Below are 60,948 nucleotides of genomic sequence, written 5' to 3'. Positions count from 1 at the left end.
GGCTGGGCTGTTTCTCAGCATCCGGCACTGGAAAACTTCATATAGTTGAAGAAAAGAGTAATGGACAAATGTACAGAGATATTCTTGATGAGAATCCGCTGCCTTCTACCAGGATGATGAAGGTGAAACCAGGGTGGACATTTCAGAAAGACAATGATCCCAAACACACAGTGAAGGAAACTTTCATTTGGTTTCAGAGAAAGAAAATAAAGCTGCTAGAATGGCCCAGCCAGACCTGAATCCAAAAGAAAATGTATGGAAGAAACTAAAGCTCAGAGTTCATAGAAGGAGCCCAAGGAAGCTTCAGGATGTGAAAAGTGTTTGTGTGGAAGGGGCCAAAATCACCTGAGCAATGCCTGCGACTAGTTTCTCCATACAGGAGACGTCATCACCAACAAAGGGTTTTCTACGATGTATTAAATAAAAATCAGTAAGCATGTTCAATACTTTTTCCCTGTGTCATTTCTCATTATTACACACTAGATTGTGGCCCGATTCTAACGCATCGGGTATTCTAGAATATGCATGTCCCCGTAGTATATGGACAATGATGATTCCAGAATTCGCGGCAGACTGTGCCCGTCGCTGATTGGTCGAGGCAACCTTTATGACATCATCGTCGCCATGGCAACCATTATGACATCATCGTCGCTGTGCCCGTTGCTGATTGGTCGAGGCCTGGCGGCCTCGACCAATCAGAGACGCGGGATTTCTACGTCGATGCTGTGCCGGTCTCTGATTGGTCGAGGCCTGGCGGCCTCGACCAATCAGAGAGCCGGGATTTCCAGGACAGACAGACAGACGGAAAAACCCTTAGACAATTATATATATAGATAATTTATGGACATCAATGGTTTGATTCCTTTGCCTCTGTGGATTGGATGGGTTGTTACCGACATCTGCTGAGAATTTCATGTCAATAGCACCTTTAGAAATAGATTTACTTAGAAAATTTGTGACATGATCATTACTTATTTTCACCCGCTGTTTGTATACATACAGTGGTATTTGATAGACCGTCGATTATGCAAGTTTTCCCAACTACAAAGAATGTAGAGGTCTGTAATTTGTATTGTATGTACACTTCAACTGTGAGAGACACAATAAAAAACAAATCCAGAAGATCACATTGTATGATATTTACACAATGAAATTGCATTTAATTGCAATTTACATTGAAGCTGGCCGTCAGTCAGGGCCGGGGGTGCAGTTACAGCGGCCGGTGACTGAACCAGCGATTCGCTGCCCCCATGACTAAATCCGAATGCTGGAGGGAAAAATAAAGTTAATTTTCTCCCAATTGCATGCAGACATCGGGCAGCATAGGGAACTCTGTTAATCTGCAGAGTAACCGCATATCTGCAAGTTAACAGCGTTATTTCTGGTGACAGGTTCCCTTTAACATAGCACAAAAATGTACCAATGAAAATGCTCGCCACATGGGCACACAACGGGTTCAGTAGTTAGTTCTGTTATATACTCCCCCATCCTTGTATATAGCACAACAGCCTGGTATAATGTGCCCAAGTCTCTTCCCCCCATCCTACTGGTCCCCTATCTTATTATATGCTCTCTCAGCATGGTATATGATCCCCATCCTATTATTTGCACCCCCAGCCTGGTCACCCATCCTATTATATGCTCCCCCAGCCTGGTTCCCCATCCTATTATATGCTCCCACATCCTATTATATGCTCCCCAGCCTGGTCTCCCATCCTATTATATGGTCCCCCATCCTATTATATGCTCCCCAGCCTGGTCTCCCATCCTATTATATGGTCCCCCATCTTATTATATGCTCCCCCAGCCTGGTCCCCCATCCTATTCTATGCTCCCCAGCCTGGTCCCCCATCCTATTATATGGTCCCCCATCCTATTATATGCTCCCCAGCCTGGTCCCCCATCCTATTATATGGTCCCCCATCCTATTCTATGCTCCCCCAGCCTGGTCCTCCATCCTATTATATGCTCCCGCATCCTATTATATGCTCCCCCAGGCTGGTCCCCATCCTATTATATGGTCCCCCATCCTATTATATGCTCCCCCAGCCTGGTCCCCCATCCTATTATATGGTCCCCCATCCTATTATATGCTCCCCCAGGCTGGTCCCCCATCCTATTATATGCTCTCCAGGCTGGTCCCCGATCCTATTATATGGTCCCCCATCCTATTCTATGCTCCCCCATCCTATTATATGCTCCCCCATTCTATTATATGCTCCCCCAGGCTGGTCCCCCATCCTATTATATGCTCCCCCAGCCTAGTCCCCCATCCTATTATTTGCTCCCCCCGGCCTGGTCCCCCATCCTATTATATGGCCCCTCATCCTATTATATGCTCTCTCAGCTGGTATATGATCCCCATCCTATTATTTGCTCCCCCAGCCTGGTCCCCCATCCTATTATATGCTCCCCCAGCCTGGTCCCCCATCCTGTTATATGCTCTCGCTGCCTGGTATATGCCCCCCCTGCCTGTCTGCGTTGCTGTTCTTCCAAACCTACATACAAACAAAACACTCCTACTCACCTTTCCCCTGCTCCCATGAAGCGCATCGTCAGTGTTAAATATTTAAATAAAATGAAGCCAGAGTCAGCGCGTGAGCGCCATTTTATTGAAGACACTGTGTGCGAAATTGTCTTAAATAAAATGGCGCTAGAGATCACGATACGCCACACTCCTCCTCCAGCCTCGTCTGCCTGAGATCACTGACCACATTCATCCTCATAGCACCGGGGATAGGCGCTGACTCGGGCACCACACTCCTCCTCCAGCCTCATCTGCCTGAGATCACTGACCACATTCATCCTCATAGCACCGGGGATAGGCGCTGACTCGGGCACCACACTCCTCCTCCAGCCTCATCTGCCTGAGATCAGTGACCACATTCATCCTCATAGCACCGGGGATAGGCGCTGACTCGGGCACCACACTCCTCCTCCAGCCTCATCTGCCTGAGATCACTGACCACATTCATCCTCATAGCACCGGGGATAGGCGCTGACTCGGGCACCACACTCCTCCTCCAGCCTCGTCTGCCTGAGATCACTGACCACATTCATCCTCATAGCACCGGGGATAGGCGCTGACTCGGGCACCACACTCCTCCTCCAGCCTCGTCTGCCTGAGATCACTGACCACATTCATCCTCATAGCACCGGGGATAGGCGCTGACTCGGGCACCACACTCCTCCTCTAGCCTCATCTGCCTGAGATCACTGACCACATTCATCCTCATAGCACCGGGGATAGGCGCTGACTCGGGCACCACACTCCTCCTCCAGCCTCGTCTGCCTGAGATCACTGACCACATTCATCCTCATAGCACCGGGGATAGGCGCTGACTCGGGCACCACACTCCTCCTCCAGCCTCGTCTGCCTGAGATCACTGACCACATTCATCCTCATAGCACCGGGGATAGGCGCTGACTCGGGCACCACACTCCTCCTCCAGCCTCGTCTGCCTGAGATCACTGACCACATTCATCCTCATAGCACCGGGGATAGGCGCTGACTCGGGCACCACACTCCTCCTCCAGCCTCGTCTGCCTGAGATCACTGACCACATTCATCCTCATAGCACCGGGGATAGGCGCTGACTCGGGCACCACACTCCTCCTCCAGCCTCGTCCTCATCCCTGTCACTTTGAGGTACTGGACCGCCGGTGTATTAACACTAGATGCGTCCTTCTGACTCTGGCCACACTATGCAGGCGCAGTCTCTACCGGCTTCAGACAGGAGGACGCATCCAGCGCTATATTACAGATACACCAAAATATAAATTGTGAGCACTTCACCCCATTAGGGTTTCATTCTTGTTGTTCAGTTTTTTCTACCCTTATTTCCTAACTTTTTATTTTATATTTCCATTCATATTGTCAGATAAGGACTTGATTTTTTGCTGGAAGAGTTGGAGTTTTTAAAGACATCAATCATGTTACCATATAGAGTGCTTAAAAAAAAGGAGAGGAGAAAAACTAAGTGAACTAACATGTAAAGCGCCATGTTAGAAATGGCCCTATAATAATAATAATAATAATAATAATTAATTATGGAAAAAAATGCAAATCTGCCATTGTTTTTCAGGCTTTGTTTTATTCTGCATTCATTTGTGCATTTTAAATGACCTGGCAATATGATTTTGTAGCTTAGTGTGATGACGGTGATGCAAAACTTGTATAGTGGTTTTTTTTTTTATTTTAGTAGTGAAAGAAATTCTAAAATTTGTAAAAAAATATATATATACTTTTGTCTCCATTTTCTGAGAACATTTTCCATAACTTTTTAGCTTTTTGTATGCCAAGTTGATATTTTTATTGACACCATTTTTTCATTACATTTTTTTGGCATTGTCCCACCAACTAAAAAATGCAAATACACCTGCCCCATGTTGTTATTACCCTCCTCCCTTTAAACTCTCTCCCCTACTTCCTTTTTCTTACCCTCCCTTCTTTTCCCAATTATTATTAAACACTTTTACAATATATGATTATTGATTATAAAAATGAATCAAATAAAAATTGTCTGATAAACAACGCAAATATGGATTTTTCTTTTGCTTTCAGTGTTCAGTGTTTTATTTTTTAATACTTTTATATTTTGATAGACCCGATTCTAATGGGCACAATGATTCCAATTAAGTTTATTCTTATTATTTCTTTGTTTTAAAACTGAAAAATGTGGGGTGATTTAAACTTTTATTTTTTTATGTTTTTAAAAACTTTTTCTTGTTTTTATATTTTATGAAGATCCTACTTAAATACGACTCATAGTTATGAATGGAGGATGAATTGTCTTTTATAGCAAATTCCATCTGTACATGCAGCTATGGGACACGATCATCACAGAAATGTAAAAAAAACTGCAAACATTTCTAAGTAAAAACATATTTAATAAATGAATCAAGATGAAAAACAAGATCAATATGTAAAAAACACAAAGGAGAAAAAAAATCATTTTACAAAATATATCGGTGGACTGTATAACAGTTCATCATTTAATGCTCCGACTCTGTTGGAGTCATATGAAAAGAAGCCTGTATTCATCTGAGACGGCTTCGATTAAATTCGTTATCATGAAAATTCATTATAAACTACAAAGTCTAATAATTGTGCTACAGAAACAATCAATATACAGAAACCTGCCATATTTCAATATATAGCTTATGGACAAGCTGATTCGCTTTTCTTTTGCTCTAATTGTGAAAATTTTGCCAAATTTTGCAGGGAACTCTTCTTCCTCAAGTCATCAGTCTTTAAAGGGAATCTGTCACCAATTTTTTGTTGCCCAATCTCTGACGCTGTGCGTGTGTGACGCCGATCCAGCGATGTGTTCACTTGTAACCAGGGTAAACATCGGGTTACTAAGCGCAGGGCCGCGCTTAGTAACCCGGTATTTACCCTGGTTACCATTGTAAAAGTAAAAAAAAAAAAACCGGTACATACTCACATTCCGATGTCTGTCACGTCCCCCGCCGTCAGCTTCCCGCACTGACTGTGTCAGCGCCGGCCGTAAAGCAGAGCACAGCAGTGACGTCACCGCTGTGCTCTGCTTTACGGCCGACGCTGACAGTGCAGGGAAGCTGACGCCGGGGGACGTGACAGACATCGGAATGTGAGTATGTACTGTTTTTTTTTTTTTACTTTTACAATGGTAACCAGGGTAAATACCGGGTTACTAAGCGCGGCCCTGCACTTAGTAACCCGATGTTTACCCTGTTTACAAGTGAACACATCGCTGGATCGGCGTCACACACGCCGATCCAGCGATGACAACGGGTGATCAGCGACCAAAAAAAGGTCCTGATCATTCCCCAACGATCTCCCAGCAGGGGCCTGATCGTTGGTCGCTGTCACACATAACGAGATCGTTAGCGGGATCATTGCTACGTCACAAAAAGCGTGACATTGCAACGATATCGTTAACGAAATCGTTATGTGTGAAGGTACGTTTACTTGGAGTAGTTTTGATAAAATCAATGTTTTATCTGCTGCAGTTTAGCTAGTCCTCCTCCGAGGAGCTTCAGCTATGTAGTCCTCAATATTCAAGATTGGCAGCTTTATGCCTTTGCATATTTATGACAGAAAGCGGTCAATCAATGGTGCAAGTGGGTGTTTGAAAGACCTCATCAGTGAGACATCTAGCAAATAAAACAGTGATATTATCAAAACTACAGCAAGAAGCCCAATAAGTGACACATTGCTTGAATCAAGGTCTCTCTCCCTGTTTTATGCTGCTCTGAGACTAGGAAGCTTAAATTTAATGACGGATTTCCTTAAAATTAACAGATAGAGTCCCTGTTGAGTTTTTAATATTCAGATTTTGCAAATTAATTGTGGGTGTTGAGTAAATGTCATTTACTGCCCTCCAACTGGCATTTCTGTTTCTTTTTAAAGGTATTTTCATACCGACGTATTTGGTGCCACCAGTTGTCGAAAGCCATAAAACACACTATTTTGGCACCACTGATCTCACTTAAGGATGAAGTAAGGCTGCTGATTGAACATAATCGATGGTTCCTTCATAGCATTCCGATATTTCTCCTTCACGTTAACTTGATGTTCTGGTGCTTGGTCTGTTTGTTGAGAGTCTGTGGTTTGCATATATTTGGGTTGGTTTCCCTACAGGTTAAATGGGCAGCAAACTTTGCAGAGATCCAGGTCATAGTCGGGAGAAGTCATTGTGAAGGTCCAGGGCATATGGAGAAGAAACAGGAAAGTGAAGACATCCCCAGTGAGTCTCCGCCGGTGAAGAGATGTTATGAATTTTTGAGATATGGATCATTTGGTATTTGCATTCGCCGGCTTCACCAAATTTTTCAAAATAAATTCATCATGAATTGAATATTCCTATCATGCTCCCGACCCTGGAGCATGATAAATGGAAGATGTTAAAAAACTAAAAATAAATTCTCACCTCACCGCTCACCTTTCCAGCTGCCCCGCTGTCAGATGTCTGGTTTTCTTCTTTCTGGCATTGTGCGCCATATCTCTGTCCTTATCACTTCCGTCCCAGCCACTGCGTGCTATAAAGTCGCGGCACACATTGTGACATGATGATGACACAACCTGTATGACACACCGTGACCCCCAAGGCCTGATCGTGGCGGGAAAATGTGGCCTAAAGTGAAGAGGTCGGAAATACGGTGGGAAGAAGAGGACCGAACAGCGAGCAGTTGGAAGGCAGGAGCGTTGAGGTGAAAGTCAGGGTTTTTTTTTGTTTTTGTTTTTTTATCATTTGTCAGTCCTAAATGGTTTACCAAATGGCGGTTTGGAATTTTTCTTATTTCAATCGCAAGTCGAATTCAAATTCAAGTGTTCAAATTTACATGGAAGGGCTCATCTCTAGTATGTATCATGATATCGTCACTGTAGGGTGGTAATATCGGTCTTGTGTATTGTAATTTTTATTTACTCACAGACGTATTGACTTGCTCATATCCAACTCAGTCATGCTGCAATTTTTCTTCGCACAGACTTGGTCCAAGGAAACAATTGGACATGTCCACGGCTCCAGAGAATAAGATTGGTTATTGTGCAATCCGATGTTTTGGTTGAGTTTGATCCGATGTTTTGTTGGATTTCACTTGGCCCGAAAATATAATCATGTAAACAAGTCCTTACTTTTTACCAAATGTTTTCCAGTATATCAGTGCTAAGAGAAGCTGGCTGAATGGTATGACAGACTTTTCTGGGCAGAGGATGTGGTTGCTGGTGTGATTTTTGTGCCTGTACCCAACCAAAGACCAACGGTCCGTCACCCACCAAAGCTTGGAGATATCAACTTTTATCTGGAAGTAGCACTTAGTATAAAAATATCAGAAGGTTTTCTCCTGGGTCAAAAAGGTCATGTATGTTGACATCTCTTCTTCGAATGTAGGTGTTGATACAAGTTTGGACACTTTGATGATACACGAGAGCATGTAACACATCTCCATATGGTGCAAAGACTCTTAAGGTCCTCTCAGTACACACACGAGAATCACAAGGGAGGTTGCATAAATCAGTTTTCCCTTCGCTAACCCACGCAGGGTTTTTCCATGTGATCAGTGGCTAACAGGTGCTACCGTAGGCACTGCCCGTAAACATTGCAGCGTCCGGATTCACATTTCAGTTACAGATCTGTTGCCGTTTGACACTCTGTCCTGATTGTTCATGATGAGTTTGAGCTTTCCTTGAATGGTGCAAATGACAACTCTCTTGAAGCTCTCTGACAAGAAGAAATAGATCACAGGGTCCAGGCAGCTGTTGAGTGTAGATAAACAGAGCACTAACTCATTAGTGATATGCAAAGTCTGTTTCCAGGGCAGACCGGGGATGATATTAATCTGAGCCAGAACGTAGGGCACGCGAACTAAGTGATAAGGGACAAAACACACAATAAAGATGATTAGAACAATGAAGGACTTTTTCATCGCCCTGTTACTGTTCCTTTTCGTTTGGGGTTGGTTCTTCACCAAAGAGGCTCGGTGGAGTTTAGCGGAGATCTTTGCATAAAAATAGACAAAAAGGAAAAGAAGGACAAAGAAAGCCATGACGGCGGTCAGGTTGATGGCAGCCGACACATTGCCCTTCTGCTTGAAGTGGAAGCACTTTTGACAAGGTTCATTTCCTTTGTTTTCAAATAAGAACGGGACAATGAAGACCACATTGATCATCCAGACCACATGAGTGGCCCTGGAGCTCCACTGAACGCTGTGGATCTTGTACTGTTGTAAAGGTCTGATTATTTTAAGATACCGATCCATACTGATGAGGCTCAGAAACATGATACTTGCATACATGTTCAAGTAGAAGAAGGCACCTACGACATGGCACAAGAGAAAAGGACCATTACTGTTCTGATACGCAATGCGGAAAGGTAAGCAGAGCGCTAAGAGCAGATCGGCTATGGCGAGGTTCCGCATGTATATAGTCATAGAAGTACATCGTTGACAATTTGTCCCAAAAGCAATAAGAGCCAAAATATTGCTCAGGAGACTCAGTCCACATACGAATGAGTAAACTACAGGGAGCATCCAGGACAAGATTCCATCTTGGATATCACAGCCATTAAAAGGAGGCGATGAAGACACATTGAGATGACGAGAGAGAGGATCAGAAGTCTCCAGAGTCCATGTCTTAATGGTCACATCACTCAACGTTGAGCTCGTCAGAAGATCCATTATCTGTGAACGGAGAACAAAAAAGATCTTAGACGTGAAAAGTACTATGTCTGTTAGGCTCATCAAATGTGTTATTACATAGTAACATAGTAACATAGTTAGTAAGGCCGAAAAAAGACATTTGTCCATCCAGTTCAGCCTATATTCCATCATAATAAATACCCAGATCTACGTCCTTCTACAGAACCTAATAATTGTATGATACAATATTGTTCTGCTCCAGGAAGACATCCAGGCCTCTCTTGAACCCCTCGACTGAGTTTGCCATCACCACCTCCTCAGGCAAGCAATTCCAGATTCTCACTGCCCTAACAGTAAAGAATCCTCTTCTATGTTGGTGGAAAAACCTTCTCTCCTCCAGACGCAAAGAATGCCCCCTTGTGCCCGTCACCTTCCTTGGTATAAACAGATCCTCAGCGAGATATTTGTATTGTCCCCTTATATACTTATACATGGTTATTAGATCGCCCCTCAGTCGTCTTTTTTCTAGACTAAATAATCCTAATTTCGCTAATCTATCTGGGTATTGTAGTTCTCCCATCCCCTTTATTAATTTTGTTGCCCTCCTTTGTACTCTCTCTAGTTCCATTATATCCTTCCTGAGCACTGGTGCCCAAAACTGGACACAGTACTCCATGTGCGGTCTAACTAGGGATTTGTACAGAGGCAGTATAATGCTCTCATCATGTGTATCCAGACCTCTTTTAATGCACCCCATGATCCTGTTTGCCTTGGCAGCTGCTGCCTGGCACTGGCTGCTCCAGGTAAGTTTATCATTAACTAGGATCCCCAAGTCCTTCTCCCTGTCAGATTTACCCAGTGGTTTCCCGTTCAGTGTGTAATGGTGATATTGATTCCCTCTTCCCATGTGTATAACCTTACATTTATCATTGTTAAACCTCATCTGCCACCTTTCAGTCCAAGTTTCCAACTTATCCAGATCCATCTGTAGCAGAATACTATCTTCTCTTGTATTAACTGCTTTACATAGTTTTGTATCATCTGCAAATATCGATATTTTACTGTGTAAACCTTCTACCAGATCATTAATGAATATGTTGAAGAGAACAGGTCCCAATACTGACCCCTGCGGTACCCCACTGGTCACAGCGACCCAGTTAGAGACTATACCATTTATAACCACCCTCTGCTTTCTATCACTAAGCCAGTTACTAACCCATTTACACACATTTTCCCCCAGACCAAGCATTCTCATTTTGTGTACCAACCTCTTGTGCGGCACGGTATCAAACGCTTTGGAAAAATCTAGATATACCACGTCCAATGACTCACCGTGGTCCAGCCTATAGCTTACCTCTTCATAAAAACTGATTAGATTGGTTTGACAGGAGCGATTTCTCATAAACCCATGCTGATATGGAGTTAAACAGTTATTCTCATTGAGATAATCCAGAATAACATCCCTCAGAAACCCTTCAAATATTTTACCAACAATAGAGGTTAGACTTACTGGCCTATAATTTCCAGGTTCACTTTTAGAGCCCTTTTTGAATATTGGCACCACATTTGCTATGCGCCAGTCCTGCGGAACAGACCCTGTCGCTATAGAGTCACTAAAAATAAGAAATAATGGTTTATCTATTACATTACTTAGTTCCCTTAGTACTCGTGGGTGTATGCCATCCGGACCCGGAGATTTATCTATTTTAATCTTATTTAGCCGGTTTCGCACCTCTTCTTGGGTTAGATTGGTGACCCTTAATATAGGGTTTTCATTGTTTCTTGGGATTTCACCTAGCATTTCATTTTCCACCGTGAATACCGTGGAGAAGAAGGTGTTTAATATGTTAGCTTTTTCCTCGTCATCTACAACCATTCTTTCCTCACTATTTTTTAAGGGGCCTACATTTTCAGTTTTTATTCTTTTACTATTGATATAGTTGAAGAACAGTTTGGGATTAGTTTTACTCTCCTTAGCAATGTGCTTCTCTGTTTCCTTTTTGGCAGCTTTAATTAGTTTTTTAGATAAAGTATTTTTCTCCCTATAGTTTTTTAGAGCTTCAATGGTGCCATCCTGCTTTAGTAGTGCAAATGCTTTCTTTTTACTGTTAATTGCCTGTCTTACTTCTTTGTTTAGCCACATTGGGTTTTTCCTATTTCTAGTCCTTTTATTCCCACAAGGTATAAACCGCTTACACTGCCTATTTAGGATGTTCTTAAACATTTCCCATTTATTATCTGTATTCTCATTTCTGAGGATATTGTCCCAGTCTACCAGAGTAAGGGCATCTCTAAGCTGTTCAAACTTTGCCTTCCTAAAGTTCAATGTTTTTGTGACTCCCTGACAAGTCCCCCTAGTGAAAGACAGGTGAAACTGCACAATATTGTGGTCGCTATTTCCTAAATGCCCAACCACCTGCAGATTTGTTATTCTGTCAGGTCTATTAGATAGTATTAGGTCTAAAAGTGCTGCTCCTCTGGTTGGATTCTGCACCAATTGTGAAAGATAATTTTTCTTGGTTATTAGCAGAAACCTGTTGCCTTTATGGGTTTCACAGGTTTCTGTTTCCCAGTTAATATCCGGGTAGTTAAAGTCCCCCATAACCAGGACCTCATTATGGGTTGCAGCTTCATCTATCTGCTTTAGAAGTAGACTTTCCATGCTTTCTGTTATATTTGGGGGTTTGTAACAGACCCCAATGAGAATTTTGTTACCATTTTTCCCTCCATGAATTTCAACCCATATGGACTCGACATCCTCATTCCCTTCGCTAATATCCTCCCTTAAAGTGGACTTTAGACAAGACTTTACATAGAGACAAACCCCTCCTCCTCTCCGATTTTTACGATCCTTTCTAAACAGACTGTAACCCTGTAAGTTAACTGCCCAGTCATAGCTTTCATCTAACCATGTCTCGGTTATTCCCACTATGTCAAAGTTACCTGTAGATATTTCTGCTTCTAGTTCTTCCATCTTGTTTGTCAGGCTTCTGGCGTTTGCGAGCATGCAGTTTAGAGGATTTTGTTTTGTTCCAATCTCCTCACTGTGGATTGTTTTAGAAATGTTCTTACCTCCCTTCTGAGTATGTTTTCCTGGGTCGTCTTTGTTCGAGTCTAATGTTTATCTTCCCGTCCCCTCTTCTTCTAGTTTAACGCCCTCCTGATGAGTGTAGCGAGTCTTCTGGCGAATGTGTGTTTCCCAGGTTTGTTGAGGTGTAGTCCGTCTCTGGCGAGGAGTCCATCATACCAGTAATTCACACCGTGGTCCAGGAATCCAAATCCTTGTTGTCTGCACCATCGTCTTAGCCAGTTGTTTGCATCAAGGATCCTGTTCCATCTCCTGGTGCCATGCCCGTCTACTGGAAGGATATAAGAAAAAACTACCTGTGCATCCAGTTCCTTTACTTTCTTCCCCAACTCTTCAAAGTCCTTGCAGATTGTCGGTAGGTCCTTCCTTGCCGTGTCATTGGTGCCAACGGGACTTTCCATCCTAGTATGATTACCATTTCATCAATCTGAGTGCAACTTGATGGATTCTGACCCAATCGAATCACGGTTTAGATTTACACAAAAACAGCAGAGAAATCTCTTGAGTATTATTTGGTGAAGAACAACCAAAAACCTAAAATTCCAAAATGTAATATTTTTCAAATGTCTCTAGCTGAGAACAAAATATAATGAGCTTTCTCATGGATGCATTTTGTTAACAATGAGATACAACCTTATAGAACTATCCTTTTTTTTTCCTTTTTGATAATGCTTAGATTAGGATGATTTAGACCTTCCCTTACTTACATCTATCTACCTATCTAATATGTATTATTGCATGTATTTATCTGATATCTACGTAACTAATATCTATAGATCCGTCTATAATCAAAGGTAAAAAGACAACACTCATCTTCACGTAAAAAAGCGACATTTTTATTAACTCAGTGTTATAGCGACACTTTGGCTCCAAACACAATACCGAGCCTTCCTCAAACTGTGTACATGGTGTTTTCAGTATATGAATATTATATATGTACTGTATATATACTGTATTGTGTAAAAAATTTGGCAGATGTGAAAAAATAGAAGTATTAATCGTTCACGTAACAAAATGCAAAGTGAACAAACATAAGAGAAATCTAAATCAGATCAATATTTGGTGTGACCTCCCTGTGCTTCAAATCAGCATCAAAGCATCAATTCTCCTACACACACTGGAAAACAGTTTTTGAAGGAACTCGGCAGTGACTTTGTTCCAAACATCTTGGAGAACTAACCACAGATCTTCTGTGGATGTCGCTTGTGGAAATCCTTCTGTGTCCTCATGTAACCCCAGACAGACTGGATGATGTTGAGATCAAGGATCTGTGGGGGCCATATCATCACTTCCAGGACTCCTTGTTATTTGTATAGGATAGTCCTTAATGACAATGGCTATATATTTGGGGCTGTTGTCTTGCTGCAGAATAAATTTGGAGCCAATCAGATGCCTCCCAGATGGCATTACATGTTTGTGACGACACAGCATTTATTCTTAATTATGCCAGACATATTGTTCAAAGTGGGTCAAGACACATAAGCCATTGTTCATATGAACCTGCACATTGACTCTTGTGTATATTGACTTGTTGTTAATTTGTTGAAGGCCTGTTGATTACCCATTGTATCAGCCCCTACAATTTATTCTTCTAAATAACCTTGGAGGACAAACACGCAGGTTAATTGAACAATCGATGTTTGTTAATATGTTATATGACTACTGATTACTTATTGTATCAGACCTGCAGCTAGTTGTTCTGCAAACATTGAAGGACCAAAATATAATAATAATCTTTATTTATATAGTGCCAACATATTCTGCAGCACTTTACAATTTAACAGTTTCAAACACAACAGTCATAAGTAACAACGTTAACAATACAATAATTAAAGCAAAATAAGCCGACCCTGCTCGTGAGAGCTTACAATCTACAATGAGGTGGGGGAGATACAAAGTACAAGTGTGTATTAACAATGATGTATTTACAATGATGCTCCAGCCGTCTTCAGGGGGTGGGGAATAGATGGAGATAGTGAATGGGCTACACACACACACACACACACACACACACATAAAATGACTTTGATTAGTGAACGTGATAGGCTGCTCTGAACAAATGTGTTTTGAGGGAGCGCCTAAAACTATGTAAATTGTGGATGGTCCTAATATCTTGGGGTAGAGCATTCCAGAGGATTGATGCAGCGCGGGAGAAGTCTTGGAGTCGGGAGTGGGAGGTACGGATTAGTGCAGAGGTTAATCGAAAGTTGTTTGCAGAGCGCAGTGGTCAGTTAGGTCGATAGACAGAAACGAGGGAGGAGATGTAAGGGGGTGCCGCACTGTGGAGAGCTTTGTGGGTGAGAACAAGTACTTTGAATTGGATTCTATAATGAATGGGCAGCCAGTGTAATGACTGGCAAAGAGCGAACACGTCTGAATACCGATTAGCTAGATGGAAGACCCTGGCTGCTGCATTAAAAATGGACTGGAGAGGGGAAAGTCGAGTGAGGGGGAGACCAATTAATAGAGCGTTGCAGTAGTCCAGGCGGGAGTGGATCAAGGCAACAGTGAGGGTTTTTGATGTTTCCATGGTGAGAGAAGGGCGGATTCTAGAGATGTTCTTTAGGTGTACGTGGCACGAGCGGGCAAGAGATTGTATATGGGATGTGAAGGAGAGATCAGAGTCAAACATAACACCCAGACAGCGTGCTTGCTGCTGGGGTGTTATTATGATGCCACCCACAGAGAGGGAAATGTCAGATTTAGGGAGGTTAGTAGATGGCGGGAGCAGAAGAAGTTCAGTTTTGGAGAGGTTGAGTTTATGTAGTTTAATTGAACACTCAAACAATGAGAGATGACCTCCTCCCATCTCCCCCTAAATCTGATAAAGGCCTGAAGGTCAGCTGTGGGTATAAAAGGGACCTCTCTCCTACAGAGAGACTATAGAGAACAGCAGCCAAGGCATCATGGCTCCAAGCGGAGGAATACAGATCTGATTTACTGCCCTCACTGAACCTATGGAGACGTTTGAAGAACCCAGGTTGTGACAATCAGGTCACCTGGAAACATACCTCAATGGACTGTCAGCTTCCTAAGCTTGCAGCTGTCTTCTCATTAAAAAAGTTGGGTGTCACTGGTTGGGGTAGTTGGCTCTGGAAGCCCTGAAGTCATAGATGTTCTAATTCCTTGCAAGCCAGTGGAAGGGTGAGACTGTTATTTGCCTCATCTTATTTACTTGTTGGACTGGTGATCCCGTAAAGTATCACCCCTTTGTGTTACCCTCACCCTGTTTTGTCTGAGTAGTATTTTGCCCTGGACAAAGGATTACAGGCTTACAGTGGGATTAGCCTTCGTCCATAAGGTCTTTTTAAAGACAGCCAGGCCAGCGGATGAGAAGACCAACTGACCCTCGTGTCTACACAATGATGGATAAGTATCTTCTTCTATTTCTCAGCACTGAGGACAACATTAATTCTTACCAAATTCCAGACTCTATTTGCTGAAATGCAGACTCAAAATTGCAGTGAACCTCCTGCTTCACTGTCGCATGCAGACGCTCATTATTGTGCCACTCTCCAGCCATTCGGCCAACAAACTGCCTTCTGTTGCAGCCAAATATTTCACATATTGACTCATCAGTCCTGAACAAATCCTGCTATTTTTTCTGCACGCCAGTTCAAATGTTGTGTTCATAGTTGAGTCCCTTGGCCTTGTTTCCATATGGAAGGTATAGCTTTTAGCAATAATTCTTCCATGGTTTCTGCCAGTTCCGAGTTGATGGCACTGCTGAACATCTTCTTATTTTGAAGGTAAGTAAGCATCATATGTCTCTCATCTGCTGCACTGTCACCTTGGCTGACCACTGGATTGACTATTTCTCAGTGTCCTCAATGCTGAGAAATACATTACAGATATTTATCCATCATGTAATACCATTGGGGAGGTGTCTGATCGGCTCCAAATTTCTTGTGCAGATGGATAACGGCCCCAAACATACAGCCAATGACATTAAGAGCTTTATTTTAGAGTAAAGATGAACAATGAGTCCTGGAAGTGATGGTATGGCCTCCACATAGCCCTGATCTCAACATCATCAAGTCTGTCTCGAATAATGAGGACATAGAAGGATTTGCACAAGTCGACATCCACATGCATCCATGCCAAGAATTTTGTTCTTTAGCTCTTTTTGTGTGTATATATAATTACAATCGCAAAAGTAATAAAAAAATTAATAAAAAGGGCATATGTAATATAAAAATACATAAGAAAAATGTTATAGATGTAAATGTTTTATACAAGTGCTGCTTTAATTCCTGTGTGGATATCTATATTTTATCTATCTATCCATCTATTATCTATTATCTATCTATCTAGACGGAGGAGTAAAGCTTGAGCTGCAGGTAGCCGCCAAGTACCACTCCAGGGCTATCCCCGGTACTGTAGCAGCTGACACTAAGGGTCACGCACACAGACACGGACTCAAACTCCGTTCAGACTACACCGGTTCTGAATCCTCAGGCAGAATGAACACTGACACGGAGTCACAGACAGGGTTGGATTTGGAGACTGATATAATAGTCCGGACATTCGGAGTACTGAGATAGGTGCATGTTCAGACAAGGTCTTGGGAACTGGTTCAGGCACTGGACACACATGAACCAGTGTAACAGGTTTAGACACTGGCCACACATGGACCAGGGGAGCAGGTTCAGGATTTGGCTTCATGAAGACCAGGGGATTGGGTTTGGGGACTGGCCACCCACAGACCAGGGTTGCAGGTTCAGGCACAGGCTGCACAAGGACTGGGGTTTCAGGTTCAGGACCTAGCCACACAAGGACCAGGGGTTCGGGTTCAGGACCTAGCAACACAGGGACCTAACAACTCAGTAGTTCCACACTAACTCACTGATGAATCAACATTGCTTAAGCACCACCCTATTGGGGAGGGTGCCTTTTATACAAGATGTCTCCCAGCTATTGGCTGGGGCATGTTTTAGCAAGTACAGGCACCACCCCTTTAAGAACAGGGGAGCGCGAGCCATTGGGAAGTGCACAGACACAGGAGGCACGGAGCATGCTGGAGACCACGCTACACAGCCAGGGAGGAGACGATGTTGGCGTTCCTGCATAGGGGGAGGAAGGAGAGCCATGCAAGGACGCTGGCATTAGAGCTACAATGTGAAAATCTCATGACATCTGATGATGTGTTTCCAGGAAAACAGAAGTGGTTGTGTACTATGTGCAATGAGTATCCATAGGACAATAACATGAATATTACTTGTATTTCAGACAAACGTGTACTGATGTAATGGGGGTTTTGACTTTACATCATATTCTGACTTTTCTGAAAGGAACAATGGGAAGGTGGTTGTAGTGGACTGGAGCCTACAGAGTCAATACTTACGTCATCGAGGTCACGGTGTGCTTAGGCATGGAAAATATTTAAGTTATACATATAAAAAAGTATAATAGTTATTCATATAACCCAGTTTCATTTCAGGTGTGTCGGTCATGTACAATAACATGCTGTAAGCTGGAGAGAAAGTGGTCAGACTGCAGGGGGAGACTGACTCAGAGTACGAGATGGAAGATTCACATTGCTTAGTCATCCTACTTACCACACAACGAGCGCCTTAAAAACAGAACCCAAAGAAACAACAGCAGAATTGCTTTTTTTATTGAACTATTTAAATATTTTTTCCTGTTTTTCAATACTTTATATGGTAAACTGAATGGTGTCATTCAATAATATAACTCGTCTCCCCAAAAACGTACTCTGCTACGGCTGTGTCGATCGAAAAAGAGAAAAGTTATGGCTCTTGGAACAAGAGGAAAAAATGAAAGCGCGAAAATGAAAAAATATCTCAGTCCTCAAGGACTTAGAAGACAAATAGTGATCTGTCACATCCCACAGAAGATCATTTCTAAATCTTCATAAAAAAGGGAGGTCCAGTGCGTGCATCAAGTGAATCCTCCATAGACTGGTTCAAATTAATAATTATGGATAGTTATTGAGCTAGTTTGATAAATGTGATATACACTCAGAAAATCACTTTTTTATAACACTTATGCTGTGTTACCCATGAAAAATCACTCCAAAGTTCCTCCCACTAGGTATCTCCATAATATATGACCTGTCCACTGCCTGTTGTTAAGTGCAATCCGTCTCCAGCAGGAGAGATTTGATGGATTATAGAACGCTGGGCGGGCAGGACACCATTTTTCTGCCCTATTCCTGTCATACTGTATACAGGCAAAACAGAGAGGCTTGCTTTCATTCAGGGCAGTCAATCCATTATACAATGGCAGACACAATGCATTGTGGGAAGTAAAGGCAAAGGAAGTTACTGCTCCTATAGTGCTGGCAGAATGTTAATAAAGAGGAATTGTCCACTCAAAAAGAATGGAAGACTGGTATCGCCATCAAAAGCATTTTTAACTTATTGTTGGAAGTGGGGGCAGCAAGATCGTGTTTTATTAAAAGTTTTGTCATCACATATACTGTTATTGTTCACACCCACTGTTCTTAGCAGTACCATATAGCTGTTTGGGGCAAATTACAGATTACAGACCAATTGCACTTAAACTTATCTCAACTTCATAAATCGGTAAAATTGCAAAGTGATTGTAAAAACAAGCAAATTTGCAACCTCCCTCTAAATAAAAATCCTCTCCATTCTCAAGAACGGAGAAGGTCTATCAGAGGTGGCCGGTTTCCTAGGCAAGGAACACGCACTTGAAATATCTTTGCGACAACAGCTTGTAAGCTCAGCCCTGACGCCGGCCTGAACACTGGATCTGACCGGCGTCAGTGCCCCTGCGCTCCTCTGAACTGCTGCAGAGGCAATGTCGTCTCTGTCTGCAGCATCAGAGAGAGTAGCCGCTCGTCCAAACTGTCAATCACCAGGAGCACACCAAACAGGAAGCCAGAAGGCAGGGGAGCAGTTTGCTCCTGAAGAAACAAAATTGGACAATCACTTTAAGAAAACCTGTAACCTTCATTGATTTGCAAAAGTGTCACATAGTAAAAACATCTTTGTAAACTTAAAGCCCCTCTTGAACTGGACAAGACCCCAGTCAGCGTTACCACTTTCGCATAAAGGGACTATTTGATTTCCAAGAAAAAAATAACAATATTGTCACAGCATTAAGTAGGAGGCCATGATGAGCGAACTGTCCATGTCATCTACCCAACAGATGTACGATTTGGCATGGGAAACACTTTTTTACAAGAAAAGGACTACAACAGCTGCATCATTTACAAGTGCATGTAAAGCCCCTGGTCAAACAGAGGGTCTTCTCCTGGATGAACAAACAGGACTGAGCAAATACTCCGCGGAGGGTCAATGGCCGGGAACAGTGATACTATTCTGAAGAGAGCCATCATTTTACATATGTAGAGTCTTCCTCATAGCAAATACCTGAATAAACAATTCTGTGCATCTATGGTCTCTGATGACCTGAACACAGAAGAATTACTAGGACTGAGTACACACTGGTGTTCCCAAAATCCATTATCTAATCGCCATGAGAAGAATAGATCTCAGGAGGCTTTTATCCCAAGCTGGATTAAGGACATCGATGAAGAAAGAAAAGGCATTTACCTAAGGGGTAGGATTGTACAAGAAACTACCCATAGCCGTTGTCTGAGGAAGCGAGAATATTATCCCACAGGATTGGATGATAAAAACATGCACGATGATGGAAAGCGTCCTCCTATACTTTATTAATAAAAATTATTATATAAATGGCACATTAAAGCCATGTAGAAGTGTGTAACAGAAGGACACATGCCTGGTGGGAATTTCTCTTTTAAGGCCACGTTCACACGTTCAGTATTTGGTCAGTATTTCACATTAGTATTTGTAAGCCAAAATCAGAAGAAAAGTATAGCAGAAACTCGTCACCACCACTTCTGTATTTATCATCCACTCTTGGTTTTGGCTTACAATAATTGAGGTGAAATACTGACCAAATACTGCCGATGTGAACGTGCCCTACTGGTTAAACATTAATAGGTAATTAATGAAGAGTACAAAATTGACTACTGATTAAATGCAAATACATTATTGATCATCTAGACTGGAGGACGACAATACTCCAAAATCATTTCCAGTAGAATCTAAATAAAAGCAAGATGCTTTGGTTTGGAAAATAAGCATCACAAAACGATTTATTAGAGAAGAGCAAATTGATTCACGGGAAATCAAATACTCTTCAAGTTTAAAAAAATAATAAAATGCGCCAAATTCCAAATCTTGGCCGGCAGGCTTGATTCTTTTTAGGGCCAAGAACGGGAGTAAAAAAAAAAAATCTCGAAAACGTTGTATTCACCTTATTCTTCACCTGTCCTTGCACCACAGCTTCACACCCGGCCTTTCGTTGTCTGGTTTCCTCCCGTTGGCGCCAGTCTTCTCAACTGTCTTCTCTCTTCAGAGCTAACTACGTCTCAAGTAGCGTCATGACACCACATCTGGAATAGTGAGCGACAGAGGCGCAAAAGAGTGAAGACAGACGAGAAGACCATGGCCAGAGGGAAGAAGCGAGCCAGAGGGAAAGCTGCGAAACCAGGACAGGTGAAAGGCAAGGTGAGCATAACGATTTTTTTAATTTTTTAGCCCCTACTGTTATTGTGCTCATGGGTCTTGAGAGAAATCGAAGCACAAAAAAATTGAGTGTTCCAATAATTCAATTTGTTTTGAAAAAATTTGATGCGATTTGATTTTCCTAGGTGCATTTGAGCAAACCTGGAAAATTAAATTTCAGTTGTTTTGTTCATCTATAATATTTAACTATCTATATATATGCACTCCATTCTGGTATTTGTCACTTATTCTGGCCCCATCCTGGTATACGGTCCCTGTTCTGCCATGGTTCTTTAATGGATAGAAAAAAATAAACACTTAAACTCATCAAAGGCGAACACAGAAGTCATGGGGCCCCATAACAGAAATATAATGCACTCCCCATAGTCCTCCATACAGTAAAATACACCCCCTATAGTCCTCCATATAGTATAATGCACCCCCAATAGTCCTCCATATAGTATAACACACTCCCCATAGTCTGCCATATAGTATAATGCACCCCTCATAGTCCTCCATACAGTATAATACACCCCCTATAGTCCTCCATATAGTATAATGCACCCTGTTGTGAATTCTGTTGTCAGGCTCCCTCCTGTGGTCATGAATGGTACTTCGGCTGGTTCTGTCCATGGACTTTCTCTGGTGCCTGTGGGTGTTTCTGAGTTTCCTTCCACAGGTGACGAGGCTAATTCGTTAGTGGGCTGCTCTATTTAACTCCACTTAGATCTTTGCCCCATGCCAGCTGTCAATGTTGTACTATGGCTCCAGTTCGCTCCGGGATCGTTCTGAGTTCCTGTTGCTCCAGCAGAAGCTAAGTTCCTCTGTGCTATTTTGCTTGTTTGCTATTTTTTCTGTCCAGCTTGCTTTTGTCAATATTGCCTTGCTTGCTGGAAGCTCTGGGACGCAGAGGGGCGCCTCCCGCACCGTGAGTCGGTGCGGAAGGTATTTTTCCCTGCACTCTCTGCGTGGTCTTTTGTAGGTTTTTGTGCTGACCGCAAAGTAACCTTTTCTATCCTCGGTCTGTTCAGTAAGTCGGGCCTCACTTTGCTAAATCTATTTAATCTCTGTGTTTGTATTTTCATCTTTACTCACAGTCATTATATGTGGGTGGCTGCCTTTTCCTTTGGGGAATTTCTCTGAGGCAAGGTAGGCTTTATTTTTCTATCTTCAGGGCTAGCTAGTTTCTTAGGCTGTGCCGAGTTGCATAGGGAGCGTTAGGCGCAATCCACGGCTATTTCTAGTGTGTTTGATAGGTTTAGGGATTGCGGTCAGCAGAGTTCCCACGTCCCAGAGCTCGTCCTTATTATCAGTAACTATCAGGTCCATTATTTGTCCAAACCACCGGATCATAACAGCACCCCCAATAGTCCTCCATATAGGATAACACACTCCCCATAGTCTGCCATATAGTATAATGCACCCCTCATAGTCCTCCATATAGTATAACACACTCCCCATAGTCCTCCATATAGTATAATGTACCCCACATAGTCCTCCATATAGTATAATGCACAGCCCATAGTCCTCCATACAGTATAATGCACTCCCTCACAGTCCCCCTCCTCCATATAGTATAATGCACAGCCCATAGTCCTCCATACAGTATAATGCACTCCCTCACAGTCCCCCATATAGTATAATGCACCCCGCATAGTTGCATAGTCCTCCACATAGTATAATGCACAGCCCATAGTCCTCCATACATTATAACGCACGGCACATATTCAACCATGTAGTATAATATACCCCATAGTCCTCCATATAGTATGATACACTCCCCACAGTCTCCATATACTGTAAAGCACAGCCCAAGACCACTTTACTTTGTTAGAATAAAATACAAAATTTATTGCTTGGAAATTCGGAAACATGTGGTCAGTAGTTTATAGAATAAAAGAACAGTTTACATTTTACTCAAAAGTATACTTATAAAGAGAAAAATCAGAGAAAACTGAACATTTTGCAGTGGTCTCTTAATTTTTGCCAGAGCTGTATTATTCCATATATTATCCCCATACCTATAATCCATATTTGAATGGTTAAATCTTGACATAATAGCCGCTAACCATACATGGTTGGATTTTGCAGATTTAACCATAATGACCAATATTAGTGCAATTTCATTTCCATTGAGGAGCTGTGTGCGGCAGGTTATTATGCTCAATACAAACAATAAGCTATTGATACAATATCAGTAAATCCCAGCACTATTACTATGGATGTGTGCTACACAGATCATGATAGAAGTTGGGATGTAGTAGTGATCTATGATCTGTATTACATGATGGTGATCAGTACACGGAGCGTTCTCCAATCTTACAGAAAACTTTCCAGTTTCTACAATCTGCTCCTCACCCTAACACCAGGGGCTGCTCCTCACTACTGAGACACCAGGGGCTGCTCCTCACTACTGAGACACCAGGGGCTGCTCCTCACTACTGAGACATCAAGGGCTGCTCCTCACTACTGAGACATTAGGGGCTGCTCCTCATCACCAAGGGCTCCTCCTCACCCTGACACCAAGGGCTGCTCCTCACTACTGAGACATCAGGGGCTGCTCCTCACTACTGAGACACCAGGGGCTGCTCCTCACCACCAAGGGCTGCTCCTCACCCTGACACCAGGGGCTGCTCCTCACTACTGAGACATCAGGGGCTACTCCTCACTACTGAGACACCAGGGGCTGCTCCTCACCACCAAGGGCTGCTCCTCACCCTGACACCAAGGGCTGCTCCTCACTACTGAGACATCAGGGGCTGCTCCTCACTACTGAGACATCAGGGGCTGCTCCTCACTACTGAGACACCAGGGCTGCTTCTCACCACCAAGGGCTGCTCCTCACCCTGACACCAAGGGCTGCTCCTCATTACTGAGACATCAGGGGCTGCTCCTCACTACTGAGACACCAGGGGCTGCTCCTCACCACCGAGGGCTGTTCCTCATCCTGACACCAAGGGCTGCTCCTCACTACTGAGACATCAGGGGCTGCTTCTCACCACCATGGGCTGCGCCTCACCCTGACACCAAGGGCTGCTCCTCACTACTGAGACATCAGGGGCTGCTCCTCACTACTGAGACACCAGGGGCTGCTCCTCACTACTGAGACATCAGGAGCTGCTCATTACCTTGACATCAGGGGCTGCTCCTCACCCTGACACCAAGGGCTGCTCCTCACTAATGAGACATCAGGGGCTGCTCCTCACTACTGAGTCACCAGGGGCTGCTCCTCACTACTGAGACACCAGTGGCTGCTCCTCACTACTGAGACATCAGGGGCTGCTCCTTATCTTGACATCAGGGGCTACTCCTCACTATTGAGACATCAGGGGCTACTCCTCACTACTGAGACACCAGGGGCTGCTCCTTACCTTGACATCAGGGGCTGCTCCTCACTACTGAGACATCAGGGGCTGCTCCTCACTACTGAGACACCAGGGGCTGCTCCTCACCACCAAGGGCTGCTCCGCACCCTGACACCAAGGGCTGCTCCTCACTATTGAGACATCAGGGGCTGCTCCTCACTACTGAGACACCAGGGGCTGCTCCTCACCCTGAAACCAAGGGCTGCTCCTCACTGCTGAGACACCAGGGGCTGCTCCTCACTACTGAGACACCAGGGGCTGCTCCTTACCTTGACATCAGGGGCTGCTCCTCACTACTGAGACACCAGGGGCTGCTCCTCACTACTGAGACATCAGGGGCTGCTCCTCACCACCATGGGCTGCTCCTCACCCTGACACCAAGGGCTGCTCCTCACTACTGAGACATCAGGGGCTGCTCCTTATCTTGACATCAGGGGCTACTCCTCACTATTGAGACATCAGGGGCTACTCCTCACTACTGAGACACCAGGGGCTGCTCCTTACCTTGACATCAGGGGCTGCTCCTCACTACTGAGACATCAGGGGCTGCTCCTCACTACTGAGACACCAGGGGCTGCTCCTCACCACCAAGGGCTGCTCCGCACCCTGACACCAAGGGCTGCTCCTCACTATTGAGACATCAGGGGCTGCTCCTCACTACTGAGACACCAGGGGCTGCTCCTCACTACTGAGACATCAGGGGCTGCTCCTTACCTTGACATCAGGGGCTACTCCTTACTATTGAGACATCAGGGGCTACTCCTCACTACTCAGACACCAGGGGCTGCTCCTCACCCTGACACCAAGGGCTGCTCCTCACTACTGAGACACCAGGGGCTGCTCCTTACCTTGACATCAGGGGCTGCTCCTCACTACTGAGACATCAGGGGCTGCTCCTCACTACTGAGACATCAGGGGCTGCTCCTTACCACTGAGACACCAGGGGCTGCTCCTCAACCCGACACGAAGGGCTGCTCCTCTCTACTGAGACATCAGGGGCTGCTCCTCACTACTGAGACATCAGGGGCTGCTCCTCACTACTGAGACATCAGGGGCTGCTCCTCACCACCAAGGGCTGCTCCTCACTGCTGAGACACCAGGGGCTGCTCCTCACTACTGAGACACCAGGGGCTGCTCCTTACCTTGACATCAGGGGCTGCTCCTCACTACTGAGACACCAGGGGCTGCTCCTCACTACTGAGACATCAGGGGCTGCTCCTCACCACCATGGGCTGCTCCTCACCCTGACACCAAGGGCTGCTCCTCACTACTGAGACATCAGGGGCTGCTCCTTATCTTGACATCAGGGGCTACTCCTCACTATTGAGACATCAGGGGCTACTCCTCACTACTGAGACACCAGGGGCTGCTCCTTACCTTGACATCAGGGGCTGCTCCTCACTACTGAGACATCAGGGGCTGCTCCTCACTACTGAGACACCAGGGGCTGCTCCTCACCACCAAGGGCTGCTCCGCACCCTGACACCAAGGGCTGCTCCTCACTATTGAGACATCAGGGGCTGCTCCTCACTACTGAGACACCAGGGGCTGCTCCTCACTACTGAGACATCAGGGGCTGCTCCTTACCTTGACATCAGGGGCTACTCCTTACTATTGAGACATCAGGGGCTACTCCTCACTACTCAGACACCAGGGGCTGCTCCTCACCCTGACACCAAGGGCTGCTCCTCACTACTGAGACACCAGGGGCTGCTCCTTACCTTGACATCAGGGGCTGCTCCTCACTACTGAGACATCAGGGGCTGCTCCTCACTACTGAGACATCAGGGGCTGCTCCTTACCACTGAGACACCAGGGGCTGCTCCTCAACCCGACACGAAGGGCTGCTCCTCTCTACTGAGACATCAGGGGCTGCTCCTCACTACTGAGACATCAGGGGCTGCTCCTCACTACTGAGACATCAGGGGCTGCTCCTCACCACCATGGGCTGCTCCTCACCCTGACACCAAGGGCTGCTCCTCACTACTGAGACATCAGGGGCTGCTCCTCACTACTGAGACACCAGGAGCTGCTCCTCACTACTGAGACATCAGGGGCTGCTCATTACCTTGACATCAGGGGCTGCTCCTCACCCTGACACCAAGGGCTGCTCCTCACTAGTGAGACACCAGGGGCTGCTCCTCACTACTGAGACACCAGTGGCTGCTCCTCACTACTGAGACATCAGGGGCTGCTCCTTACCTTGACATCAGGGGCTACTCCTCACTATTGAGACATCAGGGGCTACTCCTCACTACTGAGACACCAGGGGCTGCTCCTCACTACTGAGACACCAGGGGCTGCTCCTCACCACCATGGGCTGCTCCGCACCCTGACACCAAGGGCTGCTCCTCACTACTGAGACACCAGGGGCTGCTAGTCACTACTGAGACATCAGGGGCTGCTCATTACCTTGACATCAGGGGCTGCTCCTCACCCTGAAACCAAGGGCTGCTCCTCACTACTGAGACACCAGGGGCTGCTCCTCACTACTGAGACATCAGGGGCTGCTCCTTACCTTGACATCAGGGGCTACTCCTCACTATTGAGACATAAGGGGTTTCTCCTCACTACTGAGACACCAGGGGCTGCTCCTCACCCTGACACCAAGGGCTGCTCCTCACTACTGAGACACCAGGGACTGCTCCTTACCTTGACATCAGGGGCTGCTCCTCACTACTGAGACATCAGGGGCTGCTCCCAACTACTGAGACATCAGGGGCTGCTCCTCACTACTGAGACACCAGGGGCTGCTCCTCAACCCGACACGAAGGGCTGCTCCTCTCTACTGAGACATCAGGGGCTGCTCCTCACTACTGAGACATCAGGGGCTGTTCCTCACTACTGAGACATCAGGGGCTGCTCCTTACCTTGACATCAGGGGCTGCTCCTCACTACTGAGACATCAGGGGTTGCTCCTCACTACTGAGTCATCAGGGGCTGCTCCTTACCTTGACATCAGGGGCTGCTCCTCACTACTGAGACATCAGGGGCTGCTCCTCACTAATGAGACATCAGGGGCTTCTCCTCACTACTGAGACATTAGGGGCTGCTCCTCACTACTGAGACACCAGGGGCTGCTCCTTACCTTGACATCAGGGGCTGCTCCTCAATACTGAGACATCAGAGGCTACTCCTCACTACTGAGACACCAGGGGCTGCTCCTCACCACCAAGGGCTGCACCTCACCCTGACACCAAGGGCTGCTCCTCACTACTGAGACATCAGGGGCTGCTCCTTACCTTGACATCAGGGGCTGCTCCTAAACTACTGAGACATCAGGGGCTGCTCCTCACTACTGAGACACCAGGGGCTGCTCCTTACCTTGACATCAGGGGCTGCTCCTCACTACTGAGACATCAGGGGCTGCTCCTCACTACTGAGGCATCAGGGGCTGCTCCTCACTACTGAGACACCAGGGGCTGCTCCTCACTACTGAGACATCAGGGGCTGCTCCTCACTACTGAGGCATCAGGGGCTGCTCCTTACCTTCACATCAGGGGCTGCTCCTCACTACTGAGACATCAGGTGTTGCTCCTTACCTTGACATCAGGGGCTGCTCCTCACTACTGAGACACCAGGGGCTGCTCCTTACCTTGACATCAGGGGTTGCTCCTCACTACTGAGACACCAGGGGCTGCTCCTCACCCTGACACCAAGGGCTGCTCCTCACTACTAAGACATCAGGTGCTGCTCCTAAACTACTGAGACATCAGGGGCTGCTCCTCACCTTGACAGCAAGGGCTGCTCCTCACTAAGGAGACATCAGGTGTTGCTCCTTACCTTGACATCAGGGGCTGCTCCTCACTACTGAGACATCAGGGGCTGCTCCTTACCTTGACATCAGGGGCGGCTCCTCACTACTGAAACATCAGGGGCTGCTCCTTACCTTGACATCAGGGGCTGCTCCTCACTACTGAGAAATCAGGGGCTGCTCCTCACTACTGAGACATCAGTGTTATGATCCGGTGGCCTAGGAGCAGCATGAGACGTACTCTGGAGAAGGTGGTACATGTACTGACCGCAGACCCTGAACTTAGCACCGCAACTAGAAGTAGCCATGTGTTGTGAATTCTGTGGCTGAATTCACTCCTGTGGTCACAAGTGGTATTGCAGCCTCTGGGCTTCCTCCCTCAGGTGTTTTGGTGAGCTCGTTGGCTGCCTTGCTATTTAACTCCACCTGAGTCTGTCTTCCTTGCTCCTTGTCAATGTTCCAGTGTTGGATCTGAGCTACTGCATCTTTCCTGTGGCCTGCTGCTCTGCTAGATAAGTGTTACTTTGTTTTTGTTCCCGTTTTTTCTGTCCAGCTGTGCTATTCTCTTTTGCTGGAAGCTCTGAGACGCAAAGGGTGCACCGCCGTGCCGTTAGTTCGGCACGGTGGGTCTTTTTGCCCCCCTTTGCGTGGTTTTGCTTTAGGGTTTTTTGTAGACTGCATAGTTCTCTTTGCTATCCTCGCTCTGTCTAGAATATCGGGCCTCACTTTGCTGAATCTATTTCATTCCTACGTTTTGTCTTTTCATCTTGCTAACAGTCATTATATGTGGGGGGCTGCCTATTCCTTTGGGGTATTTCTCTGAGGCAAGTCAGGCTTGTATTTCTATCTTCAGGCTAGTCAGCTCCTCAGGCAGTGCCGAGTTGCATAGGTAGTGTTAGGCGCAATCCACTGCTGCTTTTAGTTGTGTGAGGATAGGTTCAGGTATTGCAGTCTGCAGAGATTCCACGTCTCAGAGCTTGTTCTATTGTTTTTGGGTTATTGCCATATCACTGTATGTGCGCTGATTACTGCACACTGTGTTGCCTGATAGCACAGCATAACAGCCATGGGATGTACCTAACACTCCCTAGACACCTCGACACAGCCTAAGGACTAACTTCCCCTAAAGATAGAAACGGGAAAACTATCTTGCCTCAGAGAAAATCCCAAAAGGATAGATATCCCCCCCCAAATATTGACTGTGAGAGGAGAGGGAAATGACATACGCAGACTGAAATCAGGATTTAGCAAAGGAGGCCTTTCTAGCTAAAAAGAAGAATAGGACAGAGTACTATGCGGTCAGTATTAAAACACTAGAAAATATCCACCACAGAAAATACAAATCTCCACATCTGACTAAAGACATGGAGGGTATATTTGCATCTCTAGAGATACAGCTTGGCTGCAAAAAAAATCCTTACACAGACAAGCTGGACAAGACAAAACATGAAAATGCACTGAGCTATAAGGCCCACAGCATGTGGACAGCAAAAACAAAGACAGAACTTATCTTTGTTGAAAAGAACAGCAAAACAGGAGAGACCAGGTAGGGATGTGAATCCTCCAAAAACAATGGACAACTGGCACTGACTAAAGGATCAAGCAAGACTAATTAGCCCAGTCCAAATTGCAATAAGTGGACACACCTGATAAATGCTGCGATCCAAAGACAGCAGCACTACCACTCATAACCACCGGAGGGAGCCCAAGAGCAGAATTCACAACAGTACCCCCCCTTGAGGAGGGGTCACCGAACCCTCACCAGAGCCCCCAGGCCGATCAGGACGAGCCAAATGAAATGCACGAACCAAATCATCAGCATGAACATCGGAGGCAACAACCCAAGAATTATCCTCCTGGCCATAACCCTTCCATTTGACAAGATACTGAAGCTTCCGCCTCGAAAAACGAGAATCCAAAATCTTCTCAACCACATACTCCAACTCCCCATCAATCAACACCGGGGCCGGAGGATCAACAGAGGGAACAATGGGCACCACATACTTCCGCAACAAAGATCTATGGAAAACATTATGGATGGAAAAAAAGGCTGGAAGGGCCAAACGAAAAGACACTGGATTGATGATCTCAGAAATCCTATAAGGACCAATAAACCGAGGCTTGAACTTAGGGGAAGAAACCTTCATAGGAACATGACGGGAAGACAACCAGACCAAATCCCAAACCCGAAGCCGGGAACCAACACACCGACGACGGTTAGCAAAACGCTGAGCCTCCTCCTGAAACAACACCAAATTGTCCTCCACATGAGCCCAAATTTGCTGCAGCCTGTCAACCACAGAATCCACACCAGGACAAACAGAAGGCTCAACCTGCCCTGAAGAAAAACGAGGATGAAAACCAAAATTACAAAAAAAAGGCAAAACCAAGGTAGCAGAACTAGCCCGATTATTAAGGGCAAACTCGGCCAAAGGCAAGAAAGCCACCCAATCATCCTGATCAGCAGACACAAAGCATCTCAAATAAGTTTCCAAAGTCTGATTAGTTCGCTCGGTTTGGCCATTTGTCTGAGGATGAAATGCGGAAGAAAAAGACAAATCAATGCCCAGCCTAGCACAAAAGGCCCGCCAAAACCTAGAAACAAACTGGGAACCTCTATCGGACACAATATTCTCCGGAATGCCATGCAAATGAACCATATGCTGAAAAAACAACGGAACCAAATCAGAAGAGGAAGGTAATTTAGGCAAAGGTACCAAATGAACCATCTTAGAAAACCGATCACAAACCACCCAGATAACCGACATCCTCTGGGAAACCGGAAGATCTGAAATAAAATCCATAGAAATATGCGTCCAAGGCCTCTCAGGGACCGGCAAAGGCAGAATCAACCCACTAGCATGGGAACAACAAGGCTTGGCCCGCACACAAGTCCCACAGGACTGCACAAAAGAACGCACATCCCGCGACAAAGAAGGCCACCAAAAGGACCTACCAACCAAATCTCTGGTACCAAAAATTCCAGGATGGCCAGCCAACACAGAACAATGAACCTCAGAAATCACTTTACTAGTCCATCTATCAGGAACAAACAGTTTCCCTACTGGACAGCGGTCAGGTTTATCAGCCTGAAATTCCTGAAGAACCCGTCGTAAATCAGGGGAGATGGCAGAAAGAATCACCCCTTCCTTCAGAATGCCGACCGGCTCAAGGACCCCAGGAGAATCAGGCAAAAAACTCCTAGAGAGGGCATCAGCCTTAACATTCTTAGAACCCGGAAGATACGAGACCACAAAATCAAAACGGGAGAAAAACAGGGACCATCGAGCCTGTCTAGGGTTCAGTCGTTAGGCAGACTCGAGGTAAATCAGATTCTTATGATCGGTCAGGACCACAATACGGTGCTTGGCCCCCTCAAGCCAATGTCGCCACTCCTCAAATGCCCACTTCATAGCCAACAACTCCCGATTGCCGACATCATAATTGCGTTCCGCAGGCGAAAACTTCCGAGAAAAGAAGGCACACGGTTTCATCAAGGAACCATCAGAATTCCTCTGAGACAAAACGACCCCTGCCCCAATCTCAGACGCGTCAACCTCAACCTGAAATCGGAGAGAAACATCCGGCTGACGCAACACAGGGGCAGAAGTAAATCGGTGTTTAAGCTCCTGAAAGGCAGAAACAGCCGCGGAGGACCAATTCGTCACATCAGCGCCTTTCTTTGTCAAATCGGTCAGAGGTTTAACCACACTGGAGAAGTTGGCAATGAAACGACGGTAAAAATTAGCAAAGCCCAAGAATTTCTGAAGGCTCTTCACAGATGTGGGCTGAATCCAATCATGAATGGCCTGAACCTTAACCGGATCAATTTCTATAGATGAGGGAGAAAAAATGAAGCCCAAAAAAGAAACCTTCTGCACTCCAAAGAGGCACTTAGACCCCTTCACAAATAATGTATTATCACGGAGGATCTGAAATACCATCCTGACCTGTTCCACATGAGACTCCCAATCATCGGAAAAAATCAAAATATCACCCAAATATACAATCATGAATTTATCAAGATCACTCCAAAAGATATCATGCATGAAAGACTGGAACACAGATGGGGCATTAGAGAGTCCGAATGGCATCACAATGTATTCAAAATGGCCTTCTGGCGTATTAAATGCAGTTTTCCATTCGTCACCCTGCTTAATACGAACAAGATTATATGCCCCTCGAAGGTCAATCTTAGTAAACCAACTAGCCCCCTTAATCCTAGCAAACAAATCAGTAAGCAAAGGCAAAGGGTATTGAAATTTGACCGTGATTGTTACGACCGCCGCACATACTTACCCGGCTTCTCTCATCCCTCGGCGCACTAGCGATCCTGTCCCGCGCCGCTCTGCTTCCTCCTTCGCCGGCTCACGGCATCCGGTCTCACTGCGCATGCGCGGTCGCGTCTCCTCCATCGCAGAGCCTTCTGGGAGGTCGCGACCCGCTGGCTCCGCCCCAACATGGCGGCGCCCATCGGGTATTTCTTCCCGGGGTCTTCCTAGGTAAGACGCCTTTGCTTTGTAGGTGCACTGTCTGCCGTCAGTGTCCCTATGTCCTAGGCTCCCCTATTCCGATATATTTTCCCTGCTCAGTGTTCGCTTTGTTTCAGTGCTGTGTCCTGCCTAATTCCGTGTTCCTGCTGTGTCCTGCCTAGTTCCGTGTTCCTGCTGTGTCCTGCCAAGTTCCGTGTTCCTGCTGTGTCCTGCCAAGTTCCGTGTTCCTGCTGTGTCCTGCCAAGTTCCGTGTTCCTGCTGTGTCCTGCCTAGTTCCGTGTTCCTGCTGTGTCCTGCCAAGTTCCGTGTACCTGCTGTGCCCTGCCAAGTCCTGTGGTCCTGCCGTGTTCTACATCGTCTGTGTTCCTGTCATCTTCAGTTAAGTCTTGTTTTCCTTTTATGCCCCGCCACTCTAATAGCTCTGTAGTCTCCATCTATCTTGGGTCGTCCCTTTGGCTCTAGCTGTTGTGTCTCCATTCCCCCGAGGTCCTGCTCCTGACGCTCCCTGTATAGGGGGTGATTCCATCTGGTCCGCTCGACCCCGGGGGCTCTAGAGTCACGACCCAGAGGGTCCACTCTCGGATTTCTGTCCGAATCCCTACAGTGATCTTATTCAAGAGGCGATAATCAATACAGGGTCTCAAGGAGCCATCCTTCTTAGCAACAAAAAAAACCCCTGCTCCCAATGGTGAAGAAGATGGCCGAATATGCCCCTTCTCCAAAGACTCCTTAATATAGCTCCGCATGGCGGCATGTTCTGGCACAGACAGGTTGAAAAGTCGGCCCTTAGGGAACTTACAACCTGGAATCAAGTCAATAGCACAATCGCAGTCCCTGTGCGGTGGAAGGGAACTGGATTTGGGCTAATCGAATACATCCTGGAAATCTGACAAAAACTCAGGAATTTCAGAAGAGGGGGAAGAGGAAATTGACATCAAAGGAACGTGACCATGAACCCCCTGACAACCCCAACTAGTCACAGACATAGATTTCCAATTTAACACCGGATTATGTACCTGTAACCATGGAAAACCCAGCACAATAGCATCATGCAAATTATGCAACACCAGAAAATGACAATCTTCCTGATGGGCTGGCGCCATGCACATGGTCAGCTGTGTCCAAAGCTGAGGTTTATTTTTAGCCAACGGTGTAGCATCAATGCCCCTTAAAAGAATAGGGTTTTGCAAAGGCTGCAAGGGGAAACCACAACGTCTGGCAAATTCTAAATCCATTAAGTTCAGAGCGGCGCCTGAATCCACAAATGCCATAACAGAAAATGACGATAATGAGCAGATCAAGGTCACAGATAACAGAAATTTAGGTTGTACAGTACTGATGGTAACAGAACTAGCGATTCCCTTTGTACGCTTAGGGCAATCAGAAATAACATGAGCAGAATCGCCGCAGTAAAAACACAACCTATTCTGACGCCTGAATCTTTGTCGTTCAGCTCTAGACAAAATCCTATCACACTGCATAGGCTCAGGGCTCCGCTCGGAGGACAACGCCACAGTGTGCACAACTCTGCGCTTGCGCAAGCGCCGATCAATCTGAATGGCCAGAGACATGGAATCACTCAGACCAGCAGGCGTGGGGAACCCCACCATAACATCTTTAATGGATTCAGAAAGACCCTTTCTGAAAATTGCCGCCAAAGCATCCTCATTCCATTTAGTCAATACAGACCATTTTCTAAATTTCTGGCAATACGATTCTGCCGCTTCTTGACACTGACACAGGGCCAACAAGGTCTTCTCTGCATGAGCCACTGAATTAGGTTCATCATACAATAACCCTAGCACCTGAAAAAAGGAGTCTACATTAAGCAAAGCAGGATCCCCAAATTCCAGGGAAAATGCCCAATCCTGAGGATCACCACGCAGCAGGGAAATAACAATTTTAACCTGCTGAATGGGATCACCAGAAGAACGGGGTCTCAGAGCAAAAAACAGTTTACAGTTATTTTTAAAGCTCAAAAATTTGGACCTGTCCCCAAAAAACAAATCAGGAGTTGGAATTCTAGGCTCTAAAACCGGAGTCTGAACGATATAATCGGAAATACCCTGTACTCTAGCAGCAAGTTGGTCCACATGAGAAACCAATTCCTGAACCTCCATGCCAGCGCCTAACTCCTGAGCCACCCAGAGGAAAAGAGGGAAAGAAAGACAAAACAGACTACAGTAAAAAAAATGGCTCAGCACTTTCCTTCCCTTCTTCTGAGATGCGTTTAACTCATTGTTGGCCAGTTGTACTGTTATGATCCGGTGGCCTAGGAGCAGCATGAGACGTACTCTGGAGAAGGTGGTCCCTGTACTGACCGCAGACCCTGAACTTAGCACCGCAACTAGAAGTAGCCATGGGATGTACCTAACACTCCCTAGACACCTCGACACAGCCTAAGGACTAACTTCCCCTAAAGATAGAAACGGGAAAACTATCTTGCCTCAGAGAAAATCCCCAAAGGATAGACAGCCCCCCACAAATATTGACTGTGAGAGGAGAGGGAAATGACATACGCAGACTGAAATCAGGATTTAGCAAAGGAGGCCTTTCTAGCTAAAAAGAAGAATAGGACAGAGTACTATGCGGTCAGTATTAAAACACTAGAAAATATCCACCACAGAAAATACAAATCTCCACATCTGACTAAAGACATGGAGGGTATATCTGCATCTCCAGAGATACAGCTTGGCTGCAAAAAAAATCCTTACACAGACAAGCTGGACAAGACAAAACATGAAAATGCACTGAGCTATAAGGCCCACAGCATGTGGACAGCAAAAACAAAGCCAGAACTTATCTTTGTTGAAAAGAACAGCAAAACAGGAGAGACCAGGTAGGGATGTGAATCCTCCAAAAACAATGGACAACTGGCACTGACTAAAGGATCAAGCAAGAGTAAATAGCCCAGTCCAAATTGCAATAAGTGGACACACCTGATAAATGCTGCGATCCAAAGACAGCAGCACTACCACTCATAACCACCGGAGGGAGCGCAAGAGCAGAATTCACAACACATCAGGGGCTGCTCCTCACTACTGAGACATCAGGGGCTGCTCCTTACCTTGACATCAGGGGCTACTCCTCACTACTGAAACATCAGGGGCTGCTCCTTACCTTGACATCAGGGGCTGCTCCTCACTACTGAAACATCAGGGGCTGCTCCTTACCTTAACATCAGGGGCTGCTCCTCACTACTGAGACATCAGGGGCTGCTCCTTACCTTGACATCAGGGGCTACTCCTCACTACTGAAACATCAGGGGCTGCTCCTTACCTTGACATCAGGGGCTGCTCCTCACTACTGAAACATCAGGGGCTGCTCCTTACCTTGACATAAGGGGCTACTCCTCACTGCTGAAACATCAGGGGCTGCTCCTTACCTTGACATCAGGGGCTGCTCCTCACTACTGAAACATCAGGGGCTGCTCCTTACCTTGACATCAGGGGCTGCTCCTCACTACTGAGACATCAGGGGCTGCTCCTTACCTTGACATCAGGGGCTGCTCCTCACTACTGAGACATCAGGTGCTGCTCCTAAACTACTGAGACATCAGGGGCTTCTCCTCACCCTGACACCAGGGGCTGTTCCTCACTACTGAGACGTCAGGGGCTGCTCCTTACCTTGACATCAGGGGCTGCTCCTCACTACTGAAACATCAGGGGCTGCTCCTTACCCTGACATCAGGGGCTGCTCCTCACTACTGAGACATCAGGGGCTGCTCCTTACCTTGACATCAGGGGCTGCTCCTCACTACTGAGACATCAGGTGCTGCTCCTAAACTACTGAGACATCAGGGGCTGCTCCTCACCCTGACACCAGGGGCTGTTCCTCACTACTGAGACATCAGGGGCTACTCCTCACTACTGAAACATCAGGGGCTGCTCCTTACCTTGACATCAGGGGCTGCTCCTCACTACTGAAACATCAGGGGCTGCTCCTTACCTTGACATAAGGGGCTACTCCTCACTACTGAGACATCAGGGGCTGCTCCTTACCTTGACATCAGGGGCTACTCCTCACTACTGAAACATCAGGGGCTGCTCCTTACTTTGACATCAGGGGCTTCTCCTAAACTACTGAGACATCAGGGGCTGCTCCTCACCCTGACACCAGGGGCTGTTCCTCACTACTGAGACGTCAGGGGCTGCTCCTCACCCTGACACCAGGGGCTGTTCCTCACTACTGAGACGTCAGGGGCTGTTCCTCACTAGTGAGACATCAGGGGCTGCTCCTCACCCTGACATCAGGGGCTGCTCAGAAGTGACCTGGAGACCGGAGTGGGAATCCCCCCATCACCGGCTCCCCTCCGCCTGACTGCTGCTGCTTTCTGCTGCTGCTTTCTGCTGCCCTTGTGTCATGTAGAGAGGAGGGGACATCACAGACTTCACCCTTCTTGTTTCACAGCTCAGAGCAGCGCTATACAGTGACAGAAGCAGCGGTGATAAGAGGCACTGAGTCAGCTGAGGCTGATTCTGTCCTACTACAATGGTTCTCTGGACGTGCATAATGTATTTTGTGAGGGTAGGAACGCTATTATTTATCTAACTATCATCTATTATCTATTTATCTATCTATCTATTGTCTATCATCTATTTATCTAACTATCTATCTATCTATCTATCTATCTATCTATCATCTATCCATCATCTATCCATCATCTATCTATTATCTATCTATCATCTATCTATCATCTATCTATTATCTATCTATCATCTATCTATCATCTATCTATCTATCTATTATCTATCTAAATAAAAGAAATAAAAGAAGCAGCATTAGTAGTGTGTAACCAGATGCTCGCCTTCAGAGGATTACCAATCTGACATCTCCAAGAATTATTATTATGATTCTGCCATTACAGTTTTTGCCAGCAGCAGTGGATGTAGTAGAGAGGGGCCCCACAGCCACATAAATTATGGTGCTGGGTTTAGCCCCCTTTGCTCCCCCCCCCACCCCCCCACACACCCTTTCAAAGAGTGTTGGGCCAATCTTCATCCCCTTGTTTGCTTAAATGCAGTTCCCCTTTAAGAGTCTTGCACAGGCTTTCATCCAGAACCATAGGGGCTGGGACTGACCAGGGCTGACCCCCTCCCTGCAGAGGCCATTACAGCAGCTGCATGGTCTCTTTTCATTATATGGGGTTTAGGGTTTTCCACTACATAAACTGTCTTGTTCTATGAAATTTGTACACAAATAACACATAATAATAATTAAAAAAATTACCTTAAAAAATCTCCTGTTTAATTACTCCGCCCTCCCATAAAGTTATAGCGGGCGAGTTACAATAAGAGGAATTTCTGAGGTCACTTTTTTGGAGTGCGCTCACTTTTCTTTGCCGTCTTACTTTGCGCCAAATGTATCAAACTTGCACACGTTGTATGCAAACAAAATGAGGATTTGTAAGTGGAGAAACAAAAAGACCCCCTGATGGTCGGCAGCCCCTCCGACATATGCAAATATAGGTTTATATGTATTTAGGGAAAGCTAGCCAATATCAAGAGATGTCAGGGAAAAAAAAATATTTCTGAATCTGTAATGGCACAAACTTATAAAACAACATTACATTGTTTTACCCCAAAAATTGACACCATAAAGTAAAACAAAAAATGAAATAACTTTTTCTAAGTCACATCACCTGTCCATATACCAAAACATGCCATAAAAAAGCTAAACATCCCAACAAAAATCAAATCATAAATCAATGGTATATATATATATATATATACATATATATATATATATATATATGTATATATATATATATACACATTATATATATATATATATATATATATATATATATATATATATATATATATATATATATATATATATATATATATATATATAATCATATTATTAAGATAAAAACAATTTTATATGAAAATACTCCTGACCCATCTGACTCTATAATATTAAGCTTTCTGGCAGTATAAAAAAAATGAAGATTTTCAGACACTTTAAGAATTTCTTTTAGCCTCCTCATTAATGAAATCCGGAGTAGACTCATGAAACAATATTGCAACTGTTTTTTTTACAAAATTGCAAGTGATAAATGTATCTAGAAACCTCCCATCCACTTTCAACAAGAGAGATCTGAACTGTTACAAATTAGATGAAAAATTGTGAAATGTTAAATTTGGTGCATGCAAGAATAGACAAAAAGGTGCTAATTTCTCCAAAAACGTGCTGGTAAAATGACTAATGACTGGACCTCAATGTCCATGACATCAGCCCTCTGACAGATATAGACAAATAATGATATATACATGGATTGATCCCTCACCGTAGGAGTCAGCTCAGTTCCTGACATTAGGGTCGATATGAGGAATCTCCTCTATTCTGCTCCACATCTGGTTGCACTGAAGGTCAGTTGCTCCTTTACAGCCCAATGACTGGTATAGATCTGTGACCATCTGTCTGCTGGGGATCCAGCTCACACATCCTCTGCAGTCTGAGAGCCTTCTGACACTGTGCAATGTCCAGCAAATGCAAATCAACTGGAAGGTGGTCTACATTGCCATAACAAAAGTGTAGTGTCTACTCCTCAACAATAGGTCAAGGCGTAAGGTGGGGCTTCAGTGCCAAACCCAAATCTGCTTCCATCACTTTACAGGCGCTGTTATATTGAAGTAAGCCTTTGTATGGTACCAGCAACATACAGCATAGCTGGAGAGGAAGGAAGTGTATTTTTAAAGTATCAAATAAGGACTGGAACTGATAAGAAAACCAACGTTACACCCTCAAGATCGAAGATAAAGTTGGATTTTCTTGCGTAGAATCTGCAGATTATGGTCCTCAGAATTATCTCCTAGATTGATCGCTGTTAGTGGTCGCTGATGTTACAGGAGAAACCAGGAAAGTTGATACTGACCCAGAAGAAGTGCAGGACTTGTAGATGACTGCAGGTCTGATGAAGGTCCAGTTTGGGGGTCAAACGAAGAGCAAGAACTTTACATGGAAGATGATGTCAAACTGGCCAAGAAGGTCATTCAATGGTGACGGATGAACCCAATCTTTATAAGTGCATGCATGATGTAGATGTCCACCAAATGCAATGTAAATGGAACCCAACCTACCATTTATAATGCTGGAATGGCAATATTAGGCACCAAGGATTAGGTATCACTGCCACATCAGCACTGTCTACAGCTATGCCCCAAGTCACAGCACCTCAGCATAGTTACTGTATATTTAGAAGACCATCGAGGAACAACTCCAAAAGCATAAAAGAATGACCCCAAACCGGCATTTTTTTGGTGGGACTTCCATAAATATCATATTTTGCTGTTTGGATTCTGGGACTGTTTGGGCAAAAAAAAGGGACTGATGAATATTAGTTTTAGGGCTCGCTTCTGAACAGCACTCGGACGAATGTTATTCCATGGGGCAGTGCCGATGACCGATTTTTTCCACTGCATGCTGCGATTTCACTTTGCAATTTGAAGACACTCACCATTCAAGTCTATGGGTGCACGGAAACCATCGGACTGCACTCAGCTCACATCTCATAGAATGGAGAAGAAGGAGACATTTTGATCCGATTCTTTCGTCTGTGCCGACACTGAGCAGATGCTGACCGTAGTTTGATCAGAGTGTCATTAGCATTTTCTTGGAGTAGAATATAGGGCTGTCTGACCATATCTTTAGAAACAACCAGGCAGTGGGGTGTCTACTGGGCAGCTCCCACCCAGCCCGGCCCCTCCTTGTTCAGTTTGATTGACAGCTCTCTACCTATTTGCACATTTGTGAAGAGACCTGTCAATTATGTGAAGCCGGCTCTATAGAAGCCACAGGGGAACCGCCAGTGGACACTTATCTCCATGCCCAACTCTTTGCTGCCTCATTGTAGAGTAAATCGTCTGTGTAATGAGAGAGCCTGTTGGCATTTCGTCCTATCTGTAATTTGGGCAGCACAAATTTGCCGACAGGTTTGCTTTAAAGGGAATCTGTCACCCCAAAAATCGTTTATGAGATAAGGCCACTGGCATCAGGGGCTTATCTACAGCATTCTGTAATGCATTCTGTAATGCTGTAGATAAAACCCCCAATGTAACCAGAAAGATAAGAAAAACAGGTTATATTATACTCACCCAGGGGCGGTCCCGCTGCGGTCCGGTACGATGGGCGTTGCGGTCCGGTCCAGCGCCTCCCATCTTCTTACGATGACGTCCTCTTCTTGTCTTTCTACCGCGGCTCCAGCGCAGGCGTACTTTGTCTGCCCTGTTGAGGGCAGAGCAAAGTACTGCAGTGCGCAGGCGCTGAGCCTATCTGACCTTTCCCGGCGCTTGCGCACTGCAGTACTTTGCTCTGCCCTCAACAGGACAAAGTACGCCTGCGCCGGAGCCATGGCAGGAAGACAAGAAGAGGACGTCATTGTATGAAGATGGGAGGCACCAGACGCGGACTGCGACGCCCATCGGATCGGACCACCCAGGTGAGTATAATCTAACCTGTTTTTCTTATCTTTCAGGTTACATTGGGGGCTTATCTCCAGCATTACAGAATGCTGTAGATAAGCCCCTGATGCCGGTGGCCTTAGTTCATATACGATTTTTTTGGGGTGACAGATTCCCTTTAAATAGATATAATTAATACAATTAGCAACAACAGCAAAATGTCTGATACTTTTGAGAAAACGCAATGGTATTGAAAATTGATCTAGATTTTGAGACGTTATCGAGTATCTCCATTAGGACGAGTCACTTATTAATTACACTCCCTTCAATTTCCTAGGACTACGGCTAAAAAATGCAAAACAAATAGACGGAGCATCCTCAGCTGTTACTTGCACCTGGCCGTCCGTGTACTCCTTACAGCTCTTACTGTCACAGGGCCCTCTCCATTACTGTGTTGTTTCAGTTGTCTTTTTAGAGAGTGAAGTATAAATCTTCCAATGTAAAGAGTAATATTTGGATGAAGCGGATCCAAAGATTTATTTATCAACATATTTGTGTCGCGTTACATTATAATGCTCGGTCTAAGCATATTTAAAGGGAACCTGTCAGCAGGATTGTGCACAGTAAACTACACACAGTGTCAGTTCGGCGCCGTTATACTGATTACAATGATACCTTGGTTGATGGAATCTGCCTTGTGGTTGTTGTATAATCTTTATTTGAAGTTTTCAATTAATGAGATTCTCGTGCTCCGGGACGGCCTGTGGAGGTGGCTGTGGGCGGGGCTTCATGTGGTGCTCTGCTTACATATTCATCTGTATGGCTTATGACAGGTCACTGATCCTTCATTCACCTGCCCCCTATTTTACATATTGCACAGAATATTGTGTGGGCTTAGAAAAAAAAATTAACATCCAGCATTTTGCTGCAGCCAATTTTTTTTCCTAGTAGTAGTATATTGCCCAGTTACGTAGTATATTGCGCAGCCACGTAGTATATTGCCCAGCCACATAGTATATTGCAGTCATGTAGTATATTGCGCAGCCACGTAGTATATTGCTCAGTGACGTAGTATATTGCCCAGTGATGTAGTATACAGCACAGAGCCACGTAGTATATTGCCCAGTTACGTAGTATATTGCCCAGTTACGTAGTATATTGCCCAGTTACGTAGTATATTGCCCAGTGACGTAGTATATTGCGCAGCCACGTAGTATATTGCCCAGTGACGTAGTATATTGCCCAGTGACGTAGTATACAGCACAGAGCCACGTAGTATATTGCCCAGTTACGTAGTATATTGCCCAGTGACGTAGTATATTGCCCAGTTACGTAGTATATTGCCCAGTGACGTAGTATATTGCGCAGCCACGTAGTATATTTCCCAGTGACGTAGTATATTGCGCAGTAACGTAGTATATTGCCCAGTGACGTAGTATATTGCCCAGCCACATAGTATATTGCAGTCATGTAGTATATTGTGTAGCCACGTAGTATATTGCTCAGTGACGTAGTATATTGCCCAGTGACGTAGTATACAGCACAGAGCCACGTAGTATATTGCCCAGTTACGTAGTATATTGCCCAGTGACGTAGTATATTACCCAGTGACGTAGTATATTGCGCAGCCACGTAGTATATTTCCCAGTGACGTAGTATATTGCGCAGTAACGTAGTATATTGCCCAGTGACGTAGTATATTGCCCAGCCACATAGTACATTGCAGTCATGTAGTATATTGCGCAGCCACGTAGTATATTGCCCAGTGACGTAGTATATTGCCCAGTGACGTAGTATACAGCACAGAGCCACATAGTATATTGCCCAGTTACGTAGTATATTGCCCAGTGACGTAGTATACAGCACAGAGCCACGTAGTATATTGCACAGTGACGTAGTATATTGCCCAGTTACATAGTATATTGCCCAGTTACGTAGTATATTGCCCAGTGACGTAGTATACAGCACAGAGCCACGTAGTATATTGCCCAGTGACGTAGTATATTGCGCAGCCACGTAGTATATTGCCCAGTGACGTAGTATATTGCCCAGTGACGTAGTATACAGCACAGAGCCACGTAGTATATTGCCCAGTTACATAGTATATTGCCCAGTGACGTAGTATATTGCCCAGTTACGTAGTATATTGCCAAGTGACGTAGTATATTGCGCAGCCACGTAGTATATTTCCCAGTGACGTAGTATATTGCGCAGTAACGTAGTATATTGCCCAGTGACGTAGTATATTGCCCAGCCACATACTATATTGCAGTCATGTAGTATATTGTGTAGCCACGTAGTATATTGCTCAGTGACGTAGTATATTGCCCAGTGACGTAGTATATTGCCCAGTGACGTAGTATATTGCGCAGCCACGTAGTATATTGCCCAGTGACGTAGTATATTGCCCAGTGACGTAGTATATTGCCCAGTGACGTAGTATATTGCGCAGCCACGTAGTATATTGCCCAGTGACGTAGTATATTGCCCAGTGACGTAGTATACAGCACAGAGCCACGTAGTATATTGCCCAGTTACGTAGTATATTGCCCAGTGACGTAGTATACAGCACAGAGCCACGTAGTATATTGCCCAGTTACGTAGTATATTGCCCAGTGACGTAGTATACAGCACAGAGCCACGTAGTATATTGCCCAGTGACGTAGTATATTGCGCAGCCACGTACAGCGTCGGACTGGAGCACCTTGGGCCCACCAGAGAAAATCATTCTTGGGGCCCACTATGTAGCTGCATAGAAATAGATACAAGACCACCAATTGTGCGGTAAAAAGCGCTAATATCAGGGTATAATATAAGGTAGTTCATGTCTTAAAAATGTAGCAAGGGTTGGGGTAGCCCCCTCACAGAATATAATGTAGCCCCCTCATAATATATAATGCAGTCCCCTCTCATAGAATATAATGCAGCACCCCGCAAAATATAATGCAACCCTCTCAGGTATGACGCAGTCCCCACCATAGAATATAATGTAGCACCCCATAGGGTATAATGCAGCCCCCCCCCCATATAGTATAATGCCACCCACCACAGAATATAATGTAGTCCCGAGAGAATGCAGTTCCACCACAGAATATAATGCAGCCCCCCCCATAGAGTATACTGTAGCCCCCTCAAATAGTATGATGTAGCCCCCATAATATTATGTAGTCCCCTGAGAGAATAATGCAGCCCCACCACAGAATATAATGCAGCCCCCCATAGAGTATACTGTAACCCCTCATATAGTATGATGTAGCCCCCCATAATATAATGTAGTACCTTGAGTATAATGCAGTCCCCCCACAGAATATAATGTAGCCCCACAGTGCCGTATTTAGAGTTTCTGCTGCCCTAGGCACTCTTAGTGCTGCCTCCCCCATTGGTGAGTATGACACTATCCGCAGTGACTTTGGCAAGAATCGCTGATGTGAAAGTCGTCTTTTGCAGCAGATCGGGCAGTTTTTTCGCATCTGCTGCGTAACGGATCACTTACAGCAACTCTGCGTTTGGCCTCATTCATTCCCTATGGGATCTGCGGCACTTGCCGTGATCTGGCAAATGTGGTACCATACCTCCCAACTTTTGAAGAAGGGAAGGAGGTATTAAGTTTGCGGCGCGCGTAGTGTGCCACGGCAAATTTTAGGCCACGCCTCTGACCAGACCCATTTCACAACTAGTCACACCCATATCCACGTCCCAACCGCAGCCATTTAGCACTGCTGATCACACTGTTTTATATACAATAATTATAAGCAAACAAAAATATGGCTGCACATGATGCTCAATACTGTATAATGGCCACACATGATGCTGCATACTGTATAATGGCCACACACAGTAATTTATACTGTATAATGGCCACACATGATGCTCCATAGTGTATAATGGCCACACATGATGCTCCATAGTGTATAATGGCCAGACAGTGCTCCATACTGTATAATGACCACCCACACATAGTGCTCCATAGTGTATAACGGCCACACAGTTCTCCATACTGTATAATGATCCCACATAATGCTCAATACTGTATAATGACCACACATGATGCTCCATACTGTATAACGGCCACACATGATGCTCAATACTGTATAATGACCCCCCTCCTGTATGCATGGCTCATCTCCCTTCCCATCCCATATAAATAGCTCATATTACCCCCTCCTGTATGCATGACTCATATCTCCCCATGTATGCATGGCTCATAGTCCGCCCCTGTATGCATGGCTTATATTCCCCCCTGTATGCATGGCTTATATTCCGCCCCTGTATGCATGGCTTATATTCCCCCCTGTATGCATGGCTTATATTCCGCCCCTGTATGAATGGCTTATATTCCCCCCTGTATGCATGGCTCATATTCCCCCCCCCCTGTATGAATGGCTCATATTCCGCCCCTGTATGCATGGCTTATATTCCCCCCTGTATGCATGGCTTATATTCCCCCCTGTATGCATGGCTTATATTCCCCCCTGTATGCATGGCTCATATTCCCCCCCCCCTGTATGCATGGCTCATATTCCCCCCTGTATGTATGGCTTATATTCCCCCCTGTATGAATGGCTCATATTCCCCCCTGTATGGCTTATATTCCCCCCTGTATGCATGGCTTACATTCCCCCCTGCATGGCTTATATTCCCCCCTGCATGGCTTATATTCCCCCCTGTATGGCTTATATTCCCCCCTGTATGCATGGCTTATATTCCCCCCTGCATGGCTTATATTCCCCCCTGTATGCATGGCTTATATTCCCCCCTGTATGCATGGCTTATATTCCCCCCTGTATGCATGGCTCATATTCCCCCCTGTATGGCTTATATTCCCCCCTGTATGCATGGCTTACATTCCCCCCTGTATGGCTTATATTCCCCCCTGCATGGCTTATATTCCCCCCTGTATGCATGGCTTACATTCCCCCCTGTATGGCTTATATTCCCCCCTGCATGGCTTATATTCCCCCCTGCATGGCTTATATTCCCCCCTGCATGGCTTATATTCCCCCCTGCATGGCTTATATTCCCCCCTGCATGGCTTATATTCCCCCCTGTATGCATGGCTTATATTCCCCCCTGTATGCATGGCTCATATTCCCCCCTGTATGGCTTATATTCCCCCCTGTATGCATGGCTTACATTCCCCCCTGTATGGCTTATATTCCCCCCTGCATGGCTTATATTCCCCCCTGTATGCATGGCTTACATTCCCCCCTGTATGGCTTATATTCCCCCCTGCATGGCTTATATTCCCCCCTGTATGCATGGCTTACATTCCCCCCTGCATGGCTTATATTCCCCCCTGTATGCAGGCTTATCTCTCCGCACCCGCTCCTGCTCCTGCTCGGCGCGCCGGCTTATGTCCTCCTTCATCCCCCCGTCCCCCCATCCCTCCGTTCCCCCGTCCCTCATACTCACCTGTCCCACTGCACAGCCGTGCCGACATCCCTCGCGCTCTGTCCCGACTCCAGGCAGCGGTGCCGGCGCAGCGACTTCTTCCTGCTTGAGCGGTCATGTGACACCGTTCATTAAGATCATGAATATGCGCATATTCATGATCTTAATGAGCGGTGTCACGTGACAGCTCGTTCAGGACGAGCTGCAGTGCAGACGCCGAGACCATCGCTGGAGCAGGCAGGGTGAGTATTCAAGGCGGGCGGCGGCGGGGGAGGGGGCCCTGGAGCGGGGGGAGGCCCTGCCAGCAGGTGTCAGTGCCAGGGCCCACCGGAGGATCCTCCGGTTCCCCGGTGGGCCAGTCCGAGCCTGGCCACGTAGTATATTTCCCAGTGACGTAGTATATTGCGCAGTGACGTAGTATATTGCCCAGTGACGTAGTATATTGCCCAGTTACGTAGTATATTTCCCAGTGACGTAGTATATTGCGCAGCCACGTAGTATATTGCCCAGTGACGTAGTATATTGCCCAGCCACGTAGTATATTGCCCAGTTACGTAGTATATTTCCCAGTGATGTAGTATATTGCCCAGCCACGTAGTATATTGCCCAGCCACGTAGTATATTGCCCAGTTACATAGTATATTTCCCAGTGATGTAGTATACTGCGCAGTGACGTAGTATATTGCCCAGTGACGTAGTATATTGCGCAGCCACGTAGTATATTGCCCAGTGACGTAGTATATTTCCCAGTGATGTAGTATATTTCCCAGTGATGTAGTATATTTCCCAGTGACGTAGTATATTTCCCAGTGATGTAGTATATTTCCCAGTGATGTAGTATATTTCCCAGTGATGTAGTATATTGCCCAGTTACGTAGTATATTTCCCAGTGATGTAGTATACTGCGCAGTGACGTAGTATATTGCCCAGTGACGTAGTATATTGCGCAGCCACGTAGTATATTGCCCAGTGACGTAGTATATTTCCCAGTGATGTAGTATATTTCCCAGTGATGTAGTATATTTCCCAGTGACGTAGTATATTTCCCAGTGATGTAGTATATTTCCCAGTGATGTAGTATATTTCCCAGTGATGTAGTATATTGCCCAGTTACGTAGTATATTTCCCAGTGATGTAGTATACTGCGCAGTGACGTAGTATATTGCCCAGTGACGTAGTATATTGCGCAGCCACGTAGTATATTTCCCAGTGATGTAGTATATTGCGCAGTGACGTAGTATATTGCCCAGTGACGTAGTATATTGCCCAGTGATGTAGTATACAGCACAGAGCCACGTAGTATATTGGCCAGTCACGCAGTATATTGCCCAGCTACGTAGTATATTGCCCAGCCAGGTTTGTCACAGGTTAAAAAATAAACATATACTCACCTTTCCGAGGGCCCCTTGTAGTCCACGGCAGCTTCCGGTCCCAGGGTTGGTATGAGCGCAGGGCCTGTGATGACATTGCGGTCACATGACCGTGACGTCATGGCAGGTCCTTCTCCCATACCATCTTTGCCACCGGAACCTGCAACAAAAGATGGCGGCCGGCGCGAGCGACTACGGAGGGTGAGTATAGCAGTTTTTTTTTATTATTATTATTTTTAACATTACATTTTTTACTATTGATGTTGCATAGGCAGCGTCAATAGTAAAAAGTTGGGGACACACAGGGTTAATAGCGGCGGTAACGGAGTGCGTTACCCGCGGCATAACGCGGTCCATTACCGCCGGCATTAACCCTGTGTTAGCAGTGACCAGAGGGGAGTATGCGGGCGACAGGCACTGACTGCGGGGAGTATGGAGCTGCCAATTTCTTCCGGACTGTGCCCGTCGCTGATTAGTCGCGGCAGCCATGACAGGCAACTGGCGAGACCAATCAGCGAATGAATAACCGTGACAGACAGACAGACAGACGGACAGACAGAAGTGACCCTTAGATAATTATATAGTAGATATATATATATATATATGTCAGTGAGACATATATATATATATATATATATATATTTATATTTCATACAGCACTAGATAGCTTAAAGGGACACTGTCACCTGAATTTGGAGGGAACAATTTTCAGCCATGGAGGCGGAGTTTTCAGGTGTTTGATTCACCCTTTCTTTACCCGCTGGCTGCAATATTGGATTGAAGTTCATTCTCTGTGCTCCATAGTACACGCCTGCGCAAAGCAATCTTTCCTTGTGCAGGCGTGTACTATGGAGGACAGAGAATCAACTTCAATCCAATATTGCAGCCAGCATGCAGCCAGCGGGTAAGGAAAGGGTGAATCAAACACCCGAAAACTCTGCCCCTATGGCTGAAAATTGTTCCCTCCAAATTCAGGTGACAGAGTCCCTTTAAAAGCCAGTAATTCAATTGGCCACGCCAATTTTTTCCATGATTTAACCCTTTATTTTAACAGCTAGAGCTCCCAAATTTTACACACATACACTTGTAACATTAGTAGAGATGAATATGTAAAAAATAAGGGATATGAAATGGTTTAGTGTATGTAAATCATGTCTCATATCCTGTCGGGTTTGAGAAGGAGATAGGAAAAGCCGGCAATTGAATTACCGGCTTTTAAGCTATCTAGCGCTGTATTAAATATAGATGTATATATATCGGTGTCTCACTGACATTATATATATATATATATATATATATATATATATGTACAGTACAGACCAAAAGTTTGGACACACCTCATTTAAAGATTTTTCTGTATTTTCATGACTATGAAAATTGTAAATTCACACTGAAGGCATCAAAACTATGAATTAACACATGTGGAATTATATACTTAACAAAAAAGTGTGAAACAACTGAAAATATGTCTTATATTCTAGGTTCTTCAAAGTAGCCACCTTTTGCTTTGATGACTGCTTTACACACTCTTGGCATTCTCTTGATGAGCTTCAAGAGGCAGTCACCAGGAATGATTTTCACTTCACAGGTGTGCCCTGTCAGGTTGAATTTTTCTTGCCTTATAAATGGGGTTGGGACCATCAATTATGTTGTGCAGAAGTCTGGTGGATACACGGCTGATAGTCCTACTGAATAGATTGTTAGAATTTGCATGCGTAAAATATGCTGCCACACCCTGCCTACGGATGACATACGGATCACTATTTTGGGAACATTTCTGCGTATTAAGGCTGCCGTCACACTATCAGTATTTGGTCAGTATTTTACATCAGTATTTGTAAGCCAAAACCAGGAGTGGAACAAATAGAGGAAAAGTATAATAGAAACATATGCACCACTTCTGCATTTATCTCCCACTCCTGGTTTTGGCTTACAAATACTGATGTAAAATACTGACCAAATACTGAACGTGTGACGGCAGCCTAAGCATGTAAAATACGGACCGTATTTCCCTACGCTGAGTGTGACCCCGGCCTAATGCTGACAACTGTGGAATTCAAGCATTTTCATTACTGCTCTACTGACACATGGGACTATGGGACCGCCATACTCATGATCGCTGGGATCCCCAGAGGTCATACATTTCTTATCTGTCCTGTGGATAAATGGCGTTCATGAGACAAAAGACTACTGTAGAAGATGATATAGCTGCTCATTCCGTGTATAAATCATGTGATCACTAGATGGCAGTAATATTCTACAGCTGGAACCAAACAGCAGTGCGGAGGGATTTGACAAATATAAAGATGACCTACATAACACTTCATGTGATTTAAAGTAGTAAAAAAGAGAATGATTGTATTTGTGATTCATGTAAACACGGGAAAAAAAACAACAATTATTGTGTTTGCAGAAATGCATATAGGAAAGCGTATGGCTTTCCATAAACAGTTCCCAAAAAAGTTGAAACCTACAAATGTCCAATATGTCTCGGTATGCTGAAGAATTAAAATTTTGCTTCACTGGAACTAAAGGATCGAGGTTGAGCCCTAAAAAGCAACACCATCGTTGGGTACAGCCGGGACCAGCTGCTTCGAAAGCATCACCAAACCAGGGATTCAAGCTTCAGGAGGCTAATTTGCATATTCCAGGTGCCTTCTGGGAGAAGCAAAGTCTCCCTAAGCTAGAAGATCGTTGGGTACAGCCGGGACCAGCTGCTTCGAAAGCATCACCAAACCGCGCGCCTTACGGCGCGCGAATTTTTGCCTGTAGGACATTATTGCAAGAGAGCTTGGCTGAGTAGATTACACAAGAAGGAAAACACACAGCAAGTCAGCAGGATCTAGGAGCAACATGGCAGATGTGACAACCTACATGGTGAGCTGCAGCATGTGCTACATGTTCACAGATCGACCAGAAGAAGAATCCAATTTCACCTGTCAGAAGTGTAGATTAGTGGCCCTTTTAGAAGAAAAGGTGCGGGGTCTGGAAGAAAGAATAGCAACTTTGAAACTCATCAAAGAGAATGAAGACTTTCTAGACAGAACAGAAGCATCTCTACTGGTCACAGAAGGTGCAAAAAGTGTCAGAGAACCTCCAAAAGCAGATGAGTGGAAGCATGTGACCAAAAGAAGCAAGAAGACCATGGAGAAATCACCAACCACACAACTGAAGAACCGATATCAAATCTTTGTAGAGGATGAAGATGGCACACCTAAGAATGAAGCAATACCAGCAAGCAAAAAAGAAAAGGGCACACAGCAACAAGTGACAGCAAAAAGTACAGCCAAGAAGCAACGAAGAGTGGTGGTGGTGGGAGACTCACTACTGAGAGGCACCGAAGCAGCCATCTGCAGACCGGACATAACTGCAAGAGAAGTATGCTGCCTTCCAGGTGCGATGATCAAGGATGTGACCGATAGGATACCAAAGCTCTTCAGCTCCAAGGACGTCCACCCATTTCTTCTGATACATGTTGGCACCAATGACACGGCAAGGAAGGACCTACCGACAATCTGCAAGGACTTTGAAGAGTTGGGGAAGAAAGTAAAGGAACTGGATGCACAGGTAGTTTTTTCTTCTATCCTTCCAGTAGACGGGCATGGCACCAGGAGATGGAACAGGATCCTTGATGCAAACAACTGGCTAAGACGATGGTGCAGACAACAAGGATTTGGATTCCTGGACCACGGTGTGAATTACTGGTATGATGGACTCCTCGCCAGAGACGGACTACACCTCAACAAACCTGGGAAACACACATTCGCCAGAAGACTCGCTACACTCATCAGGAGGGCGTTAAACTAGAAGAAGAGGGGACGGGAAGAAAAACATTAGACTCGAACAAAGACGACCCAGGAAAACATACTCAGAAGGGAGGTAAGAACATTTCTAAAACAATCCACAGTGAGGAGATTGGAACAAAACAAAATCCTCTAAACTGCATGCTCGCAAACGCCAGAAGCCTGACAAACAAGATGGAAGAACTAGAAGCAGAAATATCTACAGGTAACTTTGACATAGTGGGAATAACCGAGACATGGTTAGATGAAAGCTATGACTGGGCAGTTAACTTACAGGGTTACAGTCTGTTTAGAAAGGATCGTAAAAATCGGAGAGGAGGAGGAGGTTTGTCTCTATGTAAAGTCTTGTCTAAAGTCCACTTTAAGGGAGGATATTAGCGAAGGGAATGAGGATGTCGAGTCCATATGGGTTGAAATTCATGGAGGGAAAAATGGTAACAAAATTCTCATTGGGGTCTGTTACAAACCCCCAAATATAACAGAAAGCATGGAAAGTCTACTTCTAAAGCAGATAGATGAAGCTGCAACCCATAATGAGGTCCTGGTTATGGGGGACTTTAACTACCCGGATATTAACTGGGAAACAGAAACCTGTGAAACCCATAAAGGCAACAGGTTTCTGCTAATAACCAAGAAAAATTATCTTTCACAATTGGTGCAGAATCCAACCAGAGGAGCAGCACTTTTAGACCTAATACTATCTAATAGACCTGACAGAATAACAAATCTGCAGGTGGTTGGGCATCTAGGAAATAGCGACCACAATATTGTGCAGTTTCACCTGTCTTTCACTAGGGGGACTTGTCAGGGAGTCACAAAAACAATGAACTTTAGGAAGGCAAAGTTTGAACAGCTTAGAGATGCCCTTAATCTGGTAGACTGGGACAATATCCTCAGAAATAAGAATACAGATATTAAATGGAAAATGTTTAAGAACATACTAAATAGGCAGTGTAAGCGGTTTATACCTTGTGGGAATAAAAGGACTAGAAATAGGAAAAACCCAATGTGGCTAAACAAAGAAGTAAGACAGGCAATTAACAGTAAAAAGAAAGCATTTGCACTACTAAAGCAGGATGGCACCATTGAAGCTCTAAAAAACTATAGGGAGAAAAATACTTTATCTAAAAAACTAATTAAAGCTGCCAAAAAGGAAACAGAGAAGCACATTGCTAAGGAGAGTAAAACTAATCCCAAACTGTTCTTCAACTATATCAATAGTAAAAGAATAAAAACTGAAAATGTAGGCCCCTTAAAAAATAGTGAGGAAAGAATGGTTGTAGATGACGAGGAAAAAGCTAACATATTAAACACCTTCTTCTCCACGGTATTCACGGTGGAAAATGAAATGCTAGGTGAAATCCCAAGAAACAATGAAAACCCTATATTAAGGGTCACCAATCTAACCCAAGAAGAGGTGCGAAACCGGCTAAATAAGATTAAAATAGATAAATCTCCGGGTCCGGATGGCATACACCCACGAGTACTAAGAGAACTAAGTAATGTAATAGATAAACCATTATTTCTTATTTTTAGTGACTCTATAGCGACAGGGTCTGTTCCGCAGGACTGGCGCATAGCAAATGTGGTGCCAATATTCAAAAAGGGCTCTAAAAGTGAACCTGGAAATTATAGGCCAGTAAGTCTAACCTCTATTGTTGGTAAAATATTTGAAGGGTTTCTGAGGGATGTTATTCTGGATTATCTCAATGAGAATAACTGTTTAACTCCATATCAGCATGGGTTTATGAGAAATCGCTCCTGTCAAACCAATCTAATCAGTTTTTATGAAGAGGTAAGCTATAGACTGGACCACGGTGAGTCATTGGACGTGGTATATCTCGATTTTTCCAAAGCGTTTGATACCGTGCCGCACAAGAGGTTGGTACACAAAATGAGAATGCTTGGTCTGGGGGAAAATGTGTGTAAATGGGTTAGTAACTGGCTTAGTGATAGAAAGCAGAGGGTGGTTATAAATGGTATAGTCTCTAACTGGGTCGCTGTGACCAGTGGGGTACCGCAGGGGTCAGTATTGGGACCTGTTCTCTTCAACATATTCATTAATGATCTGGTAGAAGGTTTACACAGTAAAATATCGATATTTGCAGATGATACAAAACTATGTAAAGCAGTTAATACAAGAGAAGATAGTATTCTGCTACAGATGGATCTGGATAAGTTGGAAACTTGGGCTGAAAGGTGGCAGATGAGGTTTAACAATGATAAATGTAAGGTTATACACATGGGAAGAGGGAATCAATATCACCATTACACACTGAATGGGAAACCACTGGGTAAATCTGACAGGGAGAAGGACTTGGGGATCCTAGTTAATGATAAACTTACCTGGAGCAGCCAGTGCCAGGCAGCAGCTGCCAAGGCAAACAGGATCATGGGGTGCATTAAAAGAGGTCTGGATACACATGATGAGAGCATTATACTGCCTCTGTACAAATCCCTAGTTAGACCGCACATGGAGTACTGTGTCCAGTTTTGGGCACCGGTGCTCAGGAAGGATATAATGGAACTAGAGAGAGTACAAAGGAGGGCAACAAAATTAATAAAGGGGATGGGAGAACTACAATACCCAGATAGATTAGCGAAATTAGGATTATTTAGTCTAGAAAAAAGACGACTGAGGGGCGATCTAATAACCATGTATAAGTATATAAGGGGACAATACAAATATCTCGCTGAGGATCTGTTTATACCAAGGAAGGTGACGGGCACAAGGGGGCATTCTTTGCGTCTGGAGGAGAGAAGGTTTTTCCACCAACATAGAAGAGGATTCTTTACTGTTAGGGCAGTGAGAATCTGGAATTGCTTGCCTGAGGAGGTGGTGATGGCGAACTCAGTCGAGGGGTTCAAGAGAGGCCTGGATGTCTTCCTGGAGCAGAACAATATTGTATCATACAATTATTAGGTTCTGTAGAAGGACGTAGATCTGGGTATTTATTATGATGGAATATAGGCTGAACTGGATGGACAAATGTCTTTTTTCGGCCTTACTAACTATGTTACTATGTTACTATGTTACCATAGTATTATCCCTCCTCCAACAAACTGTATAGCGGGCACAATGCAGTCAGACTGGTAACGGTCTCCTGACATTCACCAAACCCAGACTCGTCCATTAGACGCTAAATAAAGAAGTGTGATCCGTCACTGCACAGAACACGTTTCCTCCAGAGTCCAGTGATGGAGGCTTTACACCACTCCATCCGACGCTCGGCATTGTGCTTGGTGATGTAAGGTTGTAACGTTTTCAATTTTTGAGAATGGAGTTGTGTCTGTTTGTTTTTTGTGCCCCTGGCCAATTGTTTATTAATATAATTATTACATTTTTTGTGTTGTTGGGGAGCTTGAAAAAAACTGCAATTCTGGCCTTTTGATTTTTTTTAACCCCTTAATCCCATTTGACGTACTATCCGGTCGAGGTGACCTGGGACTTAATTCCCAGCGACGGGATAGTACGTCATGGGCGATCAGCTGCGCTCACGGGGGAGCGCGGCCGATCGCCGCCAGGTGTCAGCTGATTATTACAGCTGACATCTGGCACTATGTGCCAGGAGCGGTCACGGACCGCTACTGGCACATTTACCCCCGGAACGCTGAGATCAAACATGATCGCAGCGTTGAGGCGGCACAGGGAAGCATCGCGCAGGGAGGGGGCTCCCTGCGTTCTTCCCTGAGACCCTCGGAGCAATGTGATGTGAGCGCGTTGCTCCGAGGGTCTCCTACCGCCTCCTCCCTGCAGGCCCCGGATCCAAATGGCAGCGGGGCTCCTTCCGGGTCCTGCAGGGAGGTGGCTTGCAAGCGCCTGCCCAGAGCAGGCGCTGGCAAGTCTCCCTGCAGTGCCTGTTAGATCGCTGATCTGACACAGTGCACTGCAAAGTGTCAGATCAGCGATCTGACACTATACTGTGATGTCCCACACTGGGGCAATGTTATAAAGTAAAACAAAAAAATATTTACATATGTAAAAAAAAAACTAAATAAAGAAAAAAAAATATTGCTCCAATAAATACATTTCTTTATCTAAATAAAAAAAACAATAAAAGTACACATATTTAGTAACGCCGTGTCCGTAACGACAAGACCTATAAACTGTACCACTAGTTAACCCCTTCAGTGAACACCGTAAAAAAAAAAAACGAGGCAAAAAAAAAACGCTTTATTATCATACCGCCGAACAAAAAGGGGAATAACACGTGATCAAAAAGACATATATAAATAACCATGGTACCGCTGAAAACGTCATCTTGTCCCGCAAAAAATGAGCTGCCATACAGCATCATCAGCAAAAAAATAAAAAAGTTATAGTCCTCATAGTAAAGCGATGCAAAAATAATTCTTTTTTCTATAAAATAGTTTTTATAGTATAAAAGCGCCAAAACATAAAAAATGATACAAATGAGGTATCGCTGTAATCGTACTGACCCGAAGAACAAAACTGCTTTATCAATTTTACCAAACGTGGAACGGTATAAACGCCCCCCCCCCCAAAAGAAATTCATGAATAGCTGGTTTTTGGTCATTCTGCCTCCCAAAAATCGGAATAAAAAGCGATGAAAAAATGTCACGTGCCCGAAAATGGTACCAATAAAAACGCCAACTCGTCCTGAAAAAAAAAAGACCTCACATGACTCTGTGGACCAAAATATGGAAAGATTATAGCTCTCAAAATGTGGAGATGCAAAAACTTTTTTTTGCAATAAAAAGCGTCTTTCAGTGTGTGACGGCTGCCAATCATAAAAATCCGCTAAAAAACCCACTATAAAAGTAAATCAAACCCCCTTCATCACCCCCTTAGTTAGGGAAAAATAATAAAATAAAAAAAAACGTATTTATTTCCATTTTCCCATTAGGGTTAGGGTTAGGGTTGGGGCTAAAGTTAGAGTTAGGGTTGGGGCTAAAGTTAGGGTAAGGGCTACAGTTAGGGTTGGGGCTAAAGTTAGGGTTAGGGTTGGGGCTAAAGTTAGGGTTAGGGCTACAGATAGGGTTGGGGCTACAGTTAGGGTTAGGGTTGGGGTTACATTTAGGATTAGGGTTGAGGCTAAAGTTAGGGTTAGGGTTGGGGCTAAATTTAGGGTTAGGGTTTGGATTACATTTACGGTTGGGATTAGGGTTAGGGGTGTGTCAGGGTTAGGGGTGTGTTTAGGGTTATGGTTGGGATTAGGGTTAGGGGTGTGTTGGAGTTAGGGGTGTGGTTAGGGTTGGGATTAGGGTTAGGGGTGTGTCGGGGTTAGGGGTGTGGTTAGGGTTATGGTTGGGATTAGGGTTAGGGGTGTGTTGGAGTTAGGGGTGTGGTTAGGGTTGGGATTAGGGTTAGGGGTGTGTTGGGGTTAGGGGTGTGTTGGGGTGAGGGGTGTTGTTGGGATTAGGGTTAGGGGCATGTTCGGGTTAGGGGTGTGGTTAGGGTTATGGTTAGGGTTGGGATTAGGGTTAGGGATGTGCTTGGGTTAGGGTTTCAGTTAGAAATGGGGGTTTCCACTGTTTAGGCACATCAGGGGCTCTCCAAACGCGACATGGCGTCCGATCTCAATTCCAGCCAATTCTGCGTTGAAAAATTCAAACAGTGCTCCTTTCCTTCCGAGCTCTCCCATGCTCCCAAACAGGTTTACCCCAACATATGGGGTATCAACGTACTCAGGACAAATTGGACAACAACTTTTGGGGTCCAATTTCTCTTTTTACCCTTGGGAAAATAAAAATTTGGGGGGCTAAAAAACATTTTTGTGTGGAAAAAATGATTTTTTATTTTCACGGCTCTGCGTTATAAACTGTAGTGAAACATTTATGGGTTCAAAGTTCTCACAACACATCTAGATAAGTTCCTTGGGGGTCTAGTTTCCAATATGGGGTCACTTGAAGGGGTTTCTACTGTTTAGGTACATCAGGGGCTCTGCAAATGCAACGTGATGCCTGCAGACCAATCCATCTAAGTCAGCATTCCAAACGGCGCTCCTTCCATTCTGAGCTCTGCCTTGCACCCAAACGGTGGTTTCCCCCCACATATTGGGTATCAGCGTACTCAGGACAAATTGGGCAACAACTCTTTGCATCCAATTTCTCCTGTTACCCTTGGGAAAATACAAAACTGGGGGCAAAAAATAATTTTTGTGGAAAAAAAGATTATTTTTTTATTTTTACGGCTCTGTGTTATAAACTGTAGTGAAACACTTGGGGGTTCAAAGTTCTCACAACACATCTAGAGAAGTTCCTTGGGGGTCCAGTTTCCAATATGGGGTCACTTGTGGGGGGTTTCTACTGTTTAGGTACATTAGAGGCTCTGTAAAATCAATGTGATGCCTGCAGACCATTCCATCTAAGTCTGCATTCCAAACAGCGCTCCTTCCCTTCCGAGCTCTGCCATGCGCCCAAACAGTGGTTCCCCCCCACATATGGGGTGTCAGCATACTCAGGACAAATTGGACAACAACTTTTGGTGTCCAATTTCTCCTGTTACCCTTGGGAAAATACAAAACTAGGGGCTGAAAAATAATTTTTGCGGAAAAAAAATAATTTTTATTTTCACGGCTCTGCGTTATAAACTGTAGTAAAACACTTGGTGGTTCAAAGCTCTCACAACGCTTCTAGATACATTCCTTGGGGGTCTAGTTTCCAATATGGGGTCACTTGTTGGGTTTTTTACTGTTTAGGTACATCAGGGGCTCTGCAAATGCAATGTGACGCCTGCAGACCAATCCATCTAAGTCAGCATTCCAAACGGCGCTCCTTCCATTCTGAGCTCTGCCTTGCACCCAAACGGTGGTTTCCCCCCACATATTGGGTATCAGCGTACTCAGGACAAATTGGGCAACAACTCTTTGCATCCAATTTCTCCTGTTACCCTTGGGAAAATACAAAACTGGGGGCAAAAAATAATTTTTGTGGAAAAAAAGATTATTTTTTTATTTTTACGGCTCTGTGTTATAAACTGTAGTGAAACACTTGGGGGTTCAAAGTTCTCACAACACATCTAGAGAAGTTCCTTGGGGGTCCAGTTTCCAATATGGGGTCACTTGTGGGGGGTTTCTACTGTTTAGGTACATTAGAGGCTCTGTAAAATCAATGTGATGCCTGCAGACCATTCCATCTAAGTCTGCATTCCAAACAGCGCTCCTTCCCTTCCGAGCTCTGCCATGCGCCCAAACAGTGGTTCCCCCCCACATATGGGGTATCAGCATACTCAGGACAAATTGGACAACAACTTTTGGTGTCCAATTTCTCCTGTTACCCTTGGGAAAATACAAAACTAGGGGCTGAAAAAAATTTTTGCGGAAAAAAAATAATTTTTATTTTCACGGCTCTGCATTATAAACTGTAGTAAAACACTTGGTGGTTCAAAGCTCTCACAACGCTTCTAGATACATTCCTTGGGGGTCTAGTTCCCAATATGGGGTCACTTGTTGGGTTTTTTACTGTTTAGGTACATCAGGGGCTCTGCAAATGCAATGTGACGCCTGCAGACCAATCCATCTAAGTCTGCATTCCAAACAGCGCTCCTTCCCTTCCGAGCTCTGCCATGCGCCCAAACGGTGGTTCCCCCACATATGAGGTATCAGCGTACTCAGGACAAATTGTGCAACAACTTTTGAGGTCCAATTTCTCCCGTTACCCTTGGGAAAATACAAAACCGGGGGCTAAAAAATAATTTTTGTGGAAAAAAAATTAAGATTTTTTTATTTTCACAGCTCTGCGTTATCAACTGTAGTGAAACACTTGGGGGGTTCACAGTTCTCACAACAAATCTAGATAAATTCCTGGGGGGTCTAGTTTCCAATATTGGGTCACTTGTGGGGGGTTTCTACTGTTTAGGTACATCAGGGGCTCTGCAAATGCAACATGACACCTGCAGACCAATCCATCTAAGTCTGCATTACAAACGGTGCTCCTTCCATTCCGAGCTCTGCCGTGCGCTCAAACGGTGGATTCCCCCCACATATTGGGTATCAGCGTACTCAGGACAAATTGCACAGCAACTTTTTGGGTCCAATTTCTCCTGTTACCCTTGGGAAAATACAAAACTGGGGGCAAAAAATAATTTTTGTGGAAAAAAAAATACGATTTTTTTATTTTCACGGCTCTGCGTTATAAACTGTAGTGAAACACTTGGGGGTTCAAAGTTCTCACAACACATCTAGAGAAGTTCATTGGGGGTCTAGTTTCCAATATGGGGTCACTTGTGAGGGGTTTCTACTGTTTAGGTACATTAGGGGCTCTGTAAATGCAATGTGATGCCTGCAGATCATTCCATCTAAGTCTGCATTCCAAACGGCGCTCCTTCCGTTCCGAGCTCTGCCATGCACTCAAACGGTGGATTCCCTCCACATATTGGGTATCAGCGTACTCAGGACAAATTGGACAACAACTTTTGGTGTCCAATTTCTCCTGTTACCCTTGGGAAAATACAAAACTGGGGGCTAAAAAATAATTTTTTCTGAAAAATTTTTTTTTTTATTTTCACGGCTCTGCGTTATAAACTGTAGTGAAACAGTTGGGGGTTCAAAGCTCTCACAACACATCTAGATAAGTTCCTTAGGGGGTCTACTTTCCAAAATGGTGTAACTTGTGGGGGGTTTCAATGTTTAGGCACATTAGGGGCTCTCTGTTATGGACCTGGTGGTTAGGAGCACCCGGAATGACCTGATGGTTAAACTATCACAGGACAAGTTCTGGGAAGTGGGAGCTCTGCTGACCGCAACCCCTAATCCTATCACTCACACTAGAAATAGCCGTGGAGCGTACCTAACTCTGCCTAGACGCCTCTTCACAGCCTAAGAGCTAACTAGCCCTAGAGATAGAAAATAAAGCCTACCTTGCCTCAGAGAAATTCCCCAAAGGAAAAGGCAGCCCCCCACATATATTGACTGTGAGTTAAGATGAAAGTCACAAACACAGAAATGAAACAGGTTTCAGCAAAGGAGGCCAGACTTACTAAACAGACTGAGGATAGGAAAGGTATCTTTGCGGTCAGGTCAAAAACTACAAAAAGACCAAGCAGATTGTGCAAAAAGACCCCCGCACCGACTCACGGTGCGGAGGTGCCACTCTGCATCCCAGAGCTTCCAGCTAGCAAGGCAAAATCATGATAGCAAGCTGGACAAGAAAACAATGGACAAATAATTAACTAGCAGGGACTTAGCTTCTGCTGGAGTAGACAGGTCACCAGAAAGATCCAAGAACGAACTGAACCAGTAGAAGAACATTGACAGCTGGCATGGAGTAACGATCTGAGTGGAGTTAAATAGAGCAGCCAGCCAAAGATTAAACTAAGTCACCTGTGGAAGGAACCTCAGAACCAGCAGCTCCACTCACAGCCACCAGAGGGAGTCCATGGACAGGACTCGCCGAAGTACCATTCATGACCACAGGAGGGAGTTTGATAACAGAATTCACAACAGAACCCCCCCTTGAGGAGGGGTCACCGAACCCTCACCAGAGCCCCCAGGCCGATCAGGACGAGCCAAATGAAAGGCACGAACTAGATCGGCAGCATGAACATCAGAGGCAAAAACCCAGGAATTATCTTCCTGACCATAACCCTTCCACTTGACCAGGTACTGGAGTTTCCGTCTCGAAATACGAGAATCTAAAATCTTCTCCACCACATACTCCAACTCCCCCT

The 60,948-nt window shown here is 45.0% G+C and overlaps 1 protein-coding gene across 1 annotated transcript; it reads right to left on the bottom strand.

Moving 5' to 3' along the window:
• Positions 1 to 5,717: 5,717 nt before the first annotated feature.
• LOC138661895 (probable G-protein coupled receptor 34) lies at positions 5,718 to 38,849 on the bottom strand. The gene is made up of 2 exons (XM_069746851.1): positions 38,641 to 38,849; positions 5,718 to 9,165 (listed from the first exon to the last, which is right to left on the bottom strand). The coding sequence occupies exons 1-2, from the start codon at positions 38,665 to 38,667 to the stop codon at positions 8,101 to 8,103; spliced, it is 1,092 nt and encodes a 363-aa protein (XP_069602952.1). The 5' UTR covers positions 38,668 to 38,849; the 3' UTR covers positions 5,718 to 8,100.
• Positions 38,850 to 60,948: the final 22,099 nt, after the last annotated feature.

This window comes from Ranitomeya imitator, chromosome 2, assembly GCF_032444005.1.
Source record: "Ranitomeya imitator isolate aRanImi1 chromosome 2, aRanImi1.pri, whole genome shotgun sequence".
NCBI classification, from domain to species: Eukaryota; Metazoa; Chordata; class Amphibia; order Anura; family Dendrobatidae; genus Ranitomeya; species Ranitomeya imitator.
Note: the sequence above shows the minus strand (reverse complement) of the source record. Positions and strands in the feature narration are given on the sequence as shown.

Excerpts from the sequence above, each read along its gene's own strand:
- LOC138661895 (XM_069746851.1), bottom strand. The coding sequence starts at position 38,667 with ATGTCAGGAACTGAGCTGACTCCTACG. Across the intron at positions 9,166-38,640 it reads GAACTGAGCTGACTCCTACG|ATAATGGATCTTCTGACGAG; the intron begins GTGAGGGATCAA and ends CTCCGTTCACAG.